This window comes from Xenopus tropicalis, chromosome 8 (genome assembly GCF_000004195.4).
Source record: "Xenopus tropicalis strain Nigerian chromosome 8, UCB_Xtro_10.0, whole genome shotgun sequence".
NCBI lineage: Eukaryota > Metazoa > Chordata > Amphibia > Anura > Pipidae > Xenopus > Xenopus tropicalis.
In genome coordinates this window covers 81,279,177-81,351,265 of record NC_030684.2, presented here as the reverse complement: position 1 = coordinate 81,351,265, position 72,089 = coordinate 81,279,177, and the positions used below count along the sequence as shown (strand labels likewise).

Genomic DNA, 72,089 nt, shown 5'->3' with positions numbered 1-72,089 from the left:
GAACTAAATCAATTAATATTCAACACTGAAAGTGCTTTTAATAATGTTCATTAGGAAATAAGTTGATTTTCCAGCTTTGAAACGATATTGTAGAATGTGCCTGTTTTTACCACTGCAATTAATGCTTTTGTAATGCTATAAATTACATATTGTCTCTTGAAAATAAATACATTTGAGTTTAAGGTGCATTATTCAGTTAAATAGATTCTTCACCCTGTACATTTGGTAGGTTGGTTAGGAAGGGAAGATAGAGATGTGTTGTGTCACTAATTTACTAAGAATGGGGTGTGAAAAACAAAAGAATTCAGTGTCAGTATATGTGTGAAAATGTTCTCCAGGGGAAATGGGATATGAGGAATGAAATGTACTCAATGAAAATATAATTACAGGCTAGGGCGTCCATTTAACTGGGCCTGGTCCTGCTTTACCTTTTGGATAGAGAACTGGCTGAAGAATAGGTTACAAAGGGTGGAGGTAAAATAGGGATTCCCAAGGCATACCTAGCAGTATTGCTGATTTCCACAGGATAGAAAAGTTGCTTTATTCCTCACATATACAGTATTTATGGAATTAAGCACTCTGAGTCCTTAATATAACCCACGCTGCTGCCAGATTAGCCTTGGAGAATGAGGGCTAGATGATGAAAGATCCCCAACTGTATAATATTTTAATTGTATATTTAATAATTTAGCATATATTATATTATCTCTTGTTCTATAAAACATTGTGCATAATTTCCAAAATGATTTGTACAAATGAATACAACAACAGGTAAATGACAAAATGTTAAGAATTTCTAGAAAAGGAGGGGCCCCATAGACCCTGTACATGAAACATTTGAGCCTGTACTATAAGCAGGTGTAAACTTGTGCTGTGCAGATTGATGCTCTTATGGGTGCAAGGATGCCCTTTGCACTTTGCTTTGCACCCTCATCATTTCTAGGTCTTCCAAGGGATGTCTTCTCCATGCAGTGCTACCCATAACCCTCCCTTCTCTTAGTGGTGCTGCTGAACTAACATTTAATGCTGACTGAAGGTAAAACACACAAACTGGGTCTGTTCAAGGTGAAAAGTATAAAAAAGCACAAGGAGCCTGAAAGGCCACATACTTCTGGGTAGCGATAAAGCTAGCACTGGTAATGGATATCTGAGACGGTAAGATGCTTAAACTCCAAACAATCTTATTGTTGAATATTCAAAAAGCTCAGACCCATTTGGGAAATTTTGATTGGCAGGGGAAAACTGACATTACAAAAACTATTTGTCACCTGCACCCAAAATTTGCTGCATCCTTGACAGCCCCAAATAAAACTGTCAGACTCCTTACACTGCTTCTCTAAAAAACTGCCCTGTGAAATGCAGCAAGAATACCAGGTGTCTAACATGGCATCCGACAGCTATTAACTCATTTCTACCCTGACATTTACTTGCTTGTTGTTCTGGAACCTACACACATTCAATACTGAATCATCACCATTAGATGCCTTCAGAGGAGAAACCGCGCAAGTAATACACAAATCGATGGTATACTGTACTCCATATGTATGGAAGACCTGTCTGGCTTAATGAAAGGGTAACTTCACCTATAAATAAACTTCTAGTATGATGTTGTCAGTGGTATGCTATAGTTTCTTTTTGTTTTATTGAATACACTTTTGTTCTGCAGTATTCCAGGTTTTGATTTGTTTCTGCAGTCTGTTCAGCAACCAAGCAGTGGTTTAAACTTAAGCATGCAAGTCATATAAAAGATAGATGGTTATAGAAAGAAGGAAAATAATAATTAAAATCAACATTAATTCAGCTTTTTCAATACCAGGGTCGCACATCCAAGCAACCAAGTAACCTAGTATTTTATATTCCAGCCTGACAAGAAAAGAATAGACAGGAAAAGCAATCCAATACCTTAAGCAATAAAATTACTTAGTTGGGTTCATTCCACAATGTATAAAATGTTACTTTGAAGCTGAACTTGCTCTTTAAACTGATTATAAGATAACTATGCTCTATTCATAATGTGACTTTGCAGAGAGATACAAATACTTGTATATTAGACTTGCATTACTATTAATACAATGCTATTGTTTTGAATTACTGTGAGTCACATATAATCAAGGTTCCCATCTTGTCCATCTCCCTGATCTACACAATCAATCTCCCCTAATTTTCTATCTATAAATCTATCAGTCAGAACACAATCCATTGGTTCTTCACTTGGAAACAACAAACCAAGTGTTCTGAATGTAGGTCTGACTGCAGTACCATGTCTGCCTTATGCAGCATTTTTTTCCATGTAGTTTTTTGGAAAGCAGGTACAGGTAATTAGAGGTGTCTGCCACTTTTTTTCTGGAAAAAGTGGCAGACAAATATTATTTTGAATCTCTAGCTTATGTTCTCATTAATGAAGAGGACTAAAGAGCTCCTATATGTTTTTCCTTACCCTTTGTCAAAGGCAAAATAATCTGCCATAAATATGCTAATTGCTTATATAATTCAGATCACACTACTGGCACTATTAAACAGTTTTATGCTATGTAATGTTGACAACATGGTGCTTAGCCCCACTGCCGTGCATTATTAACAGGGCTTCCAACATTGTAATTGCAACAAAAGCATTATCTGTATTTGTATGCTCCACTGTTTGCATGGTTTCTCCTAACATTGTAGGCTCTGCTGCCATTGTATGCAATTTACATTTAAATTGTACCAGCAGAGGTCACAATCTCATCAGGGCTTTTGAACAAGGTTTTAATATCAGAGCAATCACGGCTGTTCCCACTCACATAAACAGGCTGAAGATAAAGCTCCCTGTGCAAAATAACCTAGGTCTGTATCTTTTAATTAAGATTTAAACAAAAATAGGGAGTACTGAATGTCAACTTTTCTGTAAAATGGGGTGAGAAAAAATTACCCATGTAAAAAAAAATTGTATCAATAATTAGTATAGTATAGGAGAAATGTAGGGGAATGGTATTTAAAGGTAATTAACATTGCTTTTTACCACAACTTTATGCTCTATTTACATTAACCACTTAAATTCTGCAATCTGTAAAGCTCTTCTAATTACATTTTGTATTAGTGTCCCCATTTTCTCTATGGTTGAGTAGTCATGTAATCAAAGATGTATATTTCCTATGCATTCAGAGCTGGGATTCTCTCTACCTATTGTATTGGTGAGTGCAAGGATAGTCCTTGATTATTACATGAAGGAATGTGGTAAAATGACATCAATAGAAGATTTTTGGCCCTGAATACAGCTACCTATGGGGTAAATGGAGATAATGTGAGAGGCCTTGGTGTAGCCTGGTTTTGGATCCTGCATGAGGGTGCTCATGGTAGCCCAATGACTAGTTGTGCAGGTATGTCCATCTAATGTATGGAGTTCTGGACTATAGTACTCATGGAGTTGAGCACTCTGTGATATTTATTTTATGATTAAAGAGTTGATGTATAGTGATCTACATTTCTAAGTAGGGTTCCAGAGATGGGAAGGGATTTTTCTGGTATATAAACTAGGGAACAGTGAGTGATAAGAGTTGGTACATGGAAAGGCATGTGTATTTATCAAATGTGAGCGTAGGGCACAGTGATTGATATCATTAATTACAATGGAGGGCAAGCAGTGAATCCCATGTGAGCTGGAGGCTCTTTGGGAAATATTAGTAGGTACTATGGAATGTAGGAGTATTTATCCCTTGTGAGTTAGTGTACATTGAGCAAAATCAGTAATTATAGGTAGCACAGGACATGTATCCTAAATAAACTTGGGGCTCTTGTTTATTTTTATTAAAAAAATAAATATATATATATATATATATATATATATATATATATATAAAATATAAATATATATTGTTTTAAGGCATAATGTCCAGAGAGAACACACTGTATAGTGCTGAAACTCTGTGGCGATTCCTACCACCAGATGTCACCAACACACATGGGTTTTGTAGACTCATCTTAAAGTCTCAGTCTTAAAGTATTATAGAGGGCTTGTTTATCATTTATGGTTGTTCTTTGTACTGTATATTGGAAATAATAAATGATATTTAGATGATCCAATGCCAGATTATGGGTGAAAAATGGTTGAGTGCCTAAATTCAGGTAGTTTAAAAACTTACCAAAGAAATTATTTGAAACTTTGCCACCACCATGCCAGCACTGCAGAGCTGTAAGTAAAACATGTTTTGTGCTCAGGTATGGGGATGTTGGGCCATGCAGTGCCAATTTAGTCAGAAGAGGGTAACATGTTTTGCATCAATCTATTCCACATCTCTGCAATTATTGAATGTTTCATGTTCATGCAAGAAAAGCTAATGTCTGTAGGCAGCAAAAGTGCACAGAATGCGAGGTGCTCTGGATTACTTTGGGAAAATTCAATGCAGTTCAATGCTGTATACATGCTTTCTATTGGGCATAATTTACAAAAATAAGTTTTTTTTAATCTCATTATTATGTTATAGTTTTACAGGGCCTTAAAAATAAGGAAACATGGACTGATGACAGTATATCACATTAGATATCACAGCAGATATGTTACTGGGTGATTATAAAATTAAAAGTATCTACAATGCATAATGGGTAGCAGACCTAATACTTAAATATATTTTAATAAAAGGTGTGTAAAAGGGGAGTTATTCTGTATTTCACAAACACACGTATGTATCAGCAATCATGATGAAACATAACACTAAATTGGCAGGACTCACCCACAGAAGACTGGGGGTCTACTGCCTAGGGGTTCCCTGTAGTGATGAGTAAATCTGTCCCATTTCACTTTGTCGAAAAATTTACAAAATGCGGAAAAATTAGCTACTGTTAATTTCTTGATGTGATTGTGACTTATTTCACGCAACTGCAACTTTTTTTGACACGACCAGGACCTTTCTGATGCAACCGTCACTTTTCCTCACTTGCCAAATTTTGGTCTCAACAAATTTTGCAGCAGTTTTGCTAAGAAATTTGCCATTGGCGAAATGTGGAATTTCACAACATATTCATATCCATGGCCAGGTCCATGATTATGTGGGGTTTTATTCTATCCAGGCCCCTCACTTGGTTCATATTTGGTTGAACAGCCCAATAGTGGCCATGGTGCCACTCACTTCTTGTTCAGTGCTGAGATTGAAAATGGTGCTAAAGAGAGGCAAATAATAGGCAACTTCGGAAATAGAAGCACCCTATATGTTCTCCCAACAGTGATTCACTTTATTGCCTTTAGGAAAGTATTCTGGGGAGATTTGTTGCCCACGCTAGCCTACATTTAACCATGGGGGACAAATCTCCCCATGTGCCATAAACCTAACTCTCCAATTTTTGTTCACTTTTTCTGTCTGAAATTCAGATTGTCCAATATGCAAAGGGTAAATTCTCCCCATACCTCTCCTCTGAATCTGCTTGCCTTATGCCTATTGCCTTATGTGGCCTAAGCCACAAAATAGCCACATAAATTATTGTTTAAACATTAACAATATTATGCCTACAAGTACATACCCAAGAGAATTCTAAATTCATTCATCTGTGGTAAAGAAGCTGTTATATTTGTTACCAAAATGCAGGCATATTACATGCTATACTGTAAACAGAGGAGGTATTCTACATATGTAACCGTTTAAATATGAATTTTTAAAGTGACTGGAAGATGCATTTTTCCTGCAGCTGCTAACTACAGATTCAGAAGAAAGCAGAACCAGTGCCTACAATGCTGATACGGACAACTCACTGTCAGAAACTATCACAGGGAACAGAGAAGTAATGTGTTCACATCAGGGATTACCAGGCTTTTGCATTTAGAAGTTGTTCTATCACCCACAGCTTCCATGTAATGCCTATGTAACAAACCATAAGCATAACTAAATCTTCTATCAGTTGTAGCTGCAGAATCCTAAACAGCTCTTGGCTAATTAATGCTAATGGTACGAGCAATATGTTCATTTATGTGTAAGAAATATGGTGTTGGTACCTTTACATGTGAATATGATAATTTGCTGTTTCTATTAGTCTTTGTGTTTTGCCAGTTATATTGTCAGAAACTTGCATAAAGCCTTAGGCCCTCCCACTGGAAGAGTGGGAAAAGATTATACATGGGGTCATTCTAAAAGGCACTAAAATGGGCAGGTTTTTCGGTACTTTTAGATTAATTTCTTTTTTTTTTGTAGGAGTTGTGCTACATAATCTCCCTGCACCATTAGGTTGGAAGTCTCAAACCTGAATGTTGTCCCTGGCAACTTAGCAGCTTAGTGAATGGCAAAGCACTGGCTTCTTCAAATATTAGTAAATAAGCCCTCCTTGATTGTTTTTTACTAGGAACAAGCAGTTATAATGTAATCATTCCTTTAGGGTAGTGCAGGACTTACACCTTATCAACAATCCATCAAATCCACTTTTCAATACATATAGCAGAGTGGTTCCCAAATTGTGGGCTTGCCCCCTTCCGCGAGGGCCTGGAATAGTGGTGGGTTCAGCTTACTTCCCATCTATGGTAAGATTTAAGAGAATGCCTATCTGCTCTCTTAGATACACTAAAGAGTCCATCCAGAAGGCCAGTTAGGGTGATATTCAAGGTCTTGGAACTATGGCTGAATGGCTAATACACCAATATTTTCCTACATATGTAACCTTTTTATGAGATAAGGGGGAATCTAAAATGAAAAATATCATTCCAAGTAGGGCTAAAAAACACTAAACAACCATTGCTATAACATTAAAACAACAAAGTATCTAACAATAACAAACAGAACTAAACTTGAAAATAAAAATTGCATATGTAACACTTTTAATAGGTTTAATAGGGGTATTATTACCAGGCTAGTTTGGACTTAAAGCATGTGTTACATGCAACCCCCTTTCCCAGGATGGGCCTCCGCTATATGGGAGCTATGTCAGGGACTAGATGGTGTTGTTGAACTACAACCCACACTGGTGTTGTGCAATATAATAAGTGATAGGACGCCAGGAGCTCTTGCAGAATAACTGGATGATACTTTATTTGACAAGGCACACAATAGAATAGTGCAGCAGGGTTTATACTTACAGATACAGCAGTATAGGATGTTAGTCACAATGGAGAATGCAGATGTGACCTTTAGGAACAGAATACCCCTCTTGGAGGATGCACAGGGGATTAGCTGATACCTGAGATGAAGACCTTTCAGTAGGTAGTGTTCCGGCCGACTATGGTCCAGGGGAGAGCTCCTAACACTGGTACCTGGCGTCTAATAAAACCGGTCCCTAAAGAACGACTACAGAGCCAGGGTAGGCTAAACCCTTTTACATCTCCTGGATGGGGCTATTAACTGCCCTTGCTAAATAAGCTGACTGTTCTCACCACTTCTAGAGGGTGCTATTAATAGTACTGACTGTTCTGGCTTTACTTCGTTCACGGGGCCCTGTCCTTAATGACTTAAGGAATAGGTGGTACTCTTTACTGGGGCCTTATGCCTCCAGGCTCAATGACGTGAAGCCTGAGACAACAGCAGCCAGAGAGGAAGACACTTCCTTGTGCAAGACACTATATAGTCTGCCAAGGGGAGTGGTCAACCTGAGCTAAACCTATTAGGATAAACTTAACACTGTAATCTGAGTGTAGAGGGCTCTGCCCTATAGCAGCACAGATAAGGAAAAGATAAGGGATAACACCATAGGGAGCTTAACCCTATGGGTCCCTACACATACATACATCTTAAAGAATATTTTAGAGGCTTAAAACATACCTCAGTCTAGCTGGTCTACAAACATCACAAAGCCTTCCACTAGGAACATTTCTGAAAAAAATAGGGTTGGGATCAAGCTTTTCAGACAGAGATCATTGCTACAACCCTAATTTTGTGAAATAGATGACTGCATGGTTCCCCAAACCAGGGAACACAGTTCAGAATGAGCAATGCTCAGAGAAAACTGCACACCTACCTTGCAATAGCTCTTGCTAATGCTAAATAGTTGCCTACAAAAGACAGAATTACAACGATAACTAGTGCGAGGCAGGTCTTGCAAGTGAGACACTGTAAAAAAAACCACAACTGAAATAAATACCATTCGTCATCATTCCAGAAGTAGAAATACAGCAATTAAATCTACAAAGGTGGAAAGAGATAACAATGACAATGTTCATCCAGATGTACCTACTAAAATGTTAAGGTCAGTTCAGCAATTAAATGATGAATGCACATTTATGTAGACTATTTTTGTGTAGAATCAATGGTGCAATCAAATTAGGAAACACATTTTATTATAACCCTTGTTTTAAGAGTTTATTTTTAAATTGTATTTTTATTTTCTTTTGTTACAAAAAAGTTTAGTCGAAGAGTGAAAGCAGGGGGGTGAGCAGGATAAGAAACCAATTCAATGTGAAACCGAATTAATATTCAAAGTGAACACATATACAGTACGTCTGAGTTTGGTGTGCGGAATTTCAGGCATTTGTTTAGACATCTATGGCAAAATGTGTTCATTCATATGTCATATTCATTTCTCCAATGTTAGTTCCATGTTCCATATTTTTTTTTGGTTTGTTCAGTTACATCTCTAGGATGCATAGTAGACAACTTATAATATTTAATTACCAGTTAAGTCATGTAGCCATGCCAAGACAATATGTGTAAGATTGATTTAGTCAGTACAATTACAGCTGCAGTAGTGTGTACCGATTTGTATTTTTTCATTGACTCACATTGTGCTGTATTTTAGATAGCATGCATTACAATACTTAAATACAGAGCTGGTATATCCCCAAGTGGACTGATCATTATAAGCTTATGTGGACTGTGCAGTATTTTTATACCCCTGCTTAACAACTGTTAGAAAGAAGATTTGTATGTGGATTTGTAATTATGCTCGCATGAGCAGATAATTATTCTTAGATCCTCTAAGAGTATTCAGTGCACTGGAGCAAGTTAAGTTGATAATAATTCTTGGGTTTATGGAGATTACATAAGTGCACTGGAGCAAGACTGATTTGGTCAATCATATTAAAGCTGCAGCAGTGTGTACCAATTTGTAATTTCCCTTGACTTACATTGTCCTGTATTTCAGACAGTGTTGTTTACATATATTTAATGAGGGGCCACACTTACCTATATGTCTGTTAAGGTATAGTAACGTATATAACCTTTTGGTGGATATAATAAATTATATTAGTTTTTACCCCCCCATTATTAGTTTTTGACCCCATGTGTAATAAAAGGCACTTAGTTTGCCTAGAAGCAGTAACCCCTAGCAACCACTAAGATATTTGCTTTTAAACAGGCAAGTAACCAGTAAATTCTTCAAATGAATTAGTTGCTAGTGATTACTGTGTTAGTACTAGTGTTTAATAACATTTAAGATAATTACAACTGGTGATATTGCCCATAGCAATCAGTCAGTGCTTTGCTTTTGTTCTCTAACTCTAGAGTAAGGGGTATATTTATCATACTGTGTAAAAAGTGGAGTGAAGCATTACCGGTGATGTTGCCCAGGGCAACCAATCAGCAATTAGATTTCAACAGTTAGAAAATCAAAGCAACGCATCTGATTGGCTGCTATAAACAACATCACCGGTGATGTTTTACTCCACTTTTTACATATCATGATAAATATTTGTACTAGAGTCTTTTAATTTATATGCCCCTTATGTGTATTACATTTATATATTGATGTTCGTGGATAGGTATGAAAGTCCGTCTGCTTTTCATGCACTTGTGGCTCTTACTTTTCCCCTTTTGTTTGAGTTCTGCTGTTGTGAATGTTTTCAGACATTCCAACCATCTGCAAATATAAAGACATCACTTGTTAGAAGTTAGGTTGTCAGGTTAATTGCAGGTTTTTTTTTTTACAGAGCTCTTAACACCACTTTTTACCCAGTGGACATTAAATCCACACCCCCCTTCTTTAAGAATTTATGTCCCAAAGGGTTTTTTTTTCTGATGCTGAAGCCTATTGACAATCCTTTCTCAGAATACGAAATTACCCAAATATTTAAAACACGCAAATGGAGTGGTTTTATGGGTATTTCGTAGATAAAAATCACAGCGAGTTAATACAGATGCTACCTCACATATGGATATGTTAAACAATATGTGCCCCGGCTAAGAAATATGAATATTAAGTACAGCTCCAAGAAACCTGCACTCATCCTAACAGAGGGTCACTTTCTTTGCAAAGGAACAATTCTTTCTTTATTGTGACACACATAGAGATATTAGAACAGGTTACAAATATCCAATTTGTTAAATAAAGCGTAAGACCTGTTAATCTTACAGATTTTAAAAGGTGCACTGTGGCAGGGTAGTTCTGTCATTAAAACTAGCATGTCCACAGTTTTAGGCAACACTCATCTTGGTAACTGATCAATTCACTTTAGTTCTTGTGTCCATCACTATGAAAGCTGGAGCAAGCTTGTCAAGTGCAAAGTGGAATAACTCTTTTCATTGTTCCTTGCTGCGACCTTGCTTCAGTGACAGCTGAATTCACCCCTCAGAGGCAACTGCTTATACTTCAGATTGGTGGCTCTAACCAATCTGTTTAACAGTTACTTGTTGCACCAGCCCCTGCCACTTGTTGATATATTAAACTTGGCTGCACAAAGGTATATTTACTTGCCAAGGGTCCTGTAAAACAAAGAACCATTTACAGAGTTTCTCTGCCTGTTAGTCCTACCTTCAGATTCTTAAGTTGATATGCTACCTTTCAGACTCTTTTTCCTTCTTTCCCTGGCCAATTAAATTCTACTAGCCTCCCTAGAGCCTAATATATAGATCTGGTCACTAATGGAGTCCCCTGGGATAAAGTAGATTTTGGAAGGGATTTCTCAGCAAATGACCTCCCTTGCAGTTTAGGATTTGAGGTGGCTATTCCCAAGATATTGTCCTTTGAAAAATGTAACCACATGATGTTAAGGGACTTTATAACCAAAGTATAACCACTTTTGCACTTACAAACAGTCCCTTTGCCTGCTAGTTTATCACACATTATCAGTTGTAGAAACTTTAGCTTGGCCAGTAAATTGTTGGATGATTTAAATCAAGCCTTTTATATATTTTTTTAATGACCCCATTGCTACTACTCAATGTACTCTTTTGGATTTAGTTTAAGAAACTTTCTCTACTCCTGAGTAAGCAGTTGTTTCCCTATGTGTTTTGAGGCGGCTCAGTTCCACTTCAGGAAGGGGTTAAGTGAGGACATTAAAGTAATTGTATAGGCTCCCAGAGCACTTGGATAGCTTTATCTCATTGTGTATTAAGATTAATAACAAGGCTGTTTTATATGTATAGGCAAAAAAAAAACCAGAACAATTTCCTCACAAGCTGGAAATAGATACAGACCTGAAGCAAAAGAAATACCACATTTGCTTTGGCACCAAACTGAAAGTGCTAAATATGTCAGTGACAAAGCCTGTGGTGAATTAAAAGAGTCTATTTTGTTCCTGGAAACCCCTACATTATCATATTTCTTCAGCAAAGAAACATAATAATAATAATAATATGAATTCTCTCTCTGTTCATTGAATGAAGCATCTTCTTTGCAGAGAACTCTTTGTTCCCTATGTTTTGCTTTTATCTATGTGTCTATTTATATTCTAGTTAGATACACAGTGGGCATGCATTTGTTTTGCATGTGATTAATGACAAAGTGAAATTTCTGTGCAATTCCCAAAATAAAAGAGCATTAGCATGTACTGAATCACTGTAGTCCCTCTTCCCTATACTGTTTTCCTGGGCTGGAATCCGGTCATGTCCATTGGAATTCATAGGTGCCTTTATGCTCCTGGTCTCTTTATCCAGACCGTAACACCTGGCATTCAGGTCAGTGGGCCAAGGCAATGACAGATGTTCATTGGATGTTTTAGCTTTTAATTTAGCTTGTGCAATAAATATAAACGGCAGGTCTTTGATGGAAAGAACACATTGCTTTTAAGACTTTCAACTGAAGCATGAGGGTGTATTATCAAGAGAGGCAGTGTTAGAGAGGAGTGTTTCATTTATAAGGTTACAATCTTTTTTTTTTATCAGTACTGGAAAATGGGGCACTACATCTCTGGAGAAGGATTCATGGTCCATGTCCTAGATGTTCCAGACTCTTATGTATAAGGGATTATAAGAAAGTTTCTAACTGCATTCTTCTAATGGATCCTTTATCCTGGGAGCCTCTTTTCATCTATTTTATGTAATGCTGTCATAGTTGCTGCTCTCATCTTTATATACACTTTCTGCCTGCTACAGCCTTCATCATAAACCTCTCCAATAAAAGGTTTGAATTGTGCCCCCTCTTCAGTCACATTCCATGGACCTCACCAATAAAATGTGTAACATTGAAGGTGCTCTGTGTCTTTTCTGGAATTAACTCAAGACAAATTAGATGAATTAGTTCCGCATCTTCTCTCATATTATCCTTCCGGCAGACACTTTGCACAAGGCACTGTGTGCTGCTGTAAAAATGTTTTACAGTGACAAGAATCTGAGAACAACAATTAGCAATGTCATCAAATCAAAACTGAATCTGGGAAATGCCTTAATTTAACATGTACAATTGCCTATGGTAGGTACACAATGAACATTGCGTAGTCTCTTGCTGTGTTAGCTGAAAGCCCAGAACGTGCAAAACAGGTAATATTAAATAAATGATGTTCTTTTTACTGTCAAATGTAACCAGTGGTTGAAACCAAAACGTGCGCAGACAGTAAACTATTAAAGGAGGAATTGTTAGGGAAGAAACGACTCTTTCTTTGTATTGGTGTAATCTGGCTTATGTCCCACTTTAGAGGCATAAAGGTTATAAAACTGCAAATTCTGGTGGTGTAATATTTGGAACATTTCTATACAGAGATGGATACAATGTGCAAGGCCAAAACTAAAGAGGAAGAGATACCAATAATGACTTTACGAGTTTATGTTGTTATGTAAGTGTGAAATTAGAGCTTACCACAGAAAAATTCACACACTTTTGATTCATTCTTATGGAGTTTTTAGAAGAGCATTTATCAAATGCTATTTGATAAATACACCTTTAAAAATCCCAAAGTAATGAATAGAAGGTGGGTGAATTTTTCTGTGGTGAGCACTAACTTCACACTTTGATAAATCTGCTTTCAAAAACGGCTCCAACACCTTATGGAGAAGTCTTTAAACCAATTCAAATGTACCATCTCTATGCCACACAATTTTCAGGTAGGCTTCCTAACATACAGTACATTAATATGGAATCTATAATTACCATTGCAAGGAACCATAAACTGCTTTCTAAGGCTTCCACCTACTTAACTACTAACAAATAAGAACCCAGAGTTAAACTCAAGTGGGAGACCAGTGGAATCCACCTAATGACTAGGATGAAGTAGAAGATAATATATACCACCCTCTCATCAGTAATAGAGACAAATTAATTTATTTTAAAATTATCCATTAAATCTATCTGATGCCACTGAAACTAAATACTATGGGTAGGGCTGACCATTGCAGATGCCTCAGATGCATTACTCCAGAGGCAGACTTCCTACATTTAGGGGCAGATTTATCAATATGTGAGCTTGGAGCTTAATAAATAACAACTCACCAAAGTTGTATTCATTCTTATGGGATTTTTAACTTTCACCCACTGAAAAATACACTTTTAAAAATCCAATAGGAATGAATAGGTGAATTTTAATAAATCCGCCCCTTAATGTGGTCATTTGGATACCCAGAGATTTTGGCAAAAAATCGTGAAACTTGTATTGGTTGAACTTTCATTATTTCAACTCCTAAACACATCTTCTACACATGCTTGCTGGGTATGTATGAATAAGTGCACTTCTTTTTTACCCCCAAAAAGCAGCGACCCTCCATTCGATGGGTCCCCTCTTCTCCATCCATATCCAGATTAATTAAATTGGTGAATTCACAACTTGAACTGTACAAACAGTCTTACCTAGCCATAGGCTGCCCACAGCAACCACTACCACCTACTGTACTACTAGTTTTCTCATTCTTTTTTGTTATTGTTAAAAATTACAACTAAAAACCTTCAAAAAACATGACGTGCACCCAGGTTGTCTTTGTCTGAAAATGGAAAATTATACCTTGCACCTTAAAGAGCTTTTTTAAAAGCAGCCAAAAAAACAGCCATTGTTGGACAAACTTATCACAATAAAGATGCATATAGGATATTGGAACCTAAAAAGAACACTACATATTTTTAATAATCTCCTTGCACTTGCTTGCAAACAATCAAATTACAATGGTGGGATGATTTTCAGCCAGATATCCAGTTGGAGAATCGTTGGGGGCCCCATACAGCTGAGCTGCCAAATTGATTTAAAGGACTCGAATCGGTAGCTTCAATATCAATATAAGGCCAGATTAAGTGCTTCTGAATCAGCTCTCCCACAATGGATTAGCATAAAAAGCCAAGTCACAGGTCTAGGCTAGAAAAGACAGACAGCATGTAATTATATAATATAAAACTGACTGATCTATGGATAGGGCGTACAAAATAAACACCAGGAAAAATATTCCCAGGTCACAACAAGGATATGGAGACCAAGCGAATGCCATATAGCCATCACTGTGAGTAGAAGTTATGAAACCCAACAGTAAAATATATCTACTGAAACATTATACATAATTTACATATTTGTTATAAAACATCCTCCTATTATTCTTATCCAGAGTGAAAATTCAAATTGGGCTTTAAGTCTAGCGAATAAGGGCCCCACAACCAATATACAGAGCTCCACATAAAAATTCACATTTATACACTGAAATTGTGTTTATATTTGTTACCTAATATCCTCCTGATAGTCAGATAGCTAATGTATCATAATGAAGCAAATTAGGGTCATAGCCTAGCTGCTAAATGGTATTGTTTGATCTCATTTTGAGTGTTGTCGGATATCACGGGGCGGAAAGCTGACAGCTGAAAGAAAATGGAAATGGCAGTAAACAGACAGACCTGACCCCTTAATTTACATAGTTACATAGTTAATTTGGCTTGAAAAAAAGATAACAGTTAAGCAAGTTCAACCCTTTACTCACAATCTATGCAGAAAAAGAGTTTTAGACAGTGGCTTAGGAAGATGGAAGGGCAGTCAGCATTTAAGCTCTCATGTGTCCAGGTGGAAGGCAGATGTAGGTGGAATCCAGTTGGAGGTCAGTTTGTGCAGAAAGCAGGAATAATCCTCTCTCCCGTGTTTTGCAGCCTCCATTCACTTAGTGGACAGTAAGTAAAACAGATGAAGATACTGTCATGAGCTGAATTTGGTATTACTAGTTTCTGGTGTTTCTGTTTATTCTGTTCTATAGCAAGCTGGCTCACAAGTTTCCTTGGCTTTTATATGAACTCAACAATTAACTGACTGTATGATTCCAACTTACGGATCTGATAATATATGCTGTGCTAATGACTGGTAACAAACAACAAGTCATTAAGTTTGTGCCAATGTAGTTGTATTAGAATGAGTGTATGTTATGTCTATGGGAGGACAGAGAATTGGTAGGTGGCACTGCAACGTTGGGGTTCTGAGATTTATTACAACCTAGCCACTATCTGTACAAAGTTTGACCTCATTTCGATTGGAAAACAATTAATCTTAAACCAGATGTTGAGTTGATGACAGAGAATAAAATGTAGGTGCCTCATTATATCATCAGCTCATTTGTTCATTGCAGCAATTTAATTAGTGTAGACTCATTGCTTATGGTCTGGTGCTATATTCTGGCTTTACACAAGCTTCAGTTTCCTTCAGGACATGACTGTGTGACTGATGCTTCCATCCTTTGTCTCTCTTATTCGTCTGATTTGGTTCTTGTAGATTAAAAAGGTGTTTGAGAGGGTTCTTGAATGAAGCTGTGCAAGGTCTGTGTGTGCATTCATTAAGAAAATAAAAGGAGCAGGCTTACCAAAGAATTAGTAGCAAGCGGATATGTCTGAAGATGATACTCAGCATCTTTCTCACACACAAGATGTTCTTTTACCAACTGAGGAGAGAGACGAAGCACAGCTCCAATTTAAATCTAAGGGAACATAAATAGGCTTGAGGCATTGCAAACCTAACACAAATCTTCTATATCAATATGAGCATTATAAACTGGCACTATGCGTAGATATTGATTCATTTCCACCAGAAAGCATTTAGTCTGACCATTACTTCCAGCCACATCCCTGTGACAATTGTACACTGGACAGCACTAGACACACGGAATTGGTAATACATCTCTACATTTAAGTTGCACCCAAGTATTATTGCTGATGGGTTTCTTTCTTTAAAGCAGGTTAAGTCTCCCTGCAGAGCCAAGTCACAATGAGTGCAACAGTAATGCCTCAGATTAAGGCACAGCATAGGTCATAGCAATTATATATGGTAGCAAATAGAGGTCAGGCTTCAGGACACAAGATGGCAGTAGTTGCATTAGCAGATAGCTTGATGAGAGAATTCTTAAAATAGGCTGGATTATCCCTGAACACTTCCCATTAACATCTTTCAACCACCCACCCATTTGTCTTTACTTTAGACCACCTTTATTGGGTTGAAAAGGCTGAAGTAGTATGAATTAACATTCAACAACAAATGTATGCTCAGTGCATAACCCAAATGCTTTACAGTGATAGATTTTTGCCTAACGAAAGATATATGAACTTATGTTCTTAACAACTTTATTTTATATATTGAACATTTTGAAGGGTCTAATGGTTTGAAAGAGTAAATGTAATAGCATTTCAGTGTTCCTCTCTATATACCTAGTTCTGACTTTTAAAATTCTTGGAACATATAACGAAGTAGCTCTTTCTAGATATACAGGCGATTCGCTATGGAATAGAATACACCACAATATCAGTAGTAGGAAAACTTTTGGAAGGGGTAATAAGGGATAGGGTACTTGAATACATTGCAGTTCACAATACTATTAGTTTGTGCCAGCATGGTTTTATGCGTAACAGATCTTGCCAGACTAATTTAGTTGCCTTTTATGAGGAGGTGAGTAGGAACCTTGATGCTGGAATGGCAGTTGATGTCATCTACTTGGACTTTGCTAAAGCGTTTGATACAGTACCTCACAGAAGGTTAATAATCAAATTGAGGAATATTGGCCTAGAACATAATATTTGTAATTGGATAGAGAACTGGCTGAAGGATAGAGTACAAAGAGTGGTTGTAAATGGAACATTTTCTAATTGGACCAGTGTGGTTAGTGGAGTACCGCAGGGGTCAGTCCTTGGGCCTTTGCTTTTTAACTTGTTTATTAATGACCTGGAGGTGGGCATAGAGAGTACTGTTTCTATTTTTGCTGATGACACTAAATTGTGCAAAACTATAAGTTCCATGCAGGATGCTGCTGCTTTGCAGAGCGATTTGACAAAATTAGAAAACTGGGCAGCAGACTGGAAAATGAGGTTCAATGTTGATAAGTGCAAAGTTATGCACTTTGGTAGAAATAATATAAACGCAAACTATCTACTGAATGGTAGTGTGTTGGGGGTTTCCTTAATGGAGAAGGATCTAGGGGTTTTTGTTGATAACAAGTTGTCTAATGCCAGGCAGTGTCATTCTGTGGCTACTAAAGCAAATAAAGTGCTGTCTTGTATAAAAAAGGGCATTGACTCAAGGGATGAGAACATAATTTTGCCCCTTTATAGGTCCCTGGTAAGGCCTCACCTTGAGTATGCAGTGCAGTTTTGGGCTCCAGTCCTTAAGAGGGATATTAATGAGCTGGAGAGAGTGCAGAGACGTGCAACTAAACTGGTTAAGGGGATGGAAGATTTAAGCTATGAGGTGAGACTGTCGAGGTTGGGGTTGTTTTCTCTGGAAAAGAGGCGCTTGCGAGGGGACATGATTACTCTGTACAAGTACATTAGAGGGGATTATAGGCAGTTGGGGGATGTTCTTTTTTCCCATAAAAACAATCAACGCACCAGAGGTCACCCCTTTAGATTAGAGGAAAGGAGCTTCCATTTGAAGCAGCGTAGGTGGTTTTTCACGGTGAGGGCAGTGAGGTTGTGGAATGCCCTTCCTAGTGATGTGGTAATGGCAGATTCTGTTAATGCCTTTAAGAGGGGCCTGGATGAGTTCTTGATCAATCAGAATATCCAAGGCTATTGTGATACTAATATCTACAGTTAGTACTAGTGGTTGTATTTATAGTTTATGTATGTGAGTGTATAGATTGGTAGGTGTGGGTTAGGTGTGCTGGGTTTACTTGGATGGGTTGAACTTGATGGACACTGGTCTTTTTTCAACCCTATGTAACTATGTAACTATGTAACTATGTAACAATAGAACTAGACCAATTCCCAGCAGCCAGACTATCTTTTAACTACCTTCTTCACATACAGTACCCCTCAAGGAGATCCCATTACTATTTGAGAACACCCCTTGTGGCATGGCATGGTGCTCAATCCTGCATAAACTTAAACTCTCCCTCCCTTTTTATTCAGTATACCAATCATGGGTTGGAAACACTACATTCCCAACTGGTTTACGCAACTCTACCCTTTCCTCCTGGCAACTACAAGGCCTCAGCAACATCAAAAATCTATTAGGGACAGACCTCTCTATTCTCCCCAAAAAAACCACACATATCCAAATTAACATTTATCTGGTCAAACAAAAACTACATTATATTTTTAACATGGATTGGTTAGAGACAATGAAACAAAACACAGCCAAATTTTTACATTGGTCCTCCTACATTGCCTCTCTTTCTAGAGCCACCCAATATACTCTCTCCACAATACCACCTGGTACAATATAGAACTCCCATGAAACAACCCGCTTATCATAGAAATGCAAAACTACATGCTTACCCTCTCATATGATGAAAGATCGCTACAAACTGAGCCCCACAGGGGTCATCAGAAACCAGGTTGCTATCAATATATACCATTATCTCCTGAAAATGCAAATGGGCTGAATCCACCAGGAGTCACTCACCTACTTACCCGATATGTTACTTTGTTACTTACCATATTTACATTTGTGCAACTCTGTCCTTTATTCAATATTGTAGCATTTTACATATATCTGGGAAATGTGACAAAAAAACAACAATTAACCATGTATGTTATGGAAAAACAATAAAGACATAATTATAAAAAAAATCTTGGAACAATGTAGCAGGAGTCAGTTCACCTCCAGCCAAACTCAGTTTTTCACAATGCCTTGCATCTACGCTTGGACTATGGGTAGGAAAATGTGACTTTTGTCTTGGGCACTTGACCAGTGTAGCACTCATTTGTGGGTCAGCCTCTAGAGACACAATTTACTTTCAAATTGTACTTTGACAACAGCATGCTTCGTGTACCGAAGTAGCTTGCTGTTCTTGTTTATCCCTAAAGAAATATTACCATTGGACTCAAGACAAAGTCAATGTTCAGCAAGAGATTTCTACAAAGGATACACTGTAGTGTATTGGCTGTGTGTCCTATATCAGAATTGCACACTCTCTCACTGAACAGTGTCCAGTCTGGAGTTCAAAGTTATAATTTCTATTGTTATACTGAAGGAGTGTGGCATGCTGCAAAAGGTGAGGCAGAGAGGCTGTCAAAATGAAACAAGAGAGGAACATTGGGAAATTGCCTTTGTACAGTGACAGATAATGAATGAAAAATATAGCACTTGCTGATATCTGAAATGAAGGAGAAAATAACCTTTGGGTAGCGTTGAGAAGAGGTTGTAGGACAGAAAAAAGGCACACCAAATAGAAAAAGAAAAGCTATAGAGAGAAGGAAGGTGGAGGAGAGAATACCAAAAGGGAAGTAGGTAAAGGGGAACAGAATGGCATCTGTGGGAAAGAAAATGACACATAAATATAGACATTGGAGAAAATGGCAGATGAAGAGAAGTTGATGGAAGCAAAAGGGATAGAAAAAAAAAAAAGATTACTGGTAAATTAAGCATGGACTGTGAGCTGGGATTTAAAGGTAAGATACTTCTTAAAGACAAGTCCATGGAGGTTTTTATTCATCCAGATTCTGATACACAGTATGTAATAGTGATAAACCTAAAGCAACTTTCTAAGTAATCCTTAAAACATTTCACCACTTCTCCGAGCGTATTCTTTAATTCAACCAAAATGTCTTAACTTAACATGTAATTTATTTAAATATATTAAATCATTTTTTTTTATCAGCAGTGCATAAATGTATAAAGGTGGAGGGGAACCAGATTTCATGTTTGCCTTAAAATGTCGGAGCACCGGGGCATATATATTAAAAGATGAAAGTTTGGAGGATTTTCGACAAAAATTAAAATTTGAAAATACTTAATTCTGGGCTTTGATCCCATTTAAGGGAATAAAGGCTCCAGCTTAAACAATTTAGGGTCTACAGTATAATGCCATGCAGCTCTAGCTGAATATATATATATATATTGTATATACCCAAACAGTAGTTGCAGAGCCAGGGCTCACTTTATACAAAACATTTCCAATGCACATATCTATCGGTGTTATTTATTTATATAGCATCAAACATGCTGAATGGTATAGTCCAATTCATAGTTATGAACAATATCAATAATGTTGTTGATTATGAAAAAGAAAGGGTGCATGACTATGGGGGAATTTACGCAGTGATGTATTGTCTGCATTAAGGGATGTTGCTGGTAAGTTTATTTTAGCCTGTGCTGTCTGTACCTATGTCTTGCAGTGCATTAAGGGAACAGCTGTCGTTCCACTCAACCAGTCAGTCGCTCTCTTGATAATAATTACTTTAAAGGCCCTTAGGACACATATTTTGCCTTTAAAGGGTATATTCAGTATAGTCTGTACATACTGCACTCCTGACTCATTATTTGTGGTGCAAATGCAAGCTGACAGAATGAAGCTTTCAGCTAAGATGCCTGCATGATCTCGGTTGAAAGCATCCTCCTATAAGCCCAACCTTATAAAATATAGATGGGGAAGCCCACGCCCCAACAGAAATATCCAGCATGACAGAAATGGCTCTTCCTGCCTTCAGAATCTCCCTTAAAACACAAGAACCCTAAACCGCATGCCCTGCATTGTTCAATCTGCAACTGTGCTGTACTGCAATTTAGCTGTCATACATACAAGCAGGCGGGGGCAAAATAGTGAGGGAAAATAAAACTTTAACAACCCGAAGCTACTTTACAGTCGATTAGGAAGAGGTCAAACTAATGTGAGCGGACATAATGAAACAGTCAGGATTAAAAGTAGAATCAGTTAGTCGAAGAAGGAGAAGCCATAAACTAAATACTGAAATATAAGCACATTCTCGGGGAATCGATCACAGCAGAAGATTTATACGCAATGCTTCCCGCTGGTCATAGCCAGAAGTATTGACAATACAATAAGGCAGAACGCAGAACGTCATGTAACCTTATTTCTGCTCTTTTAAAAGTGTATTTCATAATCTAATATATATTTAACTGCTTAACATACCTAGGCCTTATATTATCCTGCCATCCTGGGAAATGGAAATTCAGTTCAGGCTCAGTCATGTGTTAGCTGGCAGGCAGGAATCTTATTCTGTACATTAAGAGAAACTGATTTTCTTATGGGGTCTGACAGGTAAAAATGAGTTTCATATGCTGAGTGGTACTGACGGCACATTTTTATTAAGATATCCATGAATTTCCTTAATAATAAACATTTGTTATCGATGTTATTTGGCTGCACAGACAAGGTGACTGGGTTCCATTGCCGTTTGAAGTTAAAACCAGCATTTTATCATAATTACTGGCAAAGATGCTCGTCTTTCTAAGCATTGTACACGTCTGTTTTTAAAAATCCTATTCTACAAAAGGTCTGCCACATTAATGCGCTTAAAGCGCCTAATCCCACCACCCACCTTCCCTGTTATTTATCACATAGGACAGGGCTGACAAGAGAGAAATATCCTTGCTGTTACCCATTAAACATATATCCGAGGCTTCCATGTGGCTGTTATCAGCTTGTGTGTCACGGCTCTTTTTATTGACTTTGCTGGCCATCTTCTCTGGGCTATTTGTCGCCACAATTGATTTTTGTTAAATGTGACGATAAATTTTCACATCTGACACTAACCTAAGTGTTAGGGCAAGCAGTGAATACACCATTTATATCCTTCCCTAAATAACACTACAGAACTAAACTACATTTATCACTTAACCAACAAAGGGCTATTAAAGTGATAAAGTATGAGTAAGCAATTTTAGGCGGTTTGTTATTAAGGGGAGTGGGGTCAGGTCAGGATGTGGAACTAGAGTCATCTGAATATACTCTGTATGAAATAATACAAGGCTGGGTGATAAAAAAAAGGTCACAAGAACACCTGTAGATGAGATGTAGAAAATATAGGGAGTATATTAAGTGTAACAATAAAATGTATGGTTTGGTTGATTCCAAGAAGAGGTAGGGGTCATTTATTATTTCCCCAGGCAGAAGTGCAAGAGCACTACGGGACACAAAAGCATGCACCTCAATGCTCATACGCAGAGCACTTCTGCCAGAGGAAATGGCTGCGCTGGGCGCCTGTGATCTTCTATTTATGTGCACAGTGCAGCATCAGGGGGAAGGCCGGCCCTGTCTTTATTACAGTGCCCCTGTAATTGCTGCCTTGTTTGCTGTAAAAACCTCTTTGAGTCCCACAGGAAAAAACACTATATAGAAATAATTTCTCTTACTACCTTTCATAGGGCAGGTAGCAAGTTGTAGCCCCTGTTGTAGCCCCTGTTGCAGACTGCTTCCTCTACTGCTCAGTCAGATACACAAGTCTGGGGAACAGGCTGCTGGCTGGTTGAAACAACTTGCCTTTTCAATTCAACAAAAAAAAGGGATAGGTATATTTTATTTACTTTACTCAAAATCATTGTGTTGCTTAACTGTTGGGTTTAATTTTTTCAAAAGTATTTGCTGTTTTTGGTGCTAAATTACAAAGTTTGGTGAACTATAAGGCTTACAGCAGGTTTGCCAGAAGGTGCATTCCTTTGTAGTTACCCTCAGTTTGAGGTGAGTGGGGTTTGATTAGTTGCACCTGAACAGACAGTATAAATAGAACCACTGGGACTCCAGTGGAGCATGCTCTGGTGGTTGGTGCTCTTTAAGTGGGAGCTCTGTAAGTGGAGTTATAAATCACAGGAGTTAGTGGGTGCTCTGTAAGTGGAGTTATAAACCACAGGAGTTACAAACAAAAGGAGTTTAAAACAATGTACAAAGTTTGAATTTATTTCAAATTTTTCTGTAACTGGGAGAATGAGTTGCAGCAACATTGAAGGTCTGACACAGTGCACAGCCTGCCACATGTATGCGGTTGTGGAACAACAGTTCCAAAGTGCATACCTCTGTTGTGGATGTGAGCGAATTGCCACTTTAGAGGCCTGCGTTAGAGCCCTAGAGGAACAAGTGGCAACACTGTGTTCGATTGACAATCTTGAAAGGAGTCTCTTGCTCACTGAGCAGGAGCTTGCGGGGTCAGATAATTTGGGGGGAGGGGAGCAGTGAAAGGATGATAAGGCAGTAAGCTGGGTGACAGTTAGACAATCTAATGTGGGTAAAAGGAAGAGGGAGGCTGCGCCAGGGTTTGCGCATCCCAACGATTTGCCAAATTGTGTGAAGAAGATGGGAGCATGAATTTTGGACTGGCGGTTCTAGAGACTGATCTCTCTAACAGCCAGTTTCTCTAGTAGTAGTGGGGAGGAGAGCAGAGCTAGGCCTAAACAGATGGTGGTTATAGGGGATTCAATCATTACGAAAGTGGACAGACTAATCTGTCGAGCGGATCACTGCAACTGAAAAGTTTGCTGTCTTCCTGGTGCCAGGGTTCGGCATGTGGTTGATCGGGTTGACAAATTATTGGGAGGGGCTGGGCATGACCTGGCTGTCTTGGTACATATTGGTACTAATGACAAAATGAATGGTAGGTGGAGGACCTTAAAGAGTGAGTTCAGGGATCTAGGCTCTAAGATCAAGGAAAGGTCCTCCAATGAAATTTTGCCGGTGCCACGTGCAAGTTTAGGGAGCTAAATGCGTGGCTAAAGTCTTGGTGTAGGAAGGAAGGGTTTGGGTTCCTAGAGCACTGGGCTGACTTTTCTTTTGGGGCAGTGGAACTAGCAAAGGGTTGTGGGGAAGCAGTGAGGGGGGGCATATAGTTTATCAGAAAAGGAGCTTCCGTTGTTACAAGGGAAACAGGCTAATATTAGCTCTGACTCTCTGTTAGTTAATGTTAATATTAGAGGGAGAAGTAATAATCTCCACTGCATGCTGGCTAATGCGCGAAGCTTGTCGGGTAAATTAAGGGAGCTGCAGGCTATTGCATGTATTGAAAATTATGATTTAATTGGTATCACTGAGACCTGGTGGGATGAAAAATGCGAATGGGCTGTGAATTTAAATGGTTACATACTTAAAAAGGGTGGAGGGGTTTGTCTTGACAGTTTTAAAGCCATGTAGTAAAGACATTACCAATGAAAATATCAAATCTCTTTGGGCAGAAATTTCAGTAGGGCTAAAGGTTACAAAGAAAATGATCATTGGTGTATGCTATAACCCACCCCATATAGGTGAGGGGGTAGAGGCCATTGACTGGAGTAATGGGGTGGCAAAATCAGAAAAAGCTAGTAGGTTTGTAAATATGCTAAATGACAACTTTTTATTTCAGGTGGTTCAAGGACCTACTAGGAATGACTCTTTTTTTGGACCTGGTAATATCTAATAATACTGAACTCATCTCAAACATTTGTGTGGGTGAGCATTTGGGGAACAGTTATCACAACATGGTCTCCTTGCTGCAGGGACAGCTCTATAAGGGAGTAACTAAAACGCTCAATTTTAGACGTGCAGACTTTGCCAGTATAAGGGCATCTCTGCAATGTGTCAACTGGGAAAGGCTTTTCATAGGGTTAGACACAGAAGGAAAATGGAACATCTTTAAAACATTGCTTTGCAGGTATACACAACAGTATATTCCCCTTGTAAGCAAGGAGAGGCATCGCAAAGCAAAACCTTTACGGCTGAATGAAAGCATTCGTTAGCTGGGACAGCAGAAACTTTCATCAGGTACAAGGAAGCAAATAAAGCATGTAAAGGTAAACAAAGGTCCAGGATTGTATGGGATTCATCCTAGGATATTAAACGAGCTTAGCACTGTGATTGCCAAGCCTCTTCACTTAATTTTTCAGGATTCGTTGAGGTCTGGCATGGTGCCGAGAGACTGGCGAATTGCTAATGTGGTGCCGTTTTTTAAAAAGGGATCCCGTTCTCAGCCTGAAAACTATAGGCCTGTTAGTCTGACATCAGTAGTAGGAAAGCTTTTGGAAGGGGTAATAAGGGATAGGGTACTTGAATACATTGCAGTTCACAATACTATAAGTTTGTGCCAGCGCGGTTTTATGCGTAACAGATCTTGCCAGACTAATTTAGTCGCCTTTTATGAGGAGATGAACAGGAACCTTGATGCTGGAATGGCAGTTGATGTCATCTACTTGGACTTTGCTAAAACGTTTCATACAGTACCTCACAGAAGGTTAATGATCAAATTGAGGAATATTGGCCTAGAACATAATATTTGTAATTGGATAAAGAACTGGCTGAAGGATAGATTACAAAGAGTGATGGTAAATGGAACATTTTCTAATTGGACCAGTGTGGTTAGTGGAGTACCGCAGGGGTCAGTCCTTGGTCCTTTGCTTTTTAACTTTTTAATTATCAACCTGGAGGTGGGCATAGAGAGTACTGTTTCTATTTTTACTGATGACACAAAATTGTGCAAAACTATAAGTTCCATGCAGGATGCTGCCGCTTTGCAGAGCGATTTGACAAAATTGGAAAACTGGGCACCAAACTGAAAAATGAGGTTCAATGTGAACAAGTGCAAAGTTATGCACTTTGGTAGGAATAATATAAACGCGAACTATCTACTGAATGGTAGTGTGTTGGGGGTATCCTTAATGGAGAAGGATCTAGGGGTTTTTGTTGATAACAAGTTGTCTAATGCCAGGCAGTGTCATTCTGTGGCTACTAAAGCAAATAAAGTGCTGTCTTGTATAAAAAAGGGCATTGACTCAAGGGATGAGAACATAATTTTGCCCCTTTATAGGTCCCTGGTAAGGCCTCACCTTGAGTATGCGGTGCAGTTTTGGGCTCCAGTCCTTAAGAAGGATATTAATGAGCTGGAGAGAGTGCAGAGACGTGCAACTAAACTGGTTAAGGGGATGGAAAATTTAAGCTAAGTTGTTAGACTGTTGGGGTTGTTTTCTCTGGAAAAGAGATGCTTGCAAGGGGACATGATTACTCTGTACAAATACATTGGAGGGGATTATAAGCAGATTGGGGGTGTTCCTTTTTCCCATAAAAACAATCAACGCACCAGAGGCCACCCCTTTAGATTAGAGGAATGGAGTTCCCATTTGAAGTAGTGTAGGTGGTTTTTCACGGTGAGGGCAGTGAGGTTGGGGAATGCCCTTCCTAGTGATGTTGTGATGACAGATTCTGTTAATGCCTTTAAGAGGGGCCTGGATGAGTTTTTGAACAAGCATAGTATCCAAGGCTATTGGGATACTAATGTCTACAGTAAGTACACACACACAACCTATACTTAGATTGTATATATAGCTTATGTATGTGATAGTATAGATTGTGCAACGACACACACACAACCATTAGATTGTATATATAGTTTATGTATGTGAGTATATAGATTGGTAAGTATAGGTTGTGTGTGCTGGGTTTACTTGGAAGGGTTGAACTTGATGGACTCTGGTCTTTTTTCAATCCTATGTAACTATGTAAGAGGGGGTACATGTCTTCTGCCTCTCATGCATAAAGAGCTACTGAATGCCAAGCAGTGTCAAGGTTTTTTTTTACTGTACTCTACCATACAAAGACTATGATGTTGCTTTAAGACCAGTCTTTATTAATGTATGTATATTTTTGTTTATATAGCGCTACTTATGTATGCAGAACAATAAATTAATACAACAAACTGGTGGTCATTAGAATAATAAATAAATACAAAGTACAGTTACATTAAGGATTCCACAGAGCCACAGATTCCAAGTGTCAAAGAGACCTGAAGATTGATGCCATTGACCCATAGAGCTTTCAATCTAAATGGGAGGGTAACAATAGTATTATTATTATTATTAACCTTTATTTATAAAGCGCCAACATATTCCGCAGCGCTGTACAGTAAGTGGGTGAAGAGGTGAAGAGAGCCCTGCCCAAAAGAGCTTACAATCTACAAGGGAGGTGTGGCTTATTGCTTTTAGCAGCACACTGAGGTCATGTTAAACTAAAGTAGGGTAAGCTTCTCTAAATAAATGCTTTTTTAGAGATCTTTTGAAGGCAGAGAGATTGGGAGAAAGTCTGACAGATTGTGGGAGCGAATTCCAGAGAAGGGGGGCAGCCCTTGCAAAGCCTTGAATGCGAGGGAATGTGTGAGGAGAGAATGACAGAGGAGTTGAGGAGCAGGTCAGTAGAGGAGAATAACAAGCGGGTTGGATGGTACCTAGAGATGAGTTCAGAGATGGAGGGTGGGGCAGAGTTATGGACTGCTTTGAATGTGAGAGTCATTAGTGTGAATTTTATCCTGGATGGTAGGGGAAGCCAGTGCAGGGATTGGCAGAGTGGCATGGCAGAGGAGGAGCGGTTGAAGAGGTGTATGAGCCGGGCAGCAGTATCCATTATGTACAGTAGTCCAGGCGAGATATTATAAGAGAGTGAATAAGAATTTTGGCAGCATCTTGGGTGATAAATGATCGTATTTTGGAAATATTTCTTAGGTGAAAGTGACATGATTTGATAAGCGACTGGATATGAGGAGTGAAGGACAGGGCAGAATCGAGGATAACCCCAAGGCACTGGGCCTGGGGAGATGGGGTGATGGTAGAATTGTTAACCTTTATAGATACCTTGGGAACAATGTGGGTGTTGGATGGGGGAAAGAGAACCAAATCAGTCTTAGAGAGGTTTAATTTAAGGAAACTTTGGGACATCCAAGTGGAGGTAGCGGACAGGCAGGAAGAGACACGAGTTAGAAGCTCTGGGTTAAGATCAGGAGAGGAAAGATAGATCTGAGTATCGTCAGCATAGAGGTGGTACTGAAAGCCAAAAGAATTGATTAATTTGCCAAGTGAGGAGGTATAGAGAGAAAATAGTAAGGGGCCCAGGACAGAGCCTTGAGGAACCCCGACAGAAAGATGCAGGGGAGAAGACGATTCACCATTGTAAGAGACACTGAAGGAACAATCTGAGAGATAAGAGGAAAACCAGGATAAGGCAGTGTCACGAAGGCCAAGAGAGCGGAGAGTCTGGAGGAGAAGAGGGTGATCCACAGTGTCAAAAGCAGCTGAGAGATCGAGAAGTATTAGAAGCAAGTAGTGTTTTTTGGCTTTAGAGGTCATTTGTTAGTCGGGTTAGAGCAGTTTCAGTGGAGTGTTGTTGTCTACAACCACATTGTAGGGGTTCCAGGAGGTTATTGTCAGAGACAATAAGTAGTAAGACAAATAGGAGGGTGTTTGGTGCTGTAGATTACAGTGGGTGACACTATGTGCAATATAAGTACCAGTTCCCAGTTCAGGTGCTATGCGAGTGCTCCTAGCAGGTCTGGCCTGGGGTACAAAATAGGCTCTGACATTTGAAGTACACAGAGACCCATACAGACTCCCACCATCCCTCTAAATACTGACTCTCTATGGCATCTTACAGCAGCCCCTCTGGCATTTGCCTGGATCCACATCTTGCCAGTCTGGGCCTGGCTCCAAGGCTGGAGTTAATTTCTGAAGAGATGGAGGAATTTAATTCTGTTTTCTAAAGTTGCCCAAAGTTTCCCATGAGGCCTATGCAATCACACTGATGATTCACATTGTTGCCGGTGGGAAGGCATTTCAGGGAGATCATTTGCCTGTGGTAGCGAAGATTTATCATGGGTGACTAATCTCCCCATGTGCCGGTGCCCTTAGGTGGAAAGTTTCTTTGGATTAGTAAAATAAATCCATTTTTGTTAGGTTCCGATTGAGGTGGCATTGCCTCATTCATTTGGAGATTGCTAGGAGGCAGTCGGAAATGTGAGTCTCAGCTTCAGCTCTTAATAAAGGGGCTGATAAGTATATTTGGATATCAGCATACAGAGGATATTTAAATCCAAATAAGCTAATGAGATCTCTTAAAGGCAGAGTATAGAAGGAGAACAATGGACCGAGTACACAGCCTTGCAGAACTGGCGACACCCCATCATTGTAAAATGTATAAAATAGACACTTCTGATTTAATCCTGCAATGTAAGAGTTAATATGTAGCTCCTCAGCTGTCACTCAGGAATAGGGGCTCATATCTTGAGGAATCCATCAAAGAGTTGCGCACATATGCTTTATCTATTGCTTACAGACAGTTCTCTATGTGGAAGATGAGGACATAAAAAGATTGATCTTCTTTACTGGATGCCCAGCTGTAGGATTACACAGGCAAGCAAAATTATTATCTACAAGGTCAGTTTTGCAATTGCTGAAGCCTTATTAAAACAGCACAGTATATGCAGCTCTTAAAGGCAGAGTTACACTAAAACACACTAAAAATATATAATAAAGTAATTCACAGAGAGTATAGATAGATACATCCATCACAGCTGTATTTATTAGGGAAGCCACAGATATGTTTACTCTGTAACAAAGTGTAGAACCTGCGGCAAATCTGAACCAGAGGCAGGCAATGTGCAAAGTATAAAAAAACGACCAATTGCAGATATTTGCACGTTGTATAAAGCTGACCTAAAAGTAAATAACCTCTGCTGTGTTTTTAAATGGTCTCTGTCCAAAAATAGTTTTTTTGCCTAATAAAATGAAATGTAATAATAACCACTGAAAACTTTTAATCAATATATGTAGAAAAGTTGATTAGAATTAAATTTTCTTTCTTTATGTAAAAAATAGTTTTTGGGTGTAGAAATCCTCTAAACAGAACAAAGAACATTGTTACAAGGCTAGGCGTGGCAGTTGTACTGAGGCTAAATTGTTTTGGTGAGCTGGATAATGGGTGGGCCAATAAAAGGCACTTGGAAAACCCGCAATATGTGCCCCACTTCAAAAACCCACAGTGTGTTCTCCAACATACCCGACCACATCGGCAACTCCCTTCCCTGTGGGTGGTATAGAAACTACTAGGGACATTTTAATCCTTTATGTTAGACGACTATTTATTTTTCTACATCTACTTGCTTAAGACATGGTACTACCAAAGGTCTCTACCAATAATAGGTCCCTAGTGTTATCAGTGATATCAGTTACTCTTGTAATGTCTGTTATGTTATTTTATTATCTTACTGTTATGTCTTTCACTTACCTCTAGAATGTGCAAAAAACAAACAAGGCTATTTTTCAATAGATTAATTTATTTCTGTTTAGTTATGTTTGAGGATGGCAAGAAATTTGGGGATGGTTCTAAAAGACACAAGATATGCATTAATAGGGTTAGTGAAGTGTCCCTCATGTTTCTAAGGCTACACCCCCCAGACAGGAAATAACATTACCATATTAAAATAAAATAATCTTCCAGTAGATATGTAAAACTCAATTATTCGCCAACCAGCACAGGCTTTGGTTAATTCTGCTAAGCGTGCCCCAAGACTAGGAAGTGAATTCCACTGAAGTGGAGAGAGTGAACTTGTAATTTAATACATTTGTTCTGCAGCATTACACAAAATGATCACAGAGCAAAAGAAAGGGGAAATGAAGAAAATCAGTCAGATTTATTTTCTTGCAGGCTTTATGGTCAGAGAAGAGGAGGTAATTGAATATCTTCCACTCTGTGAGGCGAAATCTGTGTGTCCAGTGGCTGCACTTTCACAAGGATTGAGGCTATTGACTTTGTACATATACAGAAATGATTTGTATCTAATAACAATTTCTATTCTGTGTTAACTTTTCCTTTGCATTTCTTTTTACCATATTTCCAAAAAAGAACTTATATATGTAAAACTATTCAGGACAAGGGATACCTTACATGCTGAATAACCCCCAGATGGATTACCTTGAACTTGGCTTGGCAAGTCACAGCTACCAATTGAGCATAGTTTACATGCAACTCTCTCCTCACAGGTGGGCCCTCACTGTACTGGTTGAGAAACTGTTAGCCACACTTCATTCACACACAGATAACACACTTAATCTCTCAAATACCTTGGGTGCCAGTGGGTCTTAAAATAAAATGATAATTCTTTATTGACTGATTGGCTCACAATCTCTTTGCTCATGCTGATTAGATGGTACAGACATCAATCATTTCATAAATGCTCAAATATTTCCTCCCCTAGGTGGTATTTATTAGTTCTTAACACCCCTTGTGGTAGCACTCATAGATTGGTTAAATAGTCCACAGTGCTAATACACAATGGTGTATTATTCCTGAAGCCTCCTATTTCTGAGCCTGACTGTTTCATTCCCTATACTGGCTGCCTTGTCAGTGCAAGGTAATAACCCTTCCTGGGCAACTCGTTGGAGCCTCTGGTGCTGCTGTACTAACTACTCTGATCCTGCCTCTCACTCCTACAGCAAGCTATTAGTAATCTTTTCTAGCATTTACTTCATGTACTTAGGCTCACCTCTGCCTCGACCCTTCAGCACATCACCTCCTACAATAAGCAGGAACCACAGGAGACAGAACATGTGATGGCTTTCCTTTTCTAAAAACTAGGAAACCCTGACACCCCTGGACAGTTACTGAACTACCTTAGAAATACTTTAACCCAGGAATAGGAAACACATCCCCCTGCCAAATGTAAATCAGGGCCAGCTCTTAGCTGTCCAAAACCTTCTGGGAAATGTCTGAATTAAAGGTGGGCAAAATCTTTACCTTCCTACATATAAATATTTTTTTTATTTGTTGGTCCACTTAACTGCTGATTCCTTATAACTCTAATAAACCAGGCCCTAGAGCTGTTTTACAGGGTGTAATAAAGAGTATCTGCTCAGGCATGAGGTCTTATTAGCCCTACCTGTAATTGAAAGGAGTCAGCAAGGTGAGCAACTCGAGCTGTGTTGCTTAGTAAAAAAAAACACTGCATGTAACAGTTAGTTGTTTGAAAAAAGGACTGTTTTGTTAGCCAAACAGTTACTCCATCTTGACTCCATCAAGACTCCGTCACTGAGGAAATTTGTTGTAAAGAGGCAGGATTCCTTGGTAGCAAAGACTGGCTACTATCTGCTACTATCTGTGCAGCGGCTTCTAAGGGCAGTGACACATGGGGAGATTATTTAGGCGCGATAAATCTTTGTTACTGTGGGCAACTAATCTCCCCATAATGCCATCCCACCGGCAAGAATGTAAATCACCGGTGGGATGGCATACGCATCGCTTCAATTTCCCGAAGTTCCCTGAAGTTGGAAACTGGAAACTGAAACGATTAAGTCATCCCGCCAGTGATTTACATTCTTGCCGGTGGGATGACATCCGTCTGTGTGCCACTGCCCTTAGAAGCAGCTGCACAGCTGCAGCAGTAGCAGATAGTAGCCAGTCTTTGCTAACAAGGAATCCTACCTTCTCTACTGCAGGCATCTAATCTCCCCGAAATGCAACTTGGTACAACTTCGGAAAACCGAAGTGGCATGTATGCCATACCACATTCTTGCTGGTGGGATGACATTTTGGGGAGATCAGTTACCTGTGGTAGTGAAGGTTTATCGGCAACCCTGTGTGCCACCAGCCTGAGAGAGCAAAAGTTTTCTTCAAAGGACCGATTGTGGTTTTCATTAACTAGTATTGCATTAATTTGCCCCAACTGTAGCTGTGGGCCCTTTGAGAAAGTCACATTCTTTGTCAGCAATACCGCCAATTGTTTGACTTACTCAGGAATCAGACATATGAACTTGAAATAAATACACAAGCAAAGATCTGTTGGGAACCTTGTGTCTCTAATCTGTGTAAAAGGTGCTGCAGATAGTACCAAAAAATGTTCCCCACAATAGATACCAAATGTACTGTAGTATATCCCATATAATATCATATTACTGTCACTTTTGTATATCTGCAGCTCATTTTCAGCAACTGTATGTATCTGTGTAATAAAAATAAAGGAAAATAAATATGGAAAACATGGCAATTGTAATTTAGAAGCTTAATGAATACTATATCCTTTAACATATGTGCATACTATTTCAGATAAAGAAGAGAGAGCTTTGGAGAAACAATGGATTGTCTGAGTGTGCAGAGTTGAGCCACATTATTCCTTTAATGGTTTTACAGGTTGAGATTGAATGGATAATATATACTTCAAGTTTTGCCCTGAAACATTACAAGCTGTCTGTGTTCCCAGGGACTTGACTTGATTTATAGTACAAAGGTCTATTCCTTTAGAGAGTGGGAGAGAAATGGAACTGACATCTGCATTTATTAGGAGTGGGGTGTCTTTCTGACTTCAGCTTAATTAGGGATCATTAAGCAATGTACCCAACGGCACTAAAGTTAATTAAACCTCTTCTAATTATAATTAAAGGGTCTTAATTGATCAAAAAAAATCCACTGTGAAAAAAACCCCCAGTATCCCATAAATTGTTCAGATGTATTGTTGTGTTCCTAGATGCAAAACCTTGTATACAGTTAGAGATGCAGTTTTAGAGGCAAAAGGACAAGTTGCATGTAGGTATTCCTGTTCTACTGTCTCTCTTGACTGACTGCCATAACACCTCCTTGTCACTGAACCTTGCTCATTCCTAATAGTCTTTGCTAGTGACCTTGAAATTCTCAGTTTTATCACCTGCATTTACTGCTTGAGGCTTTTGCCTGCAGTCATCTAAAGGGTGTTTCTCATTGAGTTTCAAAAGGTCCAATATAATCTCATGCTTCTTCCTTAGTCAACAACTATAGCCCAGAACAGTACTTATCTACAATTACAATAATAATTTACAGCTCATCTAATGGGCAAAATATTGCCTCATCTCTAAGGTGTAAACCCGATCTTACTCTTATAATCCTAAAATTCCATCTACCACCTGCTCTATTTTGGTTGTTAAATACTGGTTCATCTACAAGGTTGTAAAAACATCACTATAACAGATATTTGAGCTTTACTGAGAAGAAATGTTTTACTGTTAAACATTATCAGATATATTGCTTAGTATTCTGGAGAACAAGGTTTACTAACCTATTAGTCAGTTGCAGAAAAAGCAGGTTGGGGGAGCACTCCATGGCTATGCAATAGTACAGACTCAGACTTGAGAACAGAGATAGGCAGTCTTTCTATGAAAGCTCTTGGCAGTATAATCATTTATCTTGTACCCTTGAGGGACCATTTACATTTGGTGGAACTGAGTGCAAAGTGCCAAAACAAGGACAAGCTACACTTGTACCCTGACCCACTGTCAGTGGCAACAGCCACAGCTCCTTCTGTTCCAGAATGGAGCACAAAGACCTTTGCTTTCCAGATCAATACAGCCCTACCTGCATTCAGCAGTGTTGTATTCATCTGAGGCTGGCTGGGGGAAGTTACATAGGCTTTACCCATTCTACTCTCTACACCAGTGCTGTCCAACTGATGGCCCCCAGTTGGGGGGCCCCCCTCTGTGTGGCCCCCCACCTGTCTGGCTGCTTTGATGGATTACCTTTGTGTAAGCTTTAAATGGTATCAGTACTAGCCCCCTGCATGGTTAACACCTCAGATTCAGGCTGTAATCCCCCTGTATTGTTTAAAAATGTAATCCCCTGTGTTGTTCACACTTTTTAATCCCTACATTATTCACCCCCTGCAGTGTTCACACCTCAGGCTCAGCCTGTAATCACCCACATTGTTCACACCTCAGACAGACTGTAGGAGCAGTAGAAACCCACAAATAAACCCTGCACACTATAAAAAGAACTGTGGTTGTACTGCAATTAAAAAGTTTTTTAATATATAGTTATTGTGCAGACTGTAGGAGCAGTGCCAGCATTGTGTCACTGTAGGCTGCCTGTGTGTGCCATACAGCATAGGGCAAGCAGAGTATGGCACACACAGGCAGGGTAGGGAAGGCAGAGTATGGCAGGTTTTTGCTGTTCTAACTAGAGATGTAGCGAACTGTTCGCCGGAGAACTAATTCGCACGAAAATCGGGTGTTCGCAAGTTCGCAAGTTCGCGAACTTTTAGCGATGTTCGCAATTTTGGGTTCGCCTTAGCTGGAGCCAAATTTTGACCTCTCACCCCAGAGCCAGCAGATACATGGCAGCCAATCAGGCAGCTCTCCCTCCTGGACCACCCCCGGACCACTCCCTTCCATATATAAAGCGAAGCCCAGCAGCCATTTTACATTCTGCCTGTGTGTGCTTGTTGAGTTAGCATAGGGAGAGAGCTGTGCAGGGATTTGAGGGACAGTTTAGGTAGCTTTGCTGACTAGTGATCTACTTTCTACTGCTCTGTATGTAGCTGCTGTGGGCAGCTGTCCTGCTGATCTCATCTGCTGTAACCCAATAGTCCTTGTAAGAACTGCTTTTATTTTCTGATTACTGTTACTCTTCTTTTCATTGTGTACTGCAGCTCCGTCTGTGTGTGTTGGAGACAGGTGTGCTGCTCATAGTAGTGCACTAAGCACCAACCACACATTCACATCATTTTTTTTTTATTTGTGTTTTTTTACTTTGCTACTGTAATTTATAGAGCCGAGTGCTATTAGTCTAGCCATGGGGGACTGGTGTGCTGCTCCTAGTAGTTCACCCCCAGCACCAACCAGAGATCACTTTTTTTTTATTATTATTATTTTTTTTTTTTTTAAATTAACTTACTGTTCTTTAACGTGTCCAGTGCTGTTTGCTGTCATTCATAGTAGTGCACCAAACACGTTACATATAGTAATGACATTGCATTGCAATAACATCACCTGAGCGATGTTTTTCCACCAGCAATAATATATTCCATATCCACTACTGCGGCGTTTTGTCTTTGCGTGTGAACCGGCCGTAACCTTTACACGACTTGATTGGCATGTAGACGCCGGACGCAGTTTATTACACAAGTTTAGAAATGTAGAGTGATTTCTGCCCTTTACAGCACAAAACGCAACGCTGTGTCAACAACGTATTTTTCAGAGAAATTTTTGCCCTTTATCCCCCTCCTGCATGCCACTGTCCAGGTCGTGGCACCCTTTAAACAACTTTAAAATCAGTTTTCTGGCCAGAAATGGCTTTTCTAGGTTTTAATGTTCGCCTTCCCATCGAAGTCTATGGGGTTCGCAAAGTTCGCAAAAGTTCGCACTTTTTGGCAGACGTTCGCGAACAGGTTCGTGAACTTTTTTTGTGAGGTTCGCTACATCCCTAGTTCTAACACCATTAATATGGCTATGGTCATGCGATAACATGGGTGTGGTTTTAAAAAGGGGAGTGGTCAAAACTAGCTTCCATTATTGGCCCTCTACCACGGAGGTGGTACCACAGAAGTTGTACAGCACTGCTCTACACCAACCCGTGACTCGTGACTTATTTGGATGCAAATGTCAGGGAAACCTGGTGGGCGAAGGTCCCAAAGGAGCTCTGTCCTTTAATCCAGCTCAAACTGCCATGTTTCAGATAAAAATGTGGTGATTGGTTTCTATATGTCAGGGGCAGGGCCACCATCGGGGGGAGAGGCGGTAGTGTTGTGCTGGCTCCCGTGAACTCTTCCGTTAGGGGACCTGGTTTAGTTGCAAAACTTATGCATAAGTTACCCCAACTGCAATTATGCAATTTACATAAATTATTAGCACATTAATTATTCATTTTAACTATTTTTATAAACTGCTTATTATACAGTAACATCAGCTATACTGGGAACAAGTTATTGAATTATATCAGGGTCTTCTAAATGAACTTTCCAGCAGGGGAATGAGCTTTCCAGCAGTTTTTGAGCTCCACAGCGACATCATTGGGCCCTATGCTTATGCAATTTGCATAATGTATGCAAAAACTTATGTTACTTTAAAAAAAACTTACATAATATATGTATAAACTCCACTGACCCTTAACTAAAATACTGACTTATTACTTACTAACATTGTTAGCTCCCTGCTTCTTCCCCCCTGCTTTAAACTTATTTATGCATATGTATTTGAAAATAGATGTGTATATATATATATATATACAATAGGAAGTGCTGGGAAGCTGCACACCATAAGGAACAATAACACCTGGGTGCCTGTGGCAAAACAAAATCTAGACAGGCATGGGGTGACAGCACACACAGGATTTTCACAAGGAGTCACGAAGATGTGAAATAATATTCAGAGGTTTATTGTGAGCAACGTTTCAGTTCCTCACTGGCATTATGGTTGAACGTGATGGATGTATGTCTTTTTTTAACCCAACTTACTATGTTACTATGTTATTATGTTACTTTCATCATCCCTGACATTTCTTACATTTGTACTTTTAGTTCAAATTACTTGCTAAATCTTTTACTGAACGTATTCTGTAAAAGCATAATAAAGTACAATAATTATCCTCCACAATTTCAGCGACCAGATCTGAATTCCTGCGCTTCAGGTCAGACCATATGCGCTGGAGCAGGCGGAGGTCCACATCAAGGGCAAACCTGGCGAGCAACCCATCTTTGAGCTCGTGCAGGATCGCCCTCTCCTCTTGTGGACCCCTAAGGGCCCCAGCGGGAAGGCTGTCATATCCTGAGCGCAGGAAAAAGGTCGCAATATAGCGCCTCTCCCCTGGTAGCAGATCAGAAACCCCAGGCATGATGCTCTCTGTAGTGTGACTGCAGGCTCAATGATACAAAATGGCCGCAAGTAGCACATGTCACGAGATTAAAAAATCGCTACAAAATGTCTGCAAGTCGCGAGATTACAAAGTCGCGTCAAATCGCCAAAATATACCTAGTAATGTATTTGTGCGACTAAATATTTACCGCTACAGTACTGCATATTATGGCGACTAAATATTTACCGCTTCCATACATGCCAAGACTTTAGTAAAATTTCGTAAAAAAAACACATACTAGAATAAATAACACTGTAAATCCATATTTAATTGCCAAAAACTCATTAACTGTACTTTTCTATAATTATCGCCTGCCTGAAGTAGGTGTTAATTTTCGCATAGACCAATGCGATATTTAGCGCGCCTAAGTGTTTGTGAATCATGCGATCATATTCTTTTCAGCGCGAAAATTAACGCATGCGATATGGTGACTTAACGCACGCGATAATACTGTAGTGAATCGCACGCTAATTATCGCGTCTATTTTAACGCAAAAAAACGTGCAATAAAATTTATCGCACTTTAGTGAATCAACCCCAATGCATATTAAATGTAAAATTCCAATTAGAAAAACAACTTGTAGTAGACTGATCATAACCAAGTGCTGATTGGTTTCTATTTGCACTAGTGTAGTTTTGAACCTATATTAATGAATAAGCCCCAACTAATAGATGCTGTAAGAGCATTTTCTTTTTATCCTATTTAGAAGGGCCCACTTTGCCTCTTGTATCAGTTACTGTATGTATTTTTACACATACAGTATATGTTCAATGTATACACCCTTCTATTCTACATCATTGCTGAATATGTAAGCGCTTTAAAAATAATAATAATGATAATAATAATTTACACCAGGATTGACCAGAAACCATTTAACAAAATAAACATTATATGTATGTACGGTTTATATTTTTATAGGAACCATTCTGAGGTGGATGAGGTGGATCTAGGGAGCAGTTTCTATTGTTGCTTTGTGCATTCAGTTGTTTCACAGAATCCTGGGTTGTAAGGTAAGATGCTGTATTTCAAGATCTGAGCTTTTTTTATTTTTTACATATCAAAGCCCACTGCCCCAATGTGAAACCTGACAATTAAAGAATGAAACTATGTAGGCTTTTCTCCAGCTTTGCTGTGTGATGGATTCCTACCCACATTTCTTCAGAAAATGAACAGAACTCTTGCAGCACAAGCTACTGACAAGGTGCTTCCACCTTCATTCTGTGCTGCATATATATTTAGATACTTAACTACTGTGCTTTGTTTTAGCCTCATTAAACTGCTGGGAAAGTGGAAAATGTCCTGAAACTTTCCTAAATAATTAGATTTATTTAACCAGTCCTTTCTTCTTGAAGTCTGTGGCATGTGGGTGTCATCTTTCCATATTAAAACAGCTTTGCGCATGACTCTATTCTTGTGCTTTGAGAATATTCCACTATCTCATTAAATAGGACAGGGCAATGTTCTCAACATATCTCACAGTATTAATATCTGGGAGTAAGCCTTACCGCTCTTATCCTCTATACCTGCCATAATTAAGTTCTTTGTGGCCCAAAGGAAAATGAGAATACTGGAACAGAGCTTGAAAAGCTTAATTAAAGAGAAAAGATGTTTTTAAAATTTTTATATTAAAAATGAGTGTGAATTAAACAGATGTATTTTCTTACATCCTTTTTTCACAGAATGGAACATGTTTTGTAGTAAAGTTTAAGTTGGTCTTGCAGATCCCTTTGGGAAATTTGGTAATTTGTCATGTCCAGAAACATTACTGACAATGTAGATCTGCCTGATATAGCAGTCTGTACCTTTTGGGGAGTTTCATAGCCGATGTCACCCCAGCAGCATTTGCCTGCACCCCAGCAGTTGCTGATTCTGCTTTCTGTTAGCCATTATTTTGTATTCTACTTCTGAAATGTATAAAATGATGTGTAGGTCAGATAAGGATATAGAGTGTAAGACATTGTTTGGTATCATTTTACAAACAATGCTTTATAATTCATGCCACTCCCAGTACTAGTGGAGCAATCATATTTCCCTGCCAAGGCACATATGGGACAAATGTGGAATTCTAGCGTTCATGGCTAATATATCCTTCCTTTTTCTGTATTGTGTCTATTAAGTGAAGTGTGCTCAATTTTAACAAATATTTGTGGGGAGATGGCCCTGTGTCTTACTAACAAAAGATAGGCAGCAGAGACACGTACCAAGGGCGCAAATGAGTGGGGGGGGGGGGGGGGCACAAGGACCCTATGCACTTGCCTCTGCTGCTCAGTGTTACAGTGCTGGAGCAGGGGGCCGGTGTCAGTAGTGAGTGGGGGTTGGAGGTGCGAATGCCTTTGCCTTTCGTCAAGTACAATACATTATCAGCTCGCTCTCTTCATAGTTCCCGCATGGCATGAATCAATTTTTATTTTAACTCTTTTTCTTTGTTATCAGAAAAAAGGGTATGTTTAGAGTGCTGAATAAGAAGAATGTAAGCCTTTAGTTTAACAGTTTAAGTATGTAACTATAACAGTTATTGCTATCTGGCTGTCCCAGTTAATGGCTGTTGTTTCCCCATTTATATGGATTGCTGTCTAATGAAAAATCCTCTATACTCTGTGATATCTGTAATATATGCATCGCCTGTAGTCTACTGAGAAATTTACCACCAGGAGGTGTGAATGACAGAGGAACTGGCACATGCTGCTTGGGATCAATACCATTTCTAGCACATATCTTGCAATAAATTTTAGTCCTACATTGGAGCTCTTACCTGGCACATGTAGCCTACAGGAAACCAATAACGGATTTCCAGAGGAATTGATATACAGCTATGCAGTCTACAGAAAAATCACTAAAGAATATGCAATATACCTGGGGCAGAGAGAGGAGAAATCCTTCAAACGAATTAGCATACAGAGCTTGCAATCTTGCCATACACACCATACAAATAAAATAATAAGATTGCTATATGAAAGAAGCAATATAACTAAATGAAACATGCATTTGAACTGATAACTAAAATAATGTTTAGCTAATTGTTATGTTTAGTAAATGTAATTGTTATTGAAAGCAGTATCTGGCTGTTACCTGCTATTCTCTACGCTTCTTGTCCTGACTACTATGAAACAATGTAGCAGTACACGTTTATATAAACCACAGAACCTTAATTTGGGCACATCTCACAACTCACCTACATATAGTTGATCTCCAGACTCATTTGGCAGTGTTTCACATAGAAAATTAATTTCACACACACACACACACACACCCATATATATATATATATATAACAGGACCATCACACCATTTCACAGCAATTCTTCTATTTATTCATTCACCGTGCGTTCCAACGTTTCAGTCCCTCCTGGGACCTTGATAAATGCGTTAATTCATGCATCTAGGCAATACAAAATCTAGGGGTGAAATGATGGGTGCTAGGATTCATTGCATTTTAATTACCCTAAAGGAATGCACATTTGGTAAATATCTTTAGTGAGTTTTTTGATAGATCGGCAGAGTTAGTTAGTATTAAAAACACTGAATTGCAGGGTGTTGTTACACCATCATTTGGACTTATTGGCTGTTTTATTTTAAGAAAACATAGGATAGGGTATAGGGGAATATGCTGTAGGTGCATTATTCAAAGTGCCCAGTCATCGTTCTATTTAAACTGCCCTGCATAAGTATTCATTAACATTGTTTTTTCCACATTTTGTGTTACCCTATTCAAACTGAGATCTTTACCATTTTATTTACACAACCTACTTGGCACTTTGAAGGTGCAAAATACTTTTATTGTGACACAGTTGCATAAATGTTGATAGAACGACCTTTGGTTGCAATTACAGCTGTGTAAGTATGTTGGCGTAAGTCTCTACCAGCTTAGCACATCTGGATCTTCTTATTTGTGCCCATTCTTCCTGGCAAAATAGTTTAGAGAGCCATATGGATCAAATGGTGGGAGATGTTAAACGTTTGGGATATTTCTTTAAAATTAAACCTTGATGGCTTTGTCTCCAAAACTTTAACCAAACTTGTTTTGAGTCTTTTAATGTTTATGATTTTCTAACAAGCTCTGGGGTCTTCCAGGAACATGTATACTATATTTATTTTGAGATCTTTTGACACTTTATTTGCAGACAGATAAACTCCTTTTAGTTAATTATGTTACCTCTGAAGGCAATTGGTTGCACCAGAGCTTATATAGGGGTTTCACAGCATACCAGCACTCTGTGGCCAGTCACAGAAGTGTTTTATATGTTTGGATCTTTCCATGCTAGTAAAGGGTTGGGGTATAAGGGCTCATACTCACAAACATCCTTTCTGAGTTTTACCACAGGGGAGCACAAGGAGAACGCATTCCATACTTCCATATGTGTACAGACACATATGCATATGGAATGCAACATGCTACGTTCCACCTGTGTTCGGCGTTTGCATGAACCTGTGTGAGTACAGGCACATATGAAAGTATGGAATGCGTCTGTGGTGAAACGCAGAACACCACCACGGGGAAATTCAGAAACAAACGGTTGTGAGTATGAGCCCTTAATCATTTTTTATGCAAATAGAACAACAGTTTATCAGCTATATTCTTTTTCTACTACTTCTCTGTGGATTCAAAATTTGTAATACTATTACTTGCCAATGATTGCTGTCCATGCACATAAATGTGAATGTGTGCTCATAAGTCCTGCCTTTCAACATATGGCCATTCTTTAAGGGAGAAAGTGACACTTCTGAAAGGTTCTGAAATTGCTTCTTACCATTTGATTTGGATATGGCCAATGGGCAGGACTGTGACAGAGAGGAGAACCTGAAAATGAAGTTTGTGTTAGTGGTTAAAGAGACTTCAAGGAGCAGCAAGCAAGACCGAGCCATGTATTTTAGGGACTGACTCTGAATCTGAGGCTGTACATTACATTTCTAAATTCCTATCTGTCCATGTTTCCTGCGGTCTGTATATAACGAAATAAGTGCACAGTTTTAGAAAGGTGATATCCACTCATGTTTGTATTATTTGCCTGCAGAGTTTAAGCATTGTGGACTCAGCCTCTACCTCAGTTTATTGGTGTAATTTATTTATAATACACCGCTGACATTGATAAATTAGGTTGTTTATACAGGATTCTTAAAAAGGGATTTTTAAAAGCAAAGGTATTGACTCCACATGATATGTGAAATTGTTTTGTAAAAACCTATTGTTTGAGCTGTATCAGAACAACTGGAATTCTTCTCAATGTTTTTAAGTAGCTTGGCTGGCCACAATTTACTTATATCTATTTATTAGTTTTGTAATAAATGCTTAGGATTCTATACTTCAGATGAACTGTTACTAATATTGCCAATTTTTTCTCTCTGTGTATCGTTTGGAGTCTGTATTGCTGTGGAATAGTGGTTCCCCGTAGGCCAAATGTATTGTTCCTGGGCAAGGTTTCAAGATCAAAAAACAGGAGGAAAGCGCTTGCACTTTGTCCATATCAGATTCCCATCTTGCAGCTATATGCACTTTACTAACACAGTGTAAAGAGTTGCTTCAGTTTTCTCTATGCAGTGGGAGGTAGGTGTCCAGCTAAGCCCCTAGCTTGCTTATCATTCAGACTTGCAAGTTAGAAAGTGCCAGAGGTTGCAGGCAGCTTGGAAGCCTCATGCTTACTCATGGTTGGACTGGGGCATCCAGGCCCCACAAGGACTGCAACTTTAAGTGCCCTCCTTGCATTTGCAAGGGCCCTCCTCCTGGCATCAGCCTTACCACCCCCTCCCCTGGTTACCGCATACTGCATATCTCCAATCCATTCTCCTTTACTTTGCGGTGGGGATCAGGGGAATGGGGACTGTCCAGGTGTAGGACTGGGTTTTTGCCCGCCCAGTGCAACACTGTCCTTACTGCCTATGGCAGGTGTCATGTACATGGCTGCTGTTTGCTTATTCTGGTGCATGATGCAGTGATTTTCCCAGATAAAGTTTTTCAATCATTATTACTCTAAGGGGCACATTTACTAACCCACGAACGGGCCGAATGCGTCCGATTGCGTTTTTTTCGTAATGATCGGTATTTTGCGATTTTTTCGGAAAATTATCGCGACTTTTTCGTTACCAATACGATTTTTGCGAAAAAACGCGAGTTTTTCGTAGCCATTCCGAAAGTTGCGATTTTTTCGTAGCGTTAAAACTTGCGCAAAAAGTTGCGATTTTTTCGTAGTGTTAAAACTTGCGCGAAACATCGCGCCTTTTAAGTTTTAACGCTACGAAAAAAGCGCAACTTTTCGCGCAAGTTTTAACACTACGAAAAAATCGCAACTTTCGGAATGGCTACGAAAAACTCGTGTTTTTTCGCAAAAATCGTATTGGTAACGAAAAAGTCGCGATAATTTCCGAAAAGTCGTAAAGGCGCCGAAAAAATCGCAAAAAATACGAAAAAGTCGCAAAATGTTCGTTTTCCAATCGGACTTTTTCCAATTCGGTCGGAATTCGTGTCTTAGTAAATCAGCCCCTAACACTTGTGTTTGGAGAAATAATAAATGAGCCTTTACATGTTCATAATTTGGGGCTCATTTTGGGGACCCCATCAGAACAAGAATAGTTTTATATATGTTTATATATTCTTTTACTGTTATTGCAACAGTATTTATGGCTTTCCTTGTAGACTGTTAAACTATGGTAAATATTGCCATTTAGCATGGTTTTGTTAAGAGGCCCCACAATATCAATTTATAGAAAATCTCTTAAAGGAAAACTATACCGCCAGCACGAATACTTAACCAACAAATAATCCATATCCTAAAACGTGAAATATATATAAATATTGCTAAATACAGTATTACAATTTAACCTTGAGTCACCATTTAGTGATGGGCTGTGTGCTCCCTCAGAGATCACCTGAGAGGAAATAATGCAGCTCTAACTGTAACAGGAAGAAGTGTGGGAGTAAAAGACAAAGTTCTGGCAAGTCATTTGCTAATGTAACCTAGCATGTATTCTTTGTTTGTGTGCCCTGTGAATTGTTTGATCAAGGAGGCTGCCCTTAGCACTAAAAATGGCAGTTTTTATTTTGAAGCAGGGTTCAATTAAAAACCAAGTTACTCTTTACTCTCTTCCTCTCACCATCTGTCTCTCTTCATTCTTTGTCTTTATTCAGGAGTCAGGAGTCTGATTTTGATTGACATTTAGGTCTAATATAGCCTTTGGGGTGCTCCTTTTGCCTGTTAGTGCTCACTCTTTCAAAATCATCAAAAATCTCATCTCTCTACATGCAGGGTTTGTGAAAAAGTCAGCTATAGCGTTCAATTTTTTTGTTCTGGAATCAATTATTTGAGTGAACTCTAATACATCTGCTAGAAAAGCAACTACACCCCCCCCCAAAAAAAATATATAGTAGATCTAACGGTCAATGAAAATCTGACACCACAGCACTGCATGCAGAGAGAATTAAAAGAGACAGATGCTATGAGGGAAATAGGGAAGAGTAACTTAGTTACAGTATTTCAGAAATGGTACAGAATTTTTAAGTGATTATATTTAGAAAGTTTCGTATTTCAGTATGATGAACCTTATATTAAATGTTTATTTTCACAATAGATCCCCTTTAATGTTCAATAGTTACTAATAAATAGGGAGTGCAATTTGAAAATCATAGTGGTTACAACCTAAAACCTTAGAAGCAGCTGCTGCAGGCTGTATGGTCTGGGAAGATCAGGGTTGTGGTTAGGGTGTGCCATAGGGGTGGTAGTGGGCAGATAAGGTGTGGCCGGACCAACCTGGTATCTCCGGAAGCATCTTCTCCAATCTCAGGCACACGTTACTCTTATACTTTTACGCTTTTATTGGTTTAATGTAGGCAATCGTTTTGAAGGTCATATATCCTTTGAATTCAGAACTTTTATACACCTGAAGGCTCATTTACAAATGCAAACACAAATTTCTAAGTTCATATTTAGGCACAAATGCACACATTGGCTATTCAAAAGGTACATATTCCTAGCAGACTATGCTGTGCAGCAACATGTCCTTTCAGCCTCCTCTGGTGATGGTGAACTGTATGTGATTGTGAGCCTTGGCACTAGGGAACCCTGGAATTGCCATTACAAGGGGAAACTGAATGGGCACAATTGCTGTGATTGATGAAACATATGTTAGGATGCTGTATGTGCTGTACTGTCCATGATTATGCATTTGCTGGAATACTAGGGAAGCATTGCTGCAAAATAAGAAAAAAATAATGTATTATATAATATACAATGTTAAACTTGCCTACCAGGCCTAGGAGCATTCCCATGGTCCCTCCCTGTGACCCAGACCAATATTGGTACTATAGGTTAAGCTTTAGTAATACCTATTTATTTCTCTATGTATCTGATGGCAATTACACAGATGTAGTTACTCAGCATCACTTGGAAAGTGGGAAGGCTTTTCTAGCTGTATGCTAGACAAAGGTAAGATATTCTGTTTAAAACCATGCCTTAGGGCATCGCTATCATGTTCTAATATAGCTTCTTCATTGCAACTATTTATAGATTGGTGCCAGTGCTTTCTATTATTGACTTTCTAAGAAACACTTTATTGCCTATAGGAACCCTGTAGTGCCACTTTGTTTAACTCTATTTAATGTAACCTGCTCCCGTGAAAAACAGACATCAGTAAAGGGATAGCTTCTTTTCAACAGCTAAGAGAATAATGGAGCCATCATGGAAGCCCCTGGGTTGGAGCCATCACGACAAACTCCCTGGGTTGGCTCATGGCAGCTCAACATTCCCTAGTGGCCAGCAGATATTGCTTGCTGATTTCAGTACCAAATATTTCCTGGCACACTTAACCTTGGTGACGTTCCCATCGTTTCCCTTTACCTGGTCAATAGAGATAGGCAAAATGTTTCGCCAGGCATTAATACGCAGCAAATTTTTACGTTTCACCATTCAGCGGACTTTTTCCCGAAACAGGCATAATAATTGGCGATCGCATCAAAAAGAATTGTCACGTGCAGAAAATTTTTTACACAAATTATACACCAATTTTACCACCAATATTACTCCAAACACTGCTATTTCCACAAGGTGAAGCTCATATTCCATTTTCATTCATCTCTATTTTATTTGACTCTGTTTCAGCTGTCGGTAACCTTATACTGACCTCTGACCCGAGAAATATATAATGTCACATTGGAAAGGTAGTATTATGACAAAAGGCTGCTTTTTATTTTGTGTCTACCAGTTTATAATTCTTCCTAGTAGTAGAAGTAAAATATATATGCTTCAAAGGAGAAGGAAAGGCTAATTAAATGTTAATCTCAAACTACAGGCATACCTTAATTTCTGTCAATATAAGTCTCCCCATATTTCGCCTGTTCAGATGATCAGAAGCGTCATAGTAAAAAAAAAAACCGCTGAGCTCTGTAAACAAAATTCCCATAATGCCTCGCTCCTGCACCAAGACCCCTGTAAATGCCCAGTTTGTAAGACTATGAGGAAGCTTTCTGCTGTATAGCTCAGATCACACATTCCTAAGGGGGGAGGGAGTTCTTAGCATTCTTATGGGAGGGGGGAGCAGGAGAAGGGAGAGAGCAGCGCAGACTCTGGCACAGGAAAAAGGAAATCCTGTGATTCTTTTGAAAGAGGACTCTGTGCAACGTTTCTGTGAGTGCTTATGGCTGGATTTACATAGACCTTTCTGATAAAGCTTACTTAGTTTTTACCTTTTCTTCTCCTTTAAAGGACAAGGAAAGGTTAATATAAATTAAAAGTAAGTCTAAAGGCATTCTTTTTAAGTACTTACTGCATATCTAAATTCCCAGATCCCTGCTTGCTTCTCTGAGATATGGTGCTGGCAGCCTACAGCAGTGTGAAGACTACAGTGACATCACTGAAATCTCTCTCCCCTTCCTGTAGGTGCCAGCGGCAGCCTTCCTATTCTCTGAGCCTGTGTGTAACTTGATCCTGTCTCCTGAGCTACACATACCCACCAGCCAATCAGAAGCAGATCTGGCAGAGGGGAGGGGGGAGGGAATGAAACACATGTGCAGTATGAAGCAAGGAGGGAAAGGAAGGGAGAATACCTTTTTAGAGATGGCTGCCTGTTCTAGAAAATGAAGTAAGTGTGACTGAGTAAATATTTGATTAGGTGAGCCAAAAGTGTGGTGTTTTTACTAAACAATAGGAGGACTATTGGGCAGTATGCTTTTTAAATTTTGACTTGCATTCTCCTTTAAGAATGTAGCATATCTTTTTTTCATTGGTTGTATACATCCAACCCATAATGCTTTGATTAATGGAATGGATGTGCCTGGTTAGAAATACTCTCTATGGATCATTCTGTCCAGTATCAGGTTCAGAACCACATGTTCTGCAATATATTATTATCAAACAAGCTTATTTGGTAAACGCTGGGTATTGTCTATTCTGCTGGGGACAAGTGTGCTTAATCATGCAGAGAGGGAGGAATTTGATGTAATGCCGGTGTTGTTGTCCATGCGATGGCAGTAACACCAGCTGTCTTAATTAGCCAATTTTCTTCTTTGTGCGTGTCTGGATTTTATTATTCTGAAAGCGTCCCTTGTTATAAAAAGAAAAAAGCCGCGAATGACATTCCCACGTCCCTGCATGAGAGACAGTATGCCGAGTTAAATGGTCAGGGCGAAGAGGAATCTTTTCCTCTGATTTTCAGAGATGCAGAAAGAAGACAGAATCAATTATTTATTCATTTATGGCAGAGTTAGAGTGGTCAGGAATGATGAATCTGATATGGGAAGGCGTAAAGAATGGCTCACTGAATTTGTTCAGGTAAAAATTCTGCTTCTACATGAATAAAAATGAATTTGGAGAAAACAAATAAAGACAGGAGAGGGGGTGGAAGAGAGCTTTATAAGGTTAGAAGAATTTCAATTTATCGGCTTTATATTACTGATATTTTTGTGACTGAACTGAAACCATTTTGCAGTCAGGGTGGTACCGATTTGTTTAATATTCTACACTTCTTCAAATAACCTCATTTCACTCACTCATTTCCTTGACATGAAAACCAGCTAAGCGAAAAGTAAGTTAATAATTTTACCCAAGAACTGCAGACTATGTTTGAGGTTGATAATATGCAGAAAAGTTGGAAAAGGAATAAAGTATAGAAAAAAGGATGGAGGGAGCATAGAGACTCGAGGAGAGAAGTATAATATTTGCATCAGAAAAAGAGCACTATTTTTTTTTTTATTGGCTGTAACTAAATATGGAGAGGGTCATCACTCTACCTGGCAGTCATGTCACTGTCTCAATTTAGCAGTTACTTCCCAGATCAAACTACAGCATACCAAGAGCTATCTCTCTTTGTAGTTTAACTTAGAGTCTGTGAGAAAAGATGAAGAAATGTAACTCCAAGTGACTGTAATAGATAACTACATAACAATCATATGTGGACTATAAAGGTAGTGTGTTTACTGAACCAACATTGGGCTCAAGTGGTACAGTCATTCTAGCTTCTCAGGGTTCTTCCTTGTATTAAAATGGCAACCAGACATTAAGAGGTATACAAGGACATGAATAAAGTTGGGAAGCATATTTCTATGACAGGATGAAATGGTGATAGGGCAAAATACATGAAGCAGACCTAATGCTATCATGTCTACAAGAAGAGCAATTAGGGATGGTGGTTAAGTCTCTTTCCCATTTAGCAACACAACATTTTCCTGACACCCAGAAATGTATTAACATATTTGAGCTGTATCCGTTAGTCCAAATGTGTTCAACTGCTCTGACTAGTCGAACCCATTCATTTTTACTGAGGTGTTAGTGTTCAATGCAGTTCAGCAGCAGCTGACCTGTCTGAATCATTATTTCCTATGTGCTACATATTTGCATTTGTGAATGAACTATTCTGGCAATTTATCGTTCCAGTGCAAATATGAATTGTCATTATGAAATAATCAGTAACTGTTTAATAAGCAAAACTGATCATTGAAAAATCCTATATATTGGAAAAATTCTTGTCCCATGACTTTTTTATGGCACGCCCAATTTTAACGCGACCACGCCCAATTTGACGTGTGCCAAATTTTTCTGCTGTGAATTTTGACATAAGTTTTCACCAATGGCAAAATGCAGAAATTGACTGTGAATCCTTGCCTGGTGAAAAAATTCACTCATCACTAATAAGCACATTTAAAGATCGTCAATAATATCTTCATTTATCCACATGTATGTTTTGGCACCACTTTACTTACAAAACTAAATAATTTAGAAGTGGATAATTCTGTGTTATGTACATTATGTATGTACAGCCACAGTACAACTAATACTAAGGATGCCTGTCTATTAGTCTGTTGCAATATTAAGGCTGAACGCCCATGAGAAAAGACAGCAAGTCAGCAGATATGAATCTAAACATTTTTTTACCTTTATGTTTAAAATAACTCAGGGTAATTTTAGTTTATAGTGTTCCATTTAAAATGCTGATTCAGATGTGTGTGTATATGAATCCATTTCATATTTTTTGTTCTAGACAGTATGCTCAGAAAGCTTCAGTCTGCTACCTGTTTCCATGGGACATGACTGCACATGAGCTGAGATGAGGATCGCAGTACGTGTTCTAAACTATCATATGTATGCATTGGCTGGGCTACCCTGGGAGAAGGAGTCCTCACAAACCTATGCCTTGCTGCTTTACATCACACAAAAAATTACTGCTAACGTATTATACAGATTGGATGTGTTTCACATCCTGACCAGATTGTTAATGTGATGAGAGAGGATGGCAATGTGTCAGAGGCACCTGTAGTCTGACAATCTGCTCAGCCCTGAGCATTTGCTGTATGTATCAGGGTTGGTATTTTCAGTGCCATAAAACAGCAATCATAACATTCCAGAAAAGGCAGAGAGTCAAGAACAGGTGAAATCTGCAATTTTAGGCAATTTAGAGTGCACCAAAGGACTTTTCAAGAAACTGGGTGCTGAATTCTGGTCTTTTTGGTTGATGATGACACACAGCAATACGTCGTTATGTTAGTACCGGAGGCCTGTATGGCACTTGTGACAGTACCCCATTCCTGAGGGGGGTCACTGGACTTTTATTACAATGTTTTTGAGGAAATTGCCTGTAGAATGTTAGATTAGCCTGTAAAGGCTAATCCAAAGAGGTTTGCAAAGTGATCTCCAGAATTTACAGTTTAAATTGGAAATCCATGGAAATGAACCATTTGTGAGAGCTGGGAGAGTTTGATGGAAGGTGAGAGTTGGTGTAATGGGGTAAAATGTGCCATGTTGCTAAACCCATCTATTACCAGCCACATCACATTGTTACCCTGGAAATGTGGCAGATCAAGAATAAAGCAATCCACACTCACCAGCACACCCTGGCCTTTCCACTCTGTTCCGCCTGGTGAACAGTATTTAGAGAGACGTCGGCACCCTCCACCACAATCTAAATAGCACAAAAATACCGGCACAACAGGACTTGTTTAAGCGGGATAAACCCTGCTGATTTTAATAGTAGCAAACCATGTAACGTTTCGGGGGCACGCCCCTTTGTCAGACACCTGCCTTGACTAGGGTCTGAATTACACTTTTTTCTGGCTCCAACGTTATTCCACTTCTCCAGTCTCTTCTGCAGCACCTTGCAGCTTGGCCAATACTGACAGATATAGACAGACAGCCCAGTGGTTATTAGCTTTTTATGTAAATAATGCTGGTGTGTAACTTAAATGATTGTGTAGAAAGCTACAGAGTAGCTAGTTGAGCTTTCTAGACATTATAGAAATGCCAGGTAACTTGAAAACAAAAAATGTAGGACAATGAAATATGCTAAAGCATTAATTACTTGAGTTACTGATGTGTAAATGTGCAATATTGATTAAAATATCTTGGGCTCAATAAAATTAGTTATACATTAATCACAATAATATTGCTGGCTGTGTAACAGTTTTATAGTTATGTCCTTGTTAGCAGGCAGGTTTTATTTACAATGAAATAAAACCCTGACTTTTGCCATGTCAGCTTCCTTATGCTTATGTAGGTTTTCTTACTCCAATATTCTTTATAGTACTGTTTCTTTACTATACATGATATTCCTTCCAGAGGCATTAGCCCCTAAACATGTTGTTTATAGGGACACGATTACTGCATTGTTTCCTAGCCAATCTAATAAGGATACATTTTTAAAATGACTTAAATAAAGAATTTTGGTTTTTAATTTTTAAAGGCTCCTGGAGTGCACCTGTTTATTCCTGTTTTAATATAATATAATATATATATATATATATATATATATGGTACTTGTTAGTGATGAGCAAAATTTTTTGCATGGATTCATGCATTTCTCCATTAGTGGATTATTTCGTGAAATGGGCACAAAAATTTGCCATGCAAAAAAATAGTTGCACGTCATTTTTTTGACACACCCAAATTTTTTGTTATGTGTCATTTTAAGAATCACAAATTTTTTGCCATGTTGTGAACTTTTTCACAGTTTTGCTCATCATTAGTGCTTGTCCAACAAGTCATCCTTGTCATTCTTAAAAGAGAGGTAAAGGTATAATTACTAGGGGGTGCCAAAATATTAGGCACCCTCCAGTGATTGGGCGCCTAACATTTGGCATCCCCCAGTGATTTTACCTTTCCTTCTCCTTTAAAGAAACTGTATTTATGTCTCCTCACAATTGCCTTTTTCTCCAGATATGCTTTTTCTTCAGATAAAACAACCTAATTTTTAAGCAAAGCCCAACAGTTTCACTTTAAAAGACACTGACAAAAACCGCCTACACAGTCAGTTGTCAAAACCCCTCCAAATCCTTCTTGGTTAAATAGCCTCCAAAAGCACTACCATTTAGTGTATAACCAGCATTGAAGTTACATTTTCCCAAGTGCATAATCTTGCATTTGCAAATTTGCTACCTATTTCTCCATATTAATATTTCTCTGTAAAGCTGCAATATCCTACAAAATTTTGCACAGTTTAGAATCATCAACAAAAATAGAGTCAATATTTATGGTGCCAAAATTACTGTTTAAAGCTATGACTGAAGGTTATTGATGGACAAATTAAAAAGCAAATGTTCAATTTACCACTTAGCAATCTATCCTTCAGCCAGTTCTCTGTCTAAGTACAAATATTATTTTCCTTAATTTAATCAATATTTTGTGTGGTAGTGTATAAACTGCTTTAGCAAAATCTAAGTACATCACATCCAGTGTCACCCTGATATCTAGACTTCTACTCACCTCCTCATAGAAGGCAATTAAAAGGTGAGCAACTAATATTGTTCATTGACACTCAAGGAGCCTGTATCAGCCACTTGGCCCTTCATATATTTACTTTTTATTCAGGCACAATTAATGAATGGGGACATTGGACTGTGTAGCATTATTGTGGTAAAATGGAGAAGAGGGACCTATGTTGGTATCTTAAGGAGAAGTAAAGGGGTCAGATGCACAGTTAGGGGTCCTTGCAAACAAGGTGCATCTACAGAAAATAGTAAACAATGGGGCATATATATTATAGTGTGTAAGCCAACATCACTGTTGATGTTGTCCATAGCGACCAATCAGTAATTAGATTTAAACAGTCACTTACAAGTTAGAAAACAAAAGCAAAGATCTGATTGGTTGCTATGGGCAACATCACTGGTAATGTTGGCTTACACACTGTAATAAATATACCCCAGTTTGTACTGATTACAGTTCCCTAAAAACAGTTTCTGTTGGCATCCTTGTTCCAAGTTGCTCAGGGTTTTCTTAGTGAGTGGCAAGGTACTGACTGAGACAGTGCTGAAGCACCTTCACAGAGAAAACCCCCCAAATAAAGCATCCAGATGATCCATAACTGAATGGAACAAGATTCTACATTCAGAAGTACATTGTTACATTTATGACAGGTCTATCAGACTTGTGGCCCTCGCAATCTTGCAAACAACATCATCCTTAACCCGAGTTTGACATCCATGGCTAAAGTGGTATTGACGCAGTTTGTGAAGTATTCCTTAATCCGCTTATCTAAAATGTGTGAAGAAAAACCCAGATACTGTTTGTATGTACACACTTCTAGGCAATAATTACATATAGCAATCCAGTTTCTCTAACCTATCATCCAGCAATTTGTGGGTCTGTATCTCCTTCATCAGTGAATGCCTGGGTCAGCTAATCACTATTCAGCTCTATATCTCCGCTGGTACGGCTGATCTAAGGCTAACAGAGATCAGATCTCTCTGTGCTCATGTCCTCAAACATGTTATTTGTTTAAACAGCTACTTTCCAGAGAGGTGAAATCATCTTGGAGTGACAGAAGGATAATAGCCACTTTCCTCACTTTAAAAGCTAGTGGAGAAGGGGTAGATTTATAATTAAAATGTGTAATTGAAAATAGAGCTTATACTGAGCACTGTCAGCAGCAGGGTACAATGAATTTGCCTGGGCTGTTTCCTAAGGGCTGTTATATAGCAAATCGGCATAGCAGTTTGGGGGTTGGCACCTTATTTTATCATTCTAGAATTTCTATTGGAATAACTAACCCAAGTACAAAGAGTTCTGGGTGTGGGTAGCACAAGCTTATGTGTCTCTCAGGTAGTAATTAAAATGCAGATTTTGACAATACTTCTATCTGACAGACTGGATGTTAATCACAGGTATCTGATTTGATTATACAAAGCAACGGGCAGAGATTTGTAACCAGGAGGCAGGATGGAAAAAACTGGAAGAGACATTCAAGGTCAGGCTTTTCCTTGTACTCTGACATTTTCTTAGATTATCAAATTAAAGCAGCAGATCATAAAGCAGTCATATACACTTACGGTCTCTGCCAACAGCCACCACTCTAATAATTCATGACAACTTGCTTTTATATAGCTATAGGGAAAGCAAAATGCACAATAAGAAAACTGTACAAGATCTAATAATCAATTCCTGGGGTAACTGGGTCTATTGTGCATGTCAATACTGATCATCTCTTTTACCATTTGCATTTTAAAATGAGCAGCTCCAAAAATAATATGTTGGAAAGTGTAAGTCCTTTATCAGCTTTTGTGTTAAAAAATAATCTTTCTTAGAAATGTGAGATGAAAGAAACAAAATGCTAACAAGTCAAAACTTCCCTTTACAGATTTTTATATAAGAAGGATTCTTTTTATAATTCAGTTTTATTTATTTAATTTTTTTAAATGATTTAGTGCAGCATCAACATTTCACACAGGACTTAATATATTCTAGATTCATGTAAAAACAAATTATCAGTCCAAACTCACATACGGAGCAGTGGGGCAGCCCCCAAAAATTGTGCTGCCCTAGGCCTGTCAACTCCTCCAAAGGATACGCAATGCCCCCCCATCACGTGTGTAATCTTCAATGCAGCAGAGATCTAGAGAGGAGCTGGGTGTGGGTCTGGGTCTCGGGGCCCACTGGATTTTTTCCCAGTGTCCTGCCAGCCCAGTCTGATGTGGCAAAGTGAAGCCTTCTGTATAACTAAATATCCCTTCCCAGCCGCAGCCTGTTAGGATGTGAGATAAAGGGCAGTTTATAATACAGAGTACTTCTCAGTGGACTGCTGATATGTTTTGAAGCTCTTAAGGATCAGGAAATAGAATGTGAGTTACTTTCAGTTTTAGATTTTGTATAATAATACACCAGTGACCAGTCCCAATCAAATATAAAGGCTTTAGTTTGCCTTTAGGTTTGCAATAAGACACTAATTAAGGGGACACTAAATGACACTGGTAAAGGATGAGAAAGGCTGGCTTATCAGTCAACCAGACCAGATATTGGGAAACTGCAGCTGAATGAGATTTATATACCCTAATTAATTTTAAGTTTATGGGAATAAGTGACTTATATAGGTCAGGAATCTTTCACTAATACAGTACTGCTGCTCATTCTATAAAACTGGCCATAAGTGCAATTTTACATGCACAACAGTATAAATGTTGAATGGTTGTACAAATGATCATTCAGAAGAAAGAGCAATAAAAGATTAACATAAAGAGCAATATCTTGGAGATGAGATGCTTCCAGTCAGGTGACCACTCATGCATGTAAAATGACCAGTCCAGAGACCAATCAGCAACATTATAAGTTGCCACCATCATTCTATCCTTATAATCAGATTGCCTGTAAACATACAGATATTACTATCAGATGCAGATGTTTTATCTAAATGACCTACAATTTTCTAACCGGACTGATTGATGGGAAACATTGATATCTATGGCATGTGGATGTCTGATCTGATCATTTCTTGAGTATTCCTTGGGTATACATATCTATGATATCTGTATGTGAGTACTTAGACAACTGTGTGAAGATTTGCCACCTGCCTATTTACCTACTGAATTACATAACATATTAGGTAAACCTTCTCTCTATTATTTTTTATTCCTGATTACCATGGCCCTAAATGTACCAAACATGAGATCTAAGTACTTTTTTTTTTTTTTATCTCAAGCATGAAGAAGCACAATTTCACTCATTTGAGAAGTTTCACTAATGGCTGAATAGGGCTAAGCAGCATGTAAATGGGAGGCTCTATAGAAAATCTATTTTCTGGTTGAGGGATTGCAGGCTGCCAGCTTTTTGTTGGGCGTAGGCTATACTTGAAATGAGATTGATAAACCTGTTCTACATGGAAATGATCTGCTAATTCAGAGACCCGGCTCCTAATCCATCTTGTGCCAAATCCATTTTCTAATGCCAGAGTTTCACTGGAGTAATTTTCTTTCTATGAACTCTGCATAATCATTTAATTTCTCTCTAATATTGCCATTCTCTTTGTAGCCTTTAATAATTGATGTAGTTTCGAACTAAGAAATGACTAAAAAAAAGTGTGCGTTTAGAATTTTTCTTTATAATGGGAACTTGTTGGCTGTAAGGCAGGAATGTATTTCAGCAAGGCAGACCTGACGTAATTGATTATAATACTTCTGATTGATTTGCATTTACTGTTTCACGCTCTATCGTCCATTTCCAGTATAGATCTCTATGCAATAATTCAGTTCATTCGACATCAAAGTATGCAGTGATTTTATTTCAAAACCTGTAACGTTTCCATAGAAACCTCTGTGCTGAAATAATTCAGTATGGTTCCCAATCATAACGACATTAGTATCCTTTCCTTTTGTATATAGTGTATAAAAATGTTTGTCAAAAATGCAGATAAATCAGATTATGCTTAAGTAGTTATTTTTCTGACTGCAATGGACATTATGGCCTGTAATGGGTTGGAACAGTTAAAAAAAATATTGGCATGCATTGGTCCTGACTTTCTACTGCTGAATTCACCCTTCCAGTATTTGCCCTATCTGCCTATATGCCTGGTGTGCAGTGTGTGAACGGTTTTACTGTCCATGTATTTAAGAGAACTAATTCTAAAAAAATATAGCTACAAATGCTGTATTTTTCACATTAAAATTACTGTACCAGCCCAGAGCTTTTCATTGATCAGAACATTAGCACAAAGTGAGATTACCTTTTTCTTGGAAGCTGATGCCAGAGTTTTTATTATTACTCCATTCTAATGTGTCGTGCACTGATTTCTATGCTGTCATGTAATTTCAATCTGACATTATTACTGTATAAACAAGGGAGGTTCTTCCTCTCTATATCATGAATTTACAGACTTGTTTCTATGCTCAACCCTATGAATCCAGTATGAGGTGCAGACACACCATTGAATGCAAGTGCATTTTAAATTAGCAAAAGCCCTGGTTTTGCACCCTTTATAGCCCTTGCACTTAGGTCTGGGGTGTCGGTGTCAGTAAATGACCTTGAAGTTGTAGCATTTAACCTAATTCTTATTCTAGCTTTAGTTTTCTTTTAAGCCTTGTCTCACTTTTCTTAACAAGCTACATGTATTCATGTTCTACATCAGTATCCGTCATAACTCATCTATAGTGAACTGTGATCTGAGGGTTTTAATCTTATGGGGCTTGTGAAATCTTTATAGTATTCTGAGCACTCCTGCACCAATCCTATTTCAGTACAGAATAGTATGGCAATGATTATGTTGAATATCTTAAAAAAGCTTTCAAGAGAAATAAATATGATAATAGTCATAATATAAGTTGCATGGCTGCTCAAAGAATCCCAAAACATATATACCTGTATATATCTTCTCATTGTGGGCCCATTTCAGCTCTAATACCAAAACACAGCTGCAATGTACTACGGAAAGAAACCCAATGTTTTTATTTAATTTTTGAATTCATTACCTTGGAATATTTAAATAAAGCAATATTTTAATACTGCACCATGTAAAGCACTCTCTGACCCCTCTGTTTCTATTAATAGATCCTTATTAATCAAAATAAAGAACGCCTAAATAATTATTTTCTCACTTCACTGAACAAAGCTCTGCATGGCAGACAGCAGTGATCAGTACATGGAGGCCTTATTGATATTCACAGAAATAAAGGCCAGAGAGAGAAACAGAAGCGTGTCGTGCTTTTTACACATATGAGTGCTTGATATTAAATCATTGTTAAGCACCTATGAGTAGGTATTACTGCTTGTCCCTCTACAAAAGCATTTTTATAATAATGTCAGTATAAAATACTGAATTATTTTGTTGTTTTGAAGTATGGAATCCCAATATTAGATATGTTTTCCACCATGTCCAGTCACACTACACATGCTTCATTGCTTTATTGGCTTCAGGTTTCTATAACCCAAAAGCACATTTAGGAGTGGCAATGTTGAGGCTAAACTCTAGTAGTAAGGTAGGACAACTGTCTTTAACCATTAACCAGCCTAGCTGCAATGTATATTGGTATATTCAATGTTCTGTTTCTAGGGTTGCCACCTTTTGAAATATATTTTACCGGCAAGTTGGGGGTCAGTGACAAAAGGGGGTGGGTGATGACATCAATTAGGTGTGGTAGGGGCATGTGACATCACTATGAGGCAGGGCTATGGAACATTTGCAAGCTAGAGATTGGGGACTGGGGAAAGGAAGGTGCGTCGAGTGCTTAGGTGGACAGGTCAAGATCTTGATTAAGGGATATTACACATATACATTGCTGATAAATCTGTAATACTGACCCCAACATTGGCAGGTGTTTTACTGGCTAGACTGGTAAAAGTTCTAAAATCTTTCTTCTCCAATGGCCATATCCCTGCATACAGCAGTCACACAAGTGCTCAGCTATGTGTTATCTAGCATCCAGTAGTATCTACAATCCCTAAGCTTTTTACCCATTAGTCACATTTATATGTTAAAAGAGTTGGGGAGCAACACAAACATGAAATATGTTAGGGGTGCCAAATAAGAACTGTGAATGATTATTTGTCAGCCCCTATATGGGCTTTCAGCCTACATGAGTCTCTGTAAAGCAGTATAACTGTGTTCTAATTAAACCAAAACTTCAAACTCCAAGCCAGGAATTAAAAAATCGAAGGGGTTGGTAAGCAACATGTTGCTCACAAGCCACTGGTTTGGGATCACAGCATTAAAGTCTCCCTAGGTTATAATGCCAAAAAAATCACCCCTATTCTGGAAAATGCAGTGTAAGGGCTCTGAAAGTGGCATTACCCCTGGTCAGTTGTCCTTAATAGCTGCGTGGGAGGCTGTTGCAGATAACGCTAAGGTATATGATACAATCGTTTCCAAACAATGGCGACCCCCTCCCTGGGGGCCGTATAGCAAAATATTTAGCCTCCAAAGAGGGCTAGAACAAAATATGTCCAAAACCTCTTTAGTAGCAGTATGTAATTAGATTTTGAAGTCATTTTAGGAGGTGCACTGAGCTGCTTTTTTTTTTTTTTTTAGAAATGGGTGTCATGCAATACTTTTGCATATTGCAAATAAGCTAATTTATTATTTTCTTAATATCTATTTCTATTTCCCTAAAAGTGTTACAAAATCCACCCCAGGTGGTTTCACGGTCTGTGGAAACTGGATGCCAATTTGCCCCTATATCAAAGTTCTCATGTTGTGTCACTTTGAGTTGTATTTTCTGTTAGATTAAGATTTTTACAGTTGCAGAGTACGAAGATGCAATTTGTTATCTACTCAGCGGGAACGAGTGCCCTGCCTGGAGATTGGTTAATTAGGGAACAGAGACAAGTTGGACTTGTGAAAAATCTAATAGCACTCAAGACTAAAAATGCCTGCAGCTTCTGGAGATGTGCACGGTGACAGCCTGCATGGGCTCTTTACATTTTTAATGTAATGTGGTTGTACAAATTACGTGTTTGTAGGGAACATGATAAATGGAGCATATTAGCATAAAGGATACAGAAAGATTTAAACAAGGAAATGGCACATTTTGCTAAGACAAAAATACGCAATTAATTACAAGCATTTCAGATGTAGATCACTGGAATTCCTCTAAGCTGAAAGATATAAGCACAAACAAGAGAATCAATGGCAAGGAAAAGAAATAAGGTATGTGAACTAAAGAACTGTAAGCTCTGCTGGATTGGGGCAGATATATATATGCCCCTTGGCACTTTATTTTCTTGTTTTGAGAAGAGCTGTATTGAGACAGTTGTGATACAGAAAGCACAGTCAGGAGAGGACAATGCATTATTTTTATTTCCCTGTTACTGGTTCAGCCTTCCTGATGTAACAGTAACAGACATCTTGCTGCTGAGTTCCTGCTGTCATGTTCACAGTAGATGGAAAGGCAGGACCAGCCCACATTGATGCCACAGTATCTGCCAGCTAATGCAGCTTCACACCCTGTGATTTTCCAAACAGACAGATATATTACTCTAGGTAAGGCTCTTTTAGCGCCAATGTGTAGTTTATACACTGGACATCCTGCTAACAACTGGGAGTTTGCATGACAGTTGAAAACAGAGTGAAATGTCTCAACTGGTGGTGTTTTATTATCCTGATTTCTTCTTATTAATGACACCTATCAATAGTTTTCACTTGTTTCTGCCCTTATGATATAGAGCCAGAGGCAAAATGCAAAAGAATAATGCTGACATTCAGAAGAACCTCAGTGAAAATCAGATTCTGCAAAGTAAGCAATATACCATAACAGCACATTAAATAGTGTAAAGAGAGGGATTAAAGGGGTTGTGCACCTTTAAATTAACTTTTAGCATAACATAAAAACTGATAAACAATTGGTTTTAATTTTTAAATTTTTTTAGTGATAAGACAAAACAGAGGCGCTAAAAGGATAAAATTAGCTAAAAACACTTAAAAACCCAATGGGTAATTCAGAGGAGGTAGTAGTAAGCTTACCTCCTCCAGGCAGACACCAACAAAAGTGGTAATTTTCAGTAATAGTTTATTCACAACAATATTGCAACGCGTTTCGCAGGCATTTCCTGCTTCATTAGGCAATGTAGAATAAGCACAAAAAAAACAGTGTCTTTGTATATACACACCAGGAGCCTCTGTTTTAAATTTTTTTGTTCAGCAGCTGGTTGCTAGGGTCACGTGTACCATAGCAACCAGGCAAAGGTTTAAATGAGAGACTGACTAGAAAGATAAAGAATAGAAAGTAGACTGCTGCATGTTACATTTGTTTATGAGCCACTCAGTCTGCCTGTTCCTGTGCCCCCAGCAATCATAGCTGGATACTAATGAATCTTTAGTAAGACTTGGCATCCCCAAAATCAGCTTCTGTCAATTCATATACAGTTATACAAGGAAGCAAAGGCCATCGCAACAGATTCCATTTTAAGCAAATAATTCTCGTTTTAAGAACAATTTACCTTTTCTCTGTAATATACCTTGTACTTGATCCTAGTTGAGATGCATGAATCCATATTGGTAGCCAAACAATCCTATTAATTTTATTTCATGTTTAAATCATTTTTAGTTAATTTAACGTATGGGTGATCCAAATCAAGGAAAGATTTCTTTTCTGGAAAACCCCACCTGTAATCCCCCAAAGGGAAGCCTTCTATTGGTAGCCTCACCAAACATTAATTTTACCCTACTACCATGTCTATAATCTAGGGCTGAACAACTAGGTCTTTGTGCTTTATTGCCAATTTCATTCCTATGTATGTCTGTCCCACTTTAGTTTATCTACTCCTACCAGAGGCTTGGAAATATCTAACACAGTCATTAATCCTGTTTCAGTTTCATGTCAGGGCCATATGAAATACTAATAGTGAGCAATGCAACCACAAAAGAGCGCGTAGTTGAATTGGAGAACCCCCCACCCCCCCCCAAGGTCTGCACCTTCCCTGCCAAAGCAAGACAAAGATCTCAAACTTTCTCTTAACTTGTGCAAATAGCAAGAATCAATTGTTCCAGCTTAAAGGACAATTTTTTTTGCCCAATAAAACCAACTTTCCAATGTGAACATTTTGATGCTTTAAAAGTTATTTGTAAATGTAATTGCTATAGAAAGCAGCATTTGCTGAACTCCTGGTTGTTACTTTTTAAACAATGTTGCAAAGGTCAGGCTTCTCCAGCAAGGCAGGTCTGTTAATCTGCTGACCATTACAAATATATCATGAATGTATATTGCAAAGTTGCTTAGAATTATGATTTCTTTTATTAGGCAAAAATTATATTTTGGGTTGACTGGTCCTTTAAAACATATAACAAGGCAATGTAATTGTACTCCAACACCAAAGCATAAAATTAGTGTGAACAATTACAGATAAAGTAAATGGGAAGACTGACCCTTCCTTTCTTAGTGGACATAAAACATCTCTCAATCACTCTTCACAGCACAGATTCTTACCACAAGCAAAAATATGGGGTAAGGGCAGTAAGGTCAATGGAAGAATACTGGCCTCAACTGAGTGAGGAAGGGTCAGCATTCCCATTCACTTTATCTGTAATTGCTCACAGCACATTTGCGCTTTGGGGTTTGAGTACATTTACATGGCCTCATCATATCTTTTAAAGTGGAAAATGTGACCTTTGCTAGGGCCGGCATCTCCATCAGGAGTCTGTCAATCCTTGATAGTATGGCTGTTACATTAAAGAGGAAAGGCTTCTAGACTACTCAACATTTTGATAAAGCCCTGAACTGGGATGCTAATCCTTGTTGGCTGGGTCCTCTACCTCATCTAAGACTGGTGGTATGGCCTATAAGCCTAAAGGTGGCCATACACGTGGCGATCTGACGATGTTTCGTACGACCATCGGTCGCACGAAACATCGTAAGATCCGCCACACACCATTCAGGGCTGAATCGGCAGGTAAGGAGGTAGAAACAATAGGATTTCTACCTCCTTCTGCTGATTCAGCTCTGAAAGGAGAATTTTGGTCAGGCGCCTTCTATGGCAGCTTCCTGCGACATCGGTCGGCTCGCTGACATACCATACACGCACCGATTATCGTACGAAACGAGGTTTCGTACGATAATATCGGTGCGTGTATGGCCACCTTAAGGCTCTAGAACACCCATCCTCCCATAAATAGGCAACCATTGATATGCCTATCCAGGAAGATCACATGATATAACACCCCTAGTGGATCAACGGTAATCACCTCCAAACTTACAGAATATACCTTGTACGTTATTTGGATCCTGATGAGGTCTGCCTTAATGTGTCTGTCTGTTATGGACATTAATAGGAAAAAAGCTAAGTGCTTTATAATATGCAACTTTTATATGAATAATAAATCATGCATACAGTACAGGTATAGGATCTCTTATCCAGAGAGCTTGAGACATGGGGTTTCCCAGAGAAGGGGTCTTCCCAAATCAACATAATTTGAATCTGAATATGAAAATATATAAAAAAAAAAATCTAATAGGATTGTTTTGCCACCGATATGGATTTATGGAGCTTAGTTACCATCAAGTACAAGATACTGTTTTATTATTACAGAATAAAAGGCCCATTTGTAAACAAGGTCAATTTTCTAACTATTCTTGTATTATTTGTGTTGCATATGCATATATACAGGTAGGAGTGTGCGAGATTACCATAATATATACAGCTATCTGCATACATATTGTGCCTAATATTTGAACACTTTTGAGTATTTACCAAGGACACCTATATACATTTATTTATACATTTCTCAGATTATTGGTGATTATAATATATTTTCTGTTTAGTTCTAGGATGAAGCTTTCCTCCCTAGTTGTTGCTCATTTCATGTGTTTGAGGCAATGTACTACTACTCCCATGTATTTAACAGTTACAATTGCTGTTATCTGCAAACCCAAAATGTTACAGTGATCGTAGGAGAGAAGCTTGGGTGCTGATTGATTTGCACCGTATGTGTAGACCTTTTCTACCACATTACATACCCTTAACCATTACTGGCAGCTCTTCCAGAGATTTGAAACTCCATTAACATAAAAAAAGAAAAGCATTTAAAGACAAACCGAAGAGAAAGCCAAGAAAAAACGGGTTTAGGAAAGAAATATCAATAATCTGATTCCACTGCATGAATTGCTTAAAGAGCAGAGAGATAATTCTGTCCTGTCAACTACTGGGTGTAGCTAACCCACAAACTAATGCTAAGATGGATAGCCAGGGAAAATATCTCAACAATATTTAGTGGTTTTAAAATATGTCCCCAGCAGCTACCACATTTCTGCCGCATCGTAATAAAAATAAATATTGTTAACTGCCAAAGGTACAGCTGTCTCACACATGCCAAAAAGAGGACGGGGAAATGGAAATAGAAATGAGCAAGTATGGCACAAATGTATATAAAATGATAAGTTAAAAAAGGCAAAAAATAAGCAAAGCACAAAGTGTAATGGGCTGCAGGGGCCACAAGGCTTTATGTACAGTATTTAGGCTAATGGCAGTTTTGGATTTACTAACCCAGGCAAAACGATATCCTCAGTTTTCTCTTGCTTTCAATATGTTCTTTAAAATTTGCAGGACTTCTAAAAACAAATAACTTTGTGCTATAGAATATGCTGCCTATCCTACCCAGTCCTACCCAGTTTTCCATCAAAATAAGTGTTTTGAGAAGTTTTTAAAAAAAAGTAAATGTTCCAATTTCCAAAATAAAATTAGAAATTGGTGTAACTTGCTAAATGTCTATGTACCTCCTCAGCAATGGCAAATAAAAATGTGTGTTTTGCCTGTGCATATAACAAACCTCCACAACAATGCAATTTGTTCATGTTTTTACAGTACGTCAACAGCCACTCCTGCTAAGATTATTTAGCTCGATTAAATTGCATATGCATTCTTGCTTTCCTTGCTAGCAACTGTACAGAGATTGGCTTCACCTTTCATTGCTCAGTAACACTTGCCTTAGGAAACACAGAGGCTGTTCCCATTAATCATACAGCTGTATGGCTATTTATACACTAGCACAGATTCTAACTCCACACACACAGCTGTTTACTATTTCCTATCTTTAGGGTGACCACTTGGGACTTTAAAGCAAAATAGCAACTCTCGGTGCTGAATGACTGTAAAAATATGTTGTCCATGACATGTATGTTGGGACTTTACAACACAGCATAGATCTATAATTCGATTGGGGGGGTCATTATTTATCACCAGGCAAATTTGCACCTGGGCAGAAACCCCCAGCAACTAATCAAATTTTTGTTTGCTTTCATTGCTCTACCTGCAAATGACCGAAACAATATAAATACTTATTGGTTTCTATGGGCTACAGGTGCAAATTTGCCCAGTGTTAATAAATGACCCCAACATTGTTTCTCGTTTAGTACATGTATAAGGAGACAGAAATATCATTTGAATGGTTACAAGTAAAGTCAATAAACATGGATTTCACATACATTCTACTTGCTTAATGAAGAAATTCTCAGAATGCTTGAGAAAAGAGGGGAATAGATCATTTTCCTGTTAAAATCCTAGTCAGAGTCCATATGCAGATTACTCTCGTTTCATATTTAGATCATTCAGTCCTGGATTAATAAGGTAATTGATGTAGCTAAAGGTACAAACATATTGCATGGCAAGATAGAAGCAGCAAATCAGGCTTTTTAAAAATAGTTTCTAGTAGATATTCATTGTGCGTCATAGCTCTCTGCACTGAATTTTCTGTACTGCATTTCCTAGGAGCAGCCTCTAGAGGCAACACAGCATAGTTCTGTGCAAAAGTGATGGATTGTGTTGCAGTTTCATCCTTTGCCTGTGAGCTGTACATCTCCTGGGAAATTAGGGAATTATATTTCTTGAAATACATAGTAATGAGACTTGGGCCAACCAGCAGATACTCTGTAAATCCCTTTACTGACTTGATAAAGGCATATTTTACATAACAGATTAAAGCATCCACTTACTGATGTTTAAGGTGAACAGCTGACCCTACACTGCTTGTAGGCAAGATTTTTTTTCCCTGTGAAAAAAGGTAGTTAGTTTCTTGTCATAAAGCACAAATTCTCTAATATCAATATACTTTTTTTCCAAAGCACATACATGTGGTGGATAATTAGACATTGTACAAAGCACCTAGAATGGCTTATAAAGATTCAAAGGAAGCAAAGGGTCAGGAGAGCCTGCAGGCAAAAGCTTATTAGTAACTTACTGGTTAATTTACAGTGCTGTCTATACAAGCATTTAGTCTCTATGCATGGTTTAAATCAATAAACCAGTTCTGTATTTGCAGGCAAAAGTTATCACACATGCTAATTGATGCAATTATTGGTTTCACAAGTTGAAGAGAAAAAAACAGCTCAATAGGCTTCTGTGGCCCCATAAGTAATGCAAAGGTTAGAGTCATCAAATCAATATGAATTATTATTATAATTATTATAATCTGCCTCATGGCAACTTATCATCTTTTTCATTCAGAGCTTCTTGTATATATGGTTTTCTGATAAGAGAACCCATAAAAGAATGAGCGGAGTGTTTTAGCTTTGCACATATGGTATAGTTATATCTATAGTAGACAATATGCAAGAAACAATGCCAACAAAAATAACTGATGGTGTCACAACATAACCCCAGTTTATGGGTTACAGGCAGTCACCAAACAAAAACTAAAGTGTCACCAAATAAATGTAGTAGTGAAGCAATCTAAAAATAAGAAAATAATTTATCATTTTCACTTTTTCGCATTTCCCTTTATTTCCAGTGGGAAGGCATTTCGGGGAGATTAGTTGCCTGCTGTAGCTGAGAATAACCGCGGGCTCGTTTGCAAGTCAGGATCAGACTCAGGTTGGGAAATGCATGGATGCTACTTCCTGAAATATGTACTTAGGTGGACTTGAAAGCAATGCTGTACAGATTTGCTGAGGGGTAGAATGAGGAAGGACTGTGTATTTGCAAAGTCAACAAAGGGAATCGGCCTCACACAAAATGCAGCAATTTCTGTTGTTTACAAATCCATCATTTGGACTGAGATGGATCCAAATGGATTAATATACAATCTTATTACTTACCTCAAGCCCCACAATGCTGCATTTATGCACTTTCTGTATGGCATTAATGTACACTGATGCCAAGAAGAATTCTGTAGATCACTAGATCATCATCCATCTCCAGTAAGGTGATGCTTTTCTGGTCAGAGTAAATTTTCTGCTTCTAATGTAACTCCCATTCACCTCATTATATGTTTTCTGGCTTAAGTAAGGATTACTGTCTGCCTATTTTGTGAAGCCTTTAATATCTTATTCTCTGCGTGTCTTTGAAGAATGATCTGAGCATGAAATGGAATTATTATATCCCCTGCAACTGAAACCAGTGATAACATGTCTTATTAATATCCTTCTTTTGTTTCTTAGAGTTTTGATCCTCCAGACATATTGTAAATTTCCGTTCTTTCACAAATTGATTGTTGACCTTTACTGTGGAGACACAATAACCTGCACCATGCACATATTTTGTCTATAGATCAGGAGGTCAGAAATGTAAAAAATTATGACAGAAAATACTTTCTGATGCATCAATTACTTCCCTAAAAAAAGGCATAAATATATAGATTGTACTGTAAGTTTCTTGGCACTTAATGTTAGTTGGCTGTGAATGTGATTTCCTTTTGTAAGGCAATTCTGTATGCTTTATACATTAGTTATTTGCTGACAAATCCATCTCACTTTATACTGCATGATTACTATGGAAACAGCAACCTGTTACAACAATGTCTAGACCAAGTTTCCAGTTTCTTTTCAGTATAAGTTTAGAATAGAAAAAAGAGTCTGGAAACTCTTTTGCCCTCTCTTCAATTCATTTACTCTATATGGGGGGAAAGATGTCTGTTAAAAAAGGAAAAGGTGTTTTATACTCAGTGCTTTGTAACATGGGACCTCATGCCTTGTATAGTTTTTCATATTGTTACATATAGGTGTGTGGTACAAAAAAGAGGTGTGGTCTGGCAAATGGTTATGTTCTTACAATAAACATATAAACTAATCTACATATATAATAAACATACATATATAATAAATAGATGGATAGAAAGATGATGCTCTAAAAACAGCCCTAAAGGAACACCCCCTGGGTGCCTCTAACCACTCTTGCTTTGCAAAGTAGGTGGCCATGTTTTTCAGCATAGAATTCTGGGGAATGTTTTTTTGCATGGAGGCCTTAGGCAATCCATGTCCTACTAAAGTAGCTATAGCCTTTAACTCCTGAATTTATTGGTTAAGGGTTTTTGGGGAGCAAATACTGGTTTGTAAAGGGTTAGTAAGGCCATTACTACAAAAGATATTGTCACTAATGGTACACCACAATACAGGTTTATCATTGGGGGAATTGAGGCCTCTCCCAACAATAGTTTAGGTTTCACTTGTTTCTGTGCTGGTATAATAGATAGACACTAAGTTACCTTCAACCAACAGCAAATACATCCATTTTGATATATATGAAATATAGTACTCATGGAAGTTCCTGACATATGTCTTCTCTTTCACATATTACACATCTTTGTATGGCACATGGCTAGGCTTATATACAGCTGTATATTGGACGTATCTCTAAAATGTTCCCATGATTTCCCATATGGTATAACCCATATTTGGTTGCAAAAAACTGCACATGTAGAAAGCAAGTCATTTATCTGCAGTCCATGGATCAACATTGATTAGTGTATGCATCAATTCCAATATTCTTGTATTTTTTCAGTTCCTAAAAGGCATCCAATAATTTCTTGAAACAATTTATTGTACAGTGTCTTCAGGGAGACTTGTTTTTTATGGTTAAAAAATAGCATTTGAAGAAAAAATGTATTTCTATTAATATCAATGGATGCACTGGTGCATGAAATGTCCACTGGTACATAGATATCCACAGAGTTAATGATATGGTCCCTGTCTTATATTTATGCACAATGTTCATATTATTGCTTTGGTATTTTTTTCTCCAATGTAAAAAATGTAAAAATAAAAGTTAACCTGTTTTATTATATTCTGTCTACAGAAAAGAATAATGCTGCTTTCTTTGATGTTTACACAGAATGTTCACCGGTTTCCCCCCATCTCTGCCCCCGATAGGCTACACCTCCTGCTGGGCATTATGAGTTTGAAAGGAAAGCTGTGGGTGGTCATAAGAGAAGGCTACTTGATCATGTGAAAAATCAGGGATATTTCTATAAAATCCAGCTTGAGTAGCTGCAATGATATAGACCAGAAATGTACATTTATTAGAGGAAGAAAAGAGAAAAAGACAGACAGCTGAGTAAAAGGCAGAATCTGCAAGAAGAGAATATACCTTTAAAAAGATTGAAAAAAAAAAAAAAGCCATTCAAAACAATAATGTTCAGCCCTTTTATTTTGTCACTTTTCTCTAATTGGTACTGCTTATTCTACGTTGGACCTTGGTTTAGGGTTGCAACTTGTCTGGTATTTTACTGGCTTCACTGGTAAAAATGACCCTTGGTGCCAATGTTATTGATATGGAAGAATGATAAAACATATAGAAAGTCCAAATATTTTTTTTTCCAGAAAAGGTTGCAACCCTACTTGAGTTTTCTAAAGAATCACCTCAACAGGAAACAGGAACGCTCCCCCACATTTGCTTTTTTCTGCTGTGTACTCCCCTTTTCTCTTTCTCTTGCTGCTTCTCTCATTTTGTTAGCAGCTAAACTAAAGAGCAGAAACAATCCATCTCTATTGAGTGTAGCCGGTATGTGCCATTAATGAAGCTGGGAATGTTCCTCCCCCACTAACAAAGTAGTGTTTAATGTCATTGTTACTTCACTTTCTGTGTTCCTTCCATCCTTATGTTGCAGAAAAATGAGAGCAGCCAGAGGAGGCCATTTGTTTCTGGGAAACAACTAGTAAAGCTGAAATAAATGGGCAGATTTGGAAGAGACTAATGCACGTGACTAGAGAAGAAGGGTAAGCAAGTTTTGTCAAACGGGAAAATAACCACTATATCAAGCAGTTCTAACTAGAATATCTCACTGGCCTGTACTAAATTAAGTACTGGAGGAGAGAAAAGATTAAAGACCATTAGAAGTGATTGCTTGAAACCATCATTTAGATAATGGCGATGCTGTGTTTAGAGCTTTATTAACAGTTATTTAAACCTGATAAAGATTGTAGCCTAATAAGAAATTAGAAAATTACTTCCAGCCTTCTCTGTAATGCAACAGACTGGATTACATTTCACTGTTTCACTAGAAACATAGACATTTTGACTGCAAAAACATCAATATGCAAAATGATTTTGCTCTTAAAAACCGAAATAATTCAGACCAGAGGTTAATGCTTGTGGTGTTACTCAGATTTAGGGTCTGCAAATTGGGCATTTGATGGCATATTGCCTACCTCCACTCTCCTGCTGTATTGCAGTGTGGTGTCCTTGAACCTGAGTTTTGTATGTCTAATCCTAGCATTCTTCATTAAGGAAAGCAAAAAAAATTCCCTTGCCCATCCGTAATGCAGTCCAATTATGAGTTACAAACAATGATATATAAAATCCTTTGGTTGAAATCATGGAAAGAAAAAACTCCAGTTAGGTAAACCACAGGACTAAATACAATTGTAGTTTTAGGGGCCTCCATGAGGTACCACTGTGATGTGTAACTGTCTTGTGTCTGAAATGGCTAGAGAATTGGGGGCTTCTGAGAAATAAAACCAAGCTATGTAATTCAGCAATATCCTGTTCTCAACTGTCAGAATAATGGGAGCTCTAGTTTAACAATAGCTGGAGGGCAGCAGGTTGACACCGCTTAGGTAAATATACACCCTTCCATTGCACAGTGCTGTGGAATATGTTGTTGGTTTATAAATACTATACATGTTTATTCTAATAATACAAAAAAAGAGGCCTGAACAGTCCATAAACTCATATCAAATTTTAACTTTACCAAGGCAATTGTAGCTGAATCTGGTGCCCTCTCTGTCATGTCTCCACACTGATGCAGGCTGCTATAATTCCCTTAGCCTTAGCCATTCATTATTTACTCAGCAGATACTATGGAGTGCAAAACCTGCATGCTTAGATTGCTCCCATGATGCATCATATATATATAAATATATATAAAGTTGGTTTTGCCAGTTGATTGTCCAGTGCCACATGGCTGTCCTTATCTCCCCTGAGTCCCCTCAGTTTGACCAGTTGTCTCTGTAGAATCATAATGTCAGGAGCCTGTTACTTTGGATTATTTTGTGCCTTTAGCATCCCAGCATTGCTACTGTCACTGCCAATTTTGTGGATATTAACTATGGAATTAAAAAGAAGTTTATTAACAGCTTAACCCTGCGCTGCTCTTTTATTTGTAATACTGTAGCAAAGGTCAACTCTCACATTACTCACAACTCTCTCTTTGTTGGGATCCAAGGCATGTCACTTTGAACAACACAGCTGTTGTTCCAAATAATGTTTTAGTTAGTTTACACATTACTATTATTACTGCTATACATATGGTGATGGGAGAGATCACACATATATTCTAAGAGCCCCAATCCTCTTGGGGTTCTTATAGCATGAAAATCCACATTTTCACTAGTGATCTATTAATCTCTTACAATTGGGCACACAACTTAAGGAGAGGAGTATACAAGGGGCCAGCAAAAACCAAAATCAGCACACTACCATGTCCCTGTTTCTCCAATAAACCTCAACGCCCAGGCTGAAATCCAAGATGGCACCGGGTGAGACAGTGTGATATTAGGGAAATGGAGCTTCATTTTTCTTCTCTGATAAAGACAACCCAAGATCATCCAGGTCAGTCAGGTAACACAGCCAAAGGGCCAGAAACTCAACCCATTACTAGTTGCTCCAGGCCCAATCTAGCCTTACAGATACAATCATACAGTCTGTCTCAACAGCATTATCAACAGTGTTGAGAAAGATACAAAGAGTTTTATCAGATTTAGGGCAACGTACAAACTGAAGGAAGATGATCTTGCACTGCGGCTAGCAAACATAGAGGAGGAAAATACTGTTCTAAGGGATAATATTTTACAGCTTAGAAACACGCGTGAAGTTTTGAAGAACAGGTCCAAGAGGCAGAATTTACTCATATGGAAAGTTCCTGAGCTCCAAGAAAAAGCCATTTACATGGGTTATCCTATAGGCTTAAGCTCACCAACTGGGTTTTAAAAACAGAAGCCTTGATAATAGCTGATCAGATTCTCAACTACAGACTGGTTTCACTCTTCTTGGCACTTAACAGTGTAGGAACAGCCAGGAGTGTGGGTCCACATACAGGTGAGGTCTCCTCAACCCTTATGATTTATTTTGAATCCACGCTCCAGGCTTTACCTAATCTGATCAGAAAACCCTGCATTACACTTATGAGCCCCAAGAAGGA

At 38.5% G+C, this 72,089-nt stretch overlaps 2 long non-coding RNA genes across 2 annotated transcripts; one reads left to right on the top strand and one right to left on the bottom strand.

Moving 5' to 3' along the window:
* Positions 1–12,702: 12,702 nt before the first annotated feature.
* LOC116407078 lies at positions 12,703–15,970 on the bottom strand. Its single transcript, XR_004220043.1, has 4 exons — positions 15,849–15,970; positions 14,985–15,157; positions 14,733–14,865; positions 12,703–14,374 (listed from the first exon to the last, which is right to left on the bottom strand). It is a non-coding gene; the product is annotated as an uncharacterized LOC116407078 (long non-coding RNA).
* Positions 15,971–48,165: 32,195 nt separating this feature from the next.
* LOC116406743 lies at positions 48,166–51,523 on the top strand. Its single transcript, XR_004219784.1, has 2 exons — positions 48,166–48,334; positions 50,040–51,523. It is a non-coding gene; the product is annotated as an uncharacterized LOC116406743 (long non-coding RNA).
* The last annotated feature ends 20,566 nt before the right edge of the window (positions 51,524–72,089 follow it).